The sequence below is a fragment of the Thunnus albacares genome, chromosome 5, assembly GCF_914725855.1.
Source record: "Thunnus albacares chromosome 5, fThuAlb1.1, whole genome shotgun sequence".
In the NCBI taxonomy this organism is placed as follows: Eukaryota; Metazoa; Chordata; class Actinopteri; order Scombriformes; family Scombridae; genus Thunnus; species Thunnus albacares.
The window spans coordinates 3,085,599-3,157,299 of record NC_058110.1 but is presented as its reverse complement, the minus strand read 5'-3'; the positions used below and the strand labels follow the sequence as shown (position 1 = coordinate 3,157,299).

General features: G+C 38.8%; 4 protein-coding genes and 2 long non-coding RNA genes across 10 annotated transcripts in view; 1 reads left to right on the top strand and 5 right to left on the bottom strand.

Annotated features, from left to right (window-relative positions):
• The first annotated feature begins 4,162 nt into the window (after positions 1–4,162).
• On the top strand, positions 4,163–31,098 carry clcn6 (chloride channel 6). Of its 2 annotated transcripts, XM_044351538.1 has the most exons (24): positions 4,164–4,672; positions 4,776–4,868; positions 5,581–5,640; positions 7,712–7,777; positions 9,476–9,541; positions 9,630–9,696; positions 10,525–10,631; positions 11,737–11,863; positions 14,428–14,495; positions 16,154–16,212; positions 16,325–16,457; positions 16,742–16,855; positions 18,076–18,242; positions 18,379–18,490; positions 20,146–20,275; positions 21,264–21,417; positions 21,898–22,054; positions 22,269–22,375; positions 23,230–23,416; positions 26,806–26,966; positions 27,529–27,685; positions 27,809–27,916; positions 28,037–28,162; positions 28,389–31,098. In XM_044351538.1, the coding sequence occupies exons 2-24, from the start codon at positions 4,794–4,796 to the stop codon at positions 28,467–28,469; spliced, it is 2,589 nt and encodes an 862-aa protein (XP_044207473.1). In that variant the 5' UTR covers positions 4,164–4,672; positions 4,776–4,793; the 3' UTR covers positions 28,470–31,098. The 2 variants fall into 2 exon arrangements, 1 of the variants encoding a protein (XP_044207473.1); XR_006403430.1 differs by having other exon boundaries at positions 4,163–4,868; positions 27,809–27,905; positions 28,389–28,498.
• Positions 31,099–35,611: 4,513 nt separating this feature from the next.
• On the bottom strand, positions 35,612–41,377 carry nppa (natriuretic peptide A). Of its 3 annotated transcripts, none has more exons than XM_044352632.1 (3): positions 41,193–41,377; positions 37,974–38,292; positions 35,612–35,865 (listed from the first exon to the last, which is right to left on the bottom strand). In XM_044352632.1, the coding sequence occupies exons 1-3, from the start codon at positions 41,301–41,303 to the stop codon at positions 35,861–35,863; spliced, it is 435 nt and encodes a 144-aa protein (XP_044208567.1). In that variant the 5' UTR covers positions 41,304–41,377; the 3' UTR covers positions 35,612–35,860. The 3 variants fall into 3 exon arrangements, with proteins under 3 accessions (XP_044208567.1, XP_044208568.1, XP_044208566.1); XM_044352633.1 differs by having other exon boundaries at positions 35,612–35,860; XM_044352631.1 differs by lacking the exon at positions 35,612–35,865 and having other exon boundaries at positions 37,936–38,292.
• Positions 41,378–46,104: 4,727 nt separating this feature from the next.
• nppb (natriuretic peptide B) lies at positions 46,105–47,649 on the bottom strand. 2 transcript variants are annotated; one of them, XM_044351990.1, is made up of 3 exons: positions 47,428–47,649; positions 46,647–46,932; positions 46,105–46,305 (listed from the first exon to the last, which is right to left on the bottom strand). In XM_044351990.1, exons 1-3 carry the CDS (start codon positions 47,539–47,541, stop codon positions 46,295–46,297), a joined length of 411 nt encoding a protein of 136 aa, XP_044207925.1. In that variant the 5' UTR covers positions 47,542–47,649; the 3' UTR covers positions 46,105–46,294. The 2 variants fall into 2 exon arrangements, with proteins under 2 accessions (XP_044207925.1, XP_044207924.1); XM_044351989.1 differs by having other exon boundaries at positions 46,647–46,941; positions 47,428–47,638.
• A 5,537-nt stretch (positions 47,650–53,186) lies between these two features.
• nppal (natriuretic peptide A-like) lies at positions 53,187–54,890 on the bottom strand. The gene is made up of 3 exons (XM_044350617.1): positions 54,763–54,890; positions 54,172–54,482; positions 53,187–53,421 (listed from the first exon to the last, which is right to left on the bottom strand). The coding sequence occupies exons 1-2, from the start codon at positions 54,844–54,846 to the stop codon at positions 54,174–54,176; spliced, it is 393 nt and encodes a 130-aa protein (XP_044206552.1). The 5' UTR covers positions 54,847–54,890; the 3' UTR covers positions 53,187–53,421; positions 54,172–54,173.
• Positions 54,891–55,729: 839 nt separating this feature from the next.
• Positions 55,730–70,767, bottom strand: LOC122981856. The gene is made up of 4 exons (XR_006403349.1): positions 70,735–70,767; positions 70,584–70,654; positions 57,929–57,939; positions 55,730–55,740 (listed from the first exon to the last, which is right to left on the bottom strand). It is a non-coding gene; the product is annotated as an uncharacterized LOC122981856 (long non-coding RNA).
• Positions 70,768–71,528: 761 nt separating this feature from the next.
• Positions 71,529–71,701, bottom strand: part of LOC122982656 — a 2,415-nt gene continuing 2,242 nt past the window's right edge. The window contains exon 4 of the long non-coding RNA XR_006403507.1: positions 71,529–71,701. This exon is cut by the window's right edge and continues 718 nt beyond it. This is a non-coding gene — a long non-coding RNA (uncharacterized LOC122982656).

The following is a 71,701-nucleotide window of genomic DNA, read 5'->3' as shown; positions in this document are numbered from 1 at the left end:
GGGCTGTTTTCAGACAATGCAAGAAGGAGATAAACATCACTTTCTTTGTCCACTGTTTTGCCTGCTGCTGGGGCTGCTTCGCTGAAATTTCGTGGGGGGTGTTATTCAGCCAGTTTGCATCACTGATGGAATATTGTCATGTAGACGTGTTCAGGCCGAGACTCTTATCAAACATGTAAAGTTTGGTGCGGACTGGAGCATGTACAAGAAAGTAATAGCAACTTCCTCTGTCATGGTGAAGCATCAAATCTCAACAGTAACAGAGATGAAAACACGTCTTACCTCGATGTCGGTGTGACCGAGTAGGAAGAGCCAAGCTCAAGCAGGCTGTTTTTGTAAGCTTGCATGATGACACGTCATCAGGCCATCACGACGCCCAGTAATCGAGCCAAAGGTAGCACCAATCACGTCAATAAAATGGCGTTTTCTGGGACTTTCTGGAAGCTGACGAATCACAAAGCTCGTCTCCATGGCTCTGGGAATCTGCCTGATTGCACTTCATGTCTGTTGTACGTTTAAATGTACGGTGCCACGAGTACTTGCTGGACAAAGACGTGTAACTTTAGTTGTCTGTTATCTAACATTGCATGAAGGAGTAAAATATCATTTCCTGTGTCCACTATATGGTGCTAGAAAACATGCATTAAATAAACATCATGTCGCTGTATATCAACTGTAGAGCACACCTTGAAAATTTCATGTGAATCAGATGATGTTTGTCATATAAGGCTGACTTACTCACAGCTGTGTCATCAAAATTGTGCACTTTTAACACTTTACACCCACATGACCTGGTCAAAGTTTGATTGAAATGTGTACTGTCACAGGGCTCTACAGTGCGAGTATTTCACTCGCATTTGTACCTAAAAATAGATATGTGCGAAGTGGAAAAATAATTTACTCGCACACTGTGCGACTGCAAATTACAACCATAAGACTATAAGACTGGAAATATTGTCATGTAGACGTGTTCAGGCCGGGACTCTTATCAAACATGTAAAGTTTGGTGCAGACTGGAGCATTTACAATAAAGTTATAGCAACTTCCTCTGTCATGGTGAAGCATTAAATCTCAACGGTGCGAGGATGAGAATTTTCTGCAGGGTGAGACATGTCTGTCTTGCTCACACCTGTGGCATCAAAATTATGCAAGTTTTGGGCCCTTTCACTTGAATTTCAATTAGTAAACAAAACTCTTGATGAGTTTGTGTGTAAAACAAATTAATTTCCTAATTTTCATCAAGTTTATTTTTAGAAAAGTACAGACTTTTATCCCACATGACCTGGTCAAAGTTTGATTGACATGTGTACTGTCAGGTGTGTAGAGACAATAAATAACTGCAGCTGGACACAGAAAAATACTCATATATATGAATGGAGAGTGTGAGCGAAGTGCTAGGTGCTTGGGCCCTAATAAAGGAAAAAGTGCAGTACAGAGCTACAAATTTTAGTTTTGATTTTATTTTTCTGCAGCACTTTATCACTAAACTGTCACTCTCACTCAATGAGCTCCATTCAGCTTTGACACAAAGTCCATGCCTAGAGATTGCCTCGGTTTACATTGTAAGGTGTGATGTGGCACTACAACTTTCAGGGCTTAAAATATCTAAACTGTTTGAGTCATTACAAAGATTTTAACAACTTTTGTTCAGCACAGTGTCATAAGTCATGTATGTATGACTTCATACTTACATGTAAGGCATGTAAGTATGAAGCCGATACCATTAGCACCCTCAGAGGTGATAGTGTTTGTTCGGAAAAGTCTTATTTAGAAAGGCTAATTGCAGGCTTCCTGTTGGATTTAGGTCAGGGGTGTCAGCATATAATTTGTAGGTCTTGATGAGACGAATAATTGACTTTTGGTTTGATCTCTCTATGACATTCCTACGGGCCGTGGCGGCCATTTTAGTTACATAGGTGGCATTAGAGATCACATTTTGGCACTTTGGGGGTTAATTTTTACATTTTAACAAATTTTTTACCAGATCATATGTGCATGCCGAATTTGGTGAGTTTTTGGGCATGTTTAGGGGGTCAAATTTAGGGTTTAAGTAGCACAATAATAAAGAAACGAACACACAAAATACTATAGGGCCTGAGCCCTGTGGGCCCTATTGTATTGTATAACAAACACACAAAAAACAATAGGGTCCATGCCAGATTACCGTTGAAGAGGAACTGTACACGTGTGCTCATTCCCGTTTTTCTTTGGAGCTTTTCCCCCTCACTGGACGAGACGAGACTTCGACCTGTGTTCGCCTGAACACTTTTACCGGATCCGTGAGAGACTGTTACCTTCAGAAGGAGGAAAAGAGTTTCTTCACGGAGAAACGGATAACTTCTACGCCCCGCTGTCTATTGACTGAGTCGACCATCCTGCGTTTCTTCGCTGCTCCGCCGAGAAACCAGCGCCATCAGCCTCGAGGAACAAGGATGGCACCACCAGTACCACGCATTGGAGGACTTGCTGCTGGATCCCACTGACAGACTCTTTCACACACATACACATCGGTTCGCTTTGGAGAGCGACACAAGTAAGAGGTTGTCTGGGCAGAGATAATATTAGATTTGTGTGTTTATAAGCTTAGTGCTTGTACTGTTGTGTGTTTTCAACTCACCGCCAGGTCTCGTTTGCTGCTATACTCTGAGGAGTATATTTTAAGTTGTTGCCTGTTTAGTTGTGTTCACCGCACTAGACTGTTTGTGTTATTCTTGCCACCGCAAGTGAAAAATAAGTTGCTTTTTCAGTTCACAAAAAAAAATTTTAAAGAAAGTGCACATCAAACATCACAAAGTAAAAAATCCTGGCCTCTTTTTTGCTGCCAAAACATTAGTGGGAAATCCAAATCCAGCATCACCTTACTGGTTTTGGTCTCTCAGACACTGGGCAATATTTGTTAAATATATTATTTCCCTGAGTGGTGAAATGAACTCTATCATGCAAAAAATGGCCAGGACCTTGATGCTTTATCTGAGGATGATGTAGAATGCTTTTACCTACAGACAAAACAAAGGTAGCCATCACACTGTAAATAAAGCGCAGGGCTTTGTCTATCATCTTAGGCTGGGCAGACCTCGACCAGCACCACTGAGTGATGGCAGAGAAGATGATTTTCATCTGAGGGAATTGTCAGTGGAGATCTTGCAGGTCCTGTTTGATCCCTGCAACGAGCTTGATGCTCTTGATGTTCCTCCACAGTGGATCACCAGGACATCTGGCACAGCTCTTCCTCCAAGGCACCGATGAAAGAAGAGGAGGAGGTTTCTCCAAACCATGCCCTCCTAGCTGAACCACTGGACCTGGGCACAAAACTTTGGTGTGTCCACCTGCACTGAAGGGACAACCCTAAAAGATTTTGCATTGCAGTTTAAAGTATTTGTGGATTCCTGCCCTGAGCCGAAGAACAAAATAAAAAAGACTGCAAAGAAATGATGAACTCCTCTCACTAAAGTGGGTAAGGACAATACAAGCCTTCCATAGCTGTGCACCGGAGAGAGGTAAGTTTGCCTGTTATGAGCTGCTGCAGTGCTGGACCAACATGGCTGCTACGAGCTAATTTTCAAAAGTATAGACCCATTTCTCGACTTGTTCTATTCAAATTCATGGAATGAAGTAGAAGACATAAGCATAATAAATCTCTTGAGTGTGGGTGAAGCTTGCCTGTCAAACACACATGCATAAAAAAATGATTGTCATAACTGCCATGATCAAAAACATTTGATTTTAGTACACATATATACATGTAACATACTGATTCATACGAGGAAGTTACATGGTAAATGTTGGGAAGCTACACTTTAAAACCCCAATTGTTACTCCATTGTTTCTCGTTGTTTTGTTTTCTTCCACTGTACCTACATTTAAGTACCAGCAAGAGCCGGAAAGTATTTTATATATACTGATTCATACGAGGAAGTTACACCGTAAGTTCCGGGAAATTACATGGTAAGTGATGGGAAGTTACACCGTAAAATGCGGGCTGTATTATAAAGTGTTACCAGAAACATAAACAACTTTGTTCATTTATTAGAATTTATTAAGAGTTTTCTTTTCATGATGTTATTTCCTCCAGTAGACTGTTTTCAGCTGCAGCGTCCAATCAATAACTGATATCCAATAAGGGGGCGTGTCGGCCGGTAAAAGGCTGCTCTCGTGTTTCCTCGCTCCTCGCTCCTCGCTCCTCGGGGCAGAATAAAAGACTTGGGACGCCTGTCAAAATGGCGCATCAGGAACAACTTCCGGTTCAGGCGAGGAGCGAGGAGCGAGGAGACATAAATGAAGAGACTTGAGATGTACCCTTGGGATGCACCCTATGAACCCGACCAGCTTTAATCATGGCTGCCACTTAGATACTTCCGGGTCATTTCACTTAGTTAGGAACCTTCCTAAGCAAACAAAGACTATTCGACCGTAAACTGTGTGTTTTCATTCACAGCAAGGAGTTTAGGATGGTTTAACATTTGTGTGCAAATAACACGCAACTCTGACAGTGTTGAATAATTTTCCGCCTTTGGCGTCACATGAAGGGAGCTGCTCAGCTGTGTTCTCGTGTCATTGGAAATATGTAAACTTTTTTGTCATGGTGACAATGTCGTGAGCATAACTTTTGAAATCCAATTTTAGGACACAACACCTGTTAGGATTATTCATTCGCTGTAAAGCATTAAGTCAGGTGTAGTACCCACTGTATGTGTTTGCCGGGCACTTTGAACACAACTTCTCAAAGTCGCCCGTCAACTATTAACGTTTTTTTTTACCATATGCCTTGAACGCAGCATGACACAACAACGAAGATGGCGTGTTGTGGAGACTGTTTTTGTTGCCAATGTTGCTGCAGAGACGGAGAGACACGGACACCAGAAGAACTGGTATGAGAGGGTATAGTAATTTGGCAAAGTGGGAATCTCTTGGTTATTTCAAGATTAGATTTTTTTTCCTCAGAGTTTGTCATGAGCTCTCTTTGGTGCTCTGATCTGGACTGCTTGCTCCACCCCGCTGTTCTTGTATTGCAGCTTTTGCAAACAGGCCACGGTTATCTTAAATTAATTCACAATATATAAGCAATAACTAGGCCAAAACAGAGAGTATCTCTCTTTACAATGTAAGTGCATCACATGGGGATATTGCTTGCTGTGTCCCCCTGACGCTTATGTAGAGAAAGTCCATGGACCAAACTCCGTTTACAAATATTGCAAATTATGGCTTCTTCTCTTTTCAATGAAACTGCTTGCTTACTGTAACCTCAATTAAACGTTTTACGGTGTTAAATGTTAGTGTTAAATCCGGCGTGCATGTTACACGCAGATTAGCAATTTATAGTATTTGATTGTCCTGTTAGACCAACTATCCTCAAACATCCAAATTAGTTTAGGTTTTGCTTAATGAAAGTGTTGCTTGGTGGATCATCAATATGCCAGATTTACTAGGTGATATCAGATGACGGAGTTATTCGAATTGAGGATCTAAGGACAGAGGATGTTGTATTGCTGTACAGACTGTAAAGCCCTCTGAGGCAAATTTTTGATTTGTGATACTAGGCTGGACAAATAAAATTGGATTTGATTCGTCTTTTTTTCGTAGACAATCCTTGGGGAAATCCGAGACGAAGAAGATGAGATTCTACCCAGGAAGGACTATGAGGTAAGAGACTTGTGAGAAACCCTTAGAGAGAGATTTCCAGCCGTGTGTTTGTGTAAATAAACACACATGAGACGGTAGTAGGTGTCTATCATGGATGTAAGAAAGAGAACTGGATACAGGAAGAGCGCCAGGCTTTGAAGTCAATTTGACATAGCGGCCAAACCGTATAATTACAACGTCACGTGATGCACACTGGCCCAAAAAGACTTTTTCCCATAGACTTACATTGTGAAAGAGACGTCTGTGAATCAGCGGATAAATTTTTCTGAGCGTCACAACCCCCACGAAATGACTTGTCTCACTATCAGAATTCAATCCGTTCGGTCTGATCACATTTCAAAAGCCTCGAAGAGCCGCATCATTGAATTGTTTTATCCCCATTCAAGTTAGCCGGAGGGCTAAACCGGAAGTAGCCGACTCGGCCAGTGAAAGTCACAAGTGCGCATGCTCTATGGGCCGCACAACGCGGAAGATCTGGGTACTTTCATACCGGGAAGTTGATTTTTTTTTTTTGCTTCATGCGCCACTGAGCAACTTTCATAGGAATGAATGGGGCCTCGCCTCCAACACTGTATCCAGTTCTCTTTATACATCCATTGTGTATATATACTGCGAAACTGTATTGCAGTATATATGTGTAACTTTTTTTTTGTAATAAACCAATAACAGGTACATTTCAAAGCCCTATTACCCAGTAATAAAGTTCTTTCTATAGATCCAGTCTGTTTGGCACTTTCACCAGCCTGCCACTAGTTGTCCTGTAGTGCGCTGTGAGTGGTGAGCTGCCTATGGGCTGGTGCAGGTCAGTCTGCCTGACTGGCCTGAGTTCTTGGCTGCTTGTGTCTCTGTCCCAAGTGTCAACGTCCTTATCCTTGTCCATAATGGTTTGGGCTGGACTACTGTGCAGCCTGCTGTGTTGCTCAGGGTGGTGTCTTAGAGTCTCCTTCTCTGCTGGTCTCAGGTAGGGATGCACGATATTATCGGCACGTCATCGGTATTGGACGATAAAAGCTCTACAATGAAATATCGGCATCAATGAATTCTGCCGATTATGAGAGGCCGAAATGTTGCCTTCCCCTCCGCCGCCTGACTGTGCTTCCCTCGATGGACTGTGTCACCCCGACGGTCTTGGTGGTTTCCTCCGCAGGCTCCACTTCACTCAGCTGCCCGTCAGACCAGCTGCTTCTTCCCACTTTAACCTGAATAACAAACCGGTGCTCGGTGCTCCGGTTGGATCCACATGGAGAGCCGAGGCTAAGGTTAGCTGGGAGGATAGGTGGCTGTGCTTCACTCCGGTCATGCGGTGGCTAATGCTCTGCTAGCCTGTCAGCTAACGGTTAGTTACAAATGGATCAAAAGGCTCACCTTCATCTTGCTTGCAGTTGCCAAAAACATGTCGCTCGAATATAACATCCCTCGCTGGCTTAAAATGTCTCTCCAATGCATTGAGTATCGCTTCTGTATCCTTCCCCTGCTCTGCTGTAATGTCCAAGTTATGCTTGTATATGTGGCAACATTCACTGCCCATCACTTTCCGCAGGGTTGCAGCCTGCACCTCAGCTGTTTGTCATTTAGTCCCGTTGCCAGTGAATAGTCTTCACTTGAGAGGTCGCTGGTCATCTTCATCTCCTCAGGTGGCGAGATGCTTGACGCCATGATGGTGCTACTGGTGTCAGTCTAGTTAGCTTGTTGGTAGCGTGGTATTTCTTTGCTATTGTAACTGCTTTTATGTCCTCGCTGGCGATGTAACTCCTGCCACAGTGAGGCACGCACGCATTTATATTCGGGTCCAATTTCTTCTGACACCATGTTGGTGTAAATAAATACACATGAGATGACAGTAGGTGCACATATACTGCGAAACTGTATTGCATTGGGGCAACCAGAACATACCACTACAAACGCTATTGTCTGATGGAATGTACCATTTACACACAACACTAGGGGGGGGGGTGCTTGGCCCAACAGTCCCTTATAACACCGTGTTGGTTCAAGGTGGCCTTGCGATACACAAGAATCATTCAAATTTGTAAAAGTAATAGTTACACTGCCTTTATTTTGCCTTTAACAGAGCCTTGATTATGACCGCTGTATCAGCGAGCCCTATGTGGAGGTTCTGGAGGGGATGGACCACAAGGTAAGACAAGTTTAAACTATTTTTGTTTTTTCTCAAAAAAACTTCACCTACTAAAGACTTAACTCAGCTTCTTTCAACATCAAATTTGGTGTTCCACAAGGCCCTTGTTGTTCTCAGTTTACATATGTGATCTGTCTAATGTTTGTAAACTAGTTTATTATATTTTGTGAAAACAAGCATCTTTAATTCTCACAGAAACCCAAATGATCTGACTGCTAATTCATATGTCTAAATAACTTAAAGGTGCAGTGTGTAGAATTTAGTGGCATCCAGCAGAACAGACTTGGCAGAAATGGAATATCATACTCATAAGTATGTATTTAAATAGTGTATAATCCCAATAAAATAAGAATCATTGTGTTTTCATTACCTTAGAGTGAGCCCTTTATATCTATATTGGGAGCGTCCACCGTAGGTTCTCCTACATGCTTGGAAGGGGAGTGTGAGAGGAGGTGTATTCATATGGTTGCAAGCTGCAACCTCACCCCTAAATATTAACACTGGTTCTTTTTAGTTAAATAAACATTAACTCAGTGTTAAAGGATGATGCTGGCATCATTCTATATTTCTGGTTTTGCTGACAAATCCCATGAAAAGACAAAAGCCAACAATGTGTTAGTCTGTCTCTCATTACTTTATGACTCAGCCCCAAGCACAAATACAATACTTAGTGGGATCAGTCTTTGTTGATGTGTGTGATTTATTGACAGTAAGATAAACATAGAGTATTACTTGAATTAATTATTTAAAATAGCAGAAATCAAAGGAATAATTGGCTAAATAAGATACTATAGCGCTGAATTTTAGCACTACACTATATTTTATATTACATAATGATCTATCCTTTTGTAAGTTACTGTAATATAGCTTGGGTGAGGCAGATTCTCTCTTTTTTCCTTACCCCATTCACAACAACTAAACCAGGAACAGAAAACAAACTCCCACTGTCGAATGTCTTACCAAGGTCCTAGACTATGGAATTCAATCCCCACTATTTTTTCTACCTTATTGCTAGACCTTTTTATTTTAATTTACATAACTGTATCGTAGAATGATGTTTGTGCAGATGATTGCATGATTTTTGCTATTTTGCTCTTGAAATGTGATGTTTAGAGTAACTCAAATACAAATAAATAAATAACTGAATAGAATAACTAAAAAATATTTGCAAAGTATACACTGTTCAATAATGTTAATATGCTATACAAACATATATATATATATATATATATATATATATATAGATATAGATATAGATATAGATATAGATAGAGAGAGAGAGAGAGTATGGTGAAAACTATTCAGGTAGGATGCTTACTGAAGTATGGTTTCAGAAATATTAAATAATTTGTTTACCAAAAATGTACAGAAATTGAATGTTCTATGATGAGGGACTGTACAACCAAATATCATATAGACAACAGCTTAAGATTGGGATATTTGTATCTGTTGCTATTTAATGTTGAGAGCTATGGAAGAGGATTAGGGTCACATAAAAAAAAAACAATTTTCAGGACTGAATTTTGAGAAAAAAAATGGAATTCTGAGAATAAAATGATAATTTAAAAAAAAGTCTGATTTCCCCCCCCCCCCCCATGATTCTAATTCTTTTTCATAAAAAGTCCTTGGTTTGATTTGATTTGATTTTGGTTTTTTAAATATCAACAGCTTTTATAAACATTTCTTGCCATCCAATAGAAAGCCAAAAAGTATGAAGCAGTACGGTGGATGATGGTGTTCGTAATTGGAGTCACAGTCGGTTTGGTACGTGCATTTGAGATATTTGGTTTTCTTTGCTAGTTTCCAATATGCTGCAGATGAACAGGGAATGTTACCTTCTTTACTCTTTCAGGTGGGCCTGTTTGTGGATTTCTTTGTACGCCTCTTCACCAAACTCAAGTTTACTTTGGTTGGTGATTGTATCCTTTAACACACTTCTGCAAACTTCTGAATGTGATACAGCTCATTTCACTTACACATCATTGATCTCCAGGAGCTTTATGATCACAGAAACTCAAAATACAGCCTGTCATGAGCTGTTGATGACTAAGCATCAGAGTCAGTGAGATTTGAAAAACATCAGGGACGATAATAGAAATAAATCCAGGACCTTATCGTCCTATCCTTGACCAAGTCTGATATGTTGTACTTTATAATATGTTAGAGTCAGTAAACCTGAAACTAAAAGTTGCAATGTTATGAGAATAAAGTTGTAATTAACCAGTAGGACTTGATTCTCATAACATTACAAAAGTATTTCAACTTTTCTTGAAATCACAGATGGTGTTTATTCTTCACAGTGACGTTGTTTTAGTTCTATGTCGGTAAGACATGTTTACATCTTAACTTGTTTTCTGTAGTTTTTGTGGAAAATCACAGGTTGCATTTTATTAGAATATTAAGTGTCTGCATGTGCACTGCACAGACCTGCATGTCATTGTACAGGTCTGTAATTTCTTTATAATTGGCTAAGGAGGCTTCCTGGAAAGAACTATGCACTTTGATCAAATGATAAATTGATTGGTTGAGAGGATAATCAGCAGATTAATCGATAATGAAAATAATCATTTGTTGCAGCCCTTCTGGAATGAATGAATTGGAAATGGACCCATTGAACACTACCTCTGTTTTCCTACAATTAGGATTAAATTGCATAGTTCTATTAGCACACTTAGTAGGAAATTATTAGCAGATTACTGAGCCATAAAATAAAGACGGTTTTTCTACCTTAGCTTAAATGCCTGAAGCTGTAGAGAAGTGCAGTGACAAAGGCTGTCTCCCTCTGTCTCTGCTGGAGCTCCTGGCATTCAATATGACCTTTGTGTTCATCGCCAGTGTGCTCGTCCTCATTGAGGTAAGACTGCTCAGATATGTTTTTCCAATTCCAATGTAAGATGCAGTATGTCTAACTTTTTGTCACTTTAGTGTTCCCTTTAAAAAAAGTTTATTTAGAAAAACATGTTTCACTCCACTAAGTAGCCGTGTTTCCATTAGATATGAAAGATAATTCTAAGCGAACTTTTGAAATATCGCAAAAAAGGAAAATACGGATTACGTGCGTTTCCATCAACTGGTTTGAAGTGAATAAACTAGGCTACGCAACACATACTTTGATCAGTAGATGATAGTGTAGGCTTAAATAATAAGTAAACAGGAAACAGAGTAGAAGAAGCAGAAGTTGCCAACCAGAAACAAAACAAATAGATATATTGCCTTGATGAGAGAAAAATGGAGAGAGGTCTTCAGGAATTTGTTTCAATTGGGCAAGTTGTCATTGATCTTTCATGTCAGCTAGTATTGGCCATGCTTCATGCTATCTGGAGAGGCCTGATGACGCCAAGAGCAGGAACAGCTGATCAGTCATGTGATTTAAATGTTCGCTATGTCATTATTTATTCGACAAATGCGTTTCCATTACCCATTTTACGCATAATCTCTTTTTCGACATTTCCAAAATCCACCTTAAGTGAGCATAAAAACTTTTTTGCAAAATTGAGGAAGTTTTTTTCGAATTTTGGTTTGCTTTTTTAATGCGATACTTCAAAATGCGCACAAAAATAGGTTAATGGAAACACGGCTTGTGAGACCCTAAATTCTAGTGTGAGATGTTTCCACTGGTGAGAAATCATCTCCACATAGAAAACTGTGAAACACATTGTTTCCTTGAATTTGCACTCAGCAACATAAGATCTTTTGTGTTTCTTGAGTCTTTAGTATCCTTTGGTATAAAACATCTCAGACTGGCTGAGGTGATAAGCAGTGTCATTACTATGCACTTTGGTCCTTTACAGGGTTACTATGAAGCCTTGATGTTTCTGACCCTACTTTTACCTGTTATTAATAGATTGTGATACATTATTTCACATTTAATTCCACTAAACTGTGGTTGTGATACTAGAAAATACACTCATCTGTAGAATCGTGAGATAATGGTAATATGTCATGTTTTATGTATCCAGCCAGTAGCTGCAGGTTCGGGGATTCCAGAAATCAAAAGTTACTTGAATGGAGTGAAGGTTCCTAGAGTCGTCCGACTGCGAACTTTCCTCTGCAAGGCTGCTGGCGTTCTGTTTAGTGTAGCTGGAGGTAAAGTATGACATATGTGTACACTAAAAGTGTTTTTGTATTGAAGTAGCTGACAGCTGACATTTTTTTTTTACCCATAATCACACTAAATGTGGCAGAGACAGAAAACACAGGACAAGTATTTACAGTCCAGATAATAAGTATTTGGACACTTGCACGTGTTCTTCAGGCTCTGTTGAACCCCTAAACTTAGGGCATAATGTTTTAAAAGGGCTGTATCCCCCACACAGTTCTTTCTATACCTGACCTGGGGCGACAGAGCCTTCTCTATAGCTGCCCCTCCCTCTGGAACTCTCTCGAAACACATCCGAAACTGCACTGACCTGTCTATGTTCAAAAAACTAATCAAAACACACCTTTTCAGAACTACTTTTAATTGATTAATGTTGTGTGTTACCTTGTTCTTTTAGTGTGTTGTTTTTTATGATCCTTCTAACTTATTTAAAGTGTCTTTTCGATTGCCCTGAAAAGTGCTCTATAAATAAAATGTATTATTATCCTGTTAGTGAAGGAATTATTAGGGCCCGAGCACCAAACGGTGCGAAGGCTGTCTTGGAACTGAAGGAAGTATTATTAGGGCCCAAGTGCTGAATGGTGCAAAGGCCCTATTGTATTTGAAAGAATTATACTATTGTACTTAAAGGAATTCTTCTTCCTCCAAAAGAAACACATTTTTGAGGTCCTAAATGTGCTTGAAAACTTACGAAACTTTGCACATGCATCAGAAATGGTGACAAATGTTATATTTAATTTGTCTGGGACATGGGCGTGGCAAAAAAGCTCAGGGGTGCTGCCTACAAAATTTCAAATGAAAAGAACCTACCCTTAAATTTGATGTAGATGAACATAATTTGGTATGCTCATGTATCATGTCCAGATGCACAAAAAAGCCTCTTGTAACCATACCCTAAGTCCAACAGGAAGTCGGCCATTTTGAATTTACTGTGAAATTGTGCAGTTTTTGCCATTTCCAGATGTTGTATTTTAATGAACTCCTCCTAGAGCTTTAACCCAACCAACATCAAATTTGGTCACTGTCATCTAAACACTTTTGTGATTAAAAGTTATCAAAATCTTGAGTTTTTGCTGAATGCCCTTGATGACATGACATTGAACCATGAAGGTTCTGTGTTTTCATCGAATGCCATTGCTTTTGTGGTGCAGTGAATTTCGATGTGTCGCCATTGCAAAACAAACTGTTGTAACTTGACTCCACATTGTCAGATCTTTCCCAAATTTCACATGTTTGATAAGAGTCCCGGTCTGAAGACATGTACAGTCCCTTATTGAATCATAGTGGTAGTACCACTTACTGGCAACAGGAAGTTATATGCCCCATACTTTAATTAACTACTCCTAGCAGGTTAACCAGATTCAACAAAAATTTGGTCAGCTAAGTTGTAAGATGTTGATGATCCTAAATAGTGAAGCTTTTGAGTTTTCAGTAAAAGCTATTATTTGCCATGAAACAGGAAACTGTTTTTTTAGGGAGTAGGATGCTCACAAACCTTGGTGTACATGGGGGTATTTAAAGGTCTGATATGGATCTTGGACTTGGATGTGGCAAAATGACTCGAGGGCACCCCTAGAAAATTTAAAAGTCAGTGCCGCCACATTTAAATTTGTCGTAGATGAACGAAATTTGGTAGGCACACCTATCATATCTAGATGCACAAAAGCCTCTTGGAGCCATACCTGAAGTCCAGCAGGATGTCAGCCATTTTGTTTTAACTTTTGTTTTAACATTGGAAGGTGTCATCTCAAGAAGTTTGCAATTAAAAGCTATCAAAATCTTGAGTTTTCACTGAATGTTGTTGACGTGGCAAACTTTGATGTCAGTCTTATATGACAAACATCCGATTTACATGGAATTTACAAGGTGTGGTCCACACATAATACACAGCAACATGTTTTAAGTCCTTTATTAAGCAAAAATGCCTAACATTTTATGGTTCCAGTTTCTCAAATTGGGGAATTAGTTGCTTTTCCTTTTATTACAGTAAGTTATATTGAATATTCTTTGGTTTTGGACTGTTAGTCAGACAGAACTAGTAACAATTTGGTTATGTCACCTTGAGCTTAGGAAAAAGAGATGGGCACTTCTCACAGTTGTCTGATGTTTTTTAGAGCAAACGAGTAATTTAGAAAATAATTATCAGATTAATGGATAACTGATCATTTTTTGTTAGTTGCAGCCCTAAGACTGATCAGAGATAATTGTATTTATACATTCTGACATTTCGAAGAGCTGATGGCAAGACCACCAACACACAATTAACACCTATTTAGTTACAAATGATGTAACTTTGTATCACTGCCACTGACTGAACCATAGCTGCTTATTAACAGGTCATCATGTCAGCTGTCAGTTTCAGCAAATGTAAGAACAAAGTGTTATTCATCAAGATATAGTGTTGAAAATGAAAAAAAAAAAGATGTGACTGTGACTTATCAAACAGAGCTTTCATTTATATCCTGTACTTGTGAAGAGTCAGGATCAGTGCTGAGCAGGTGGGTAGAGATTAGCTCTGACTCAGTGTGTGTGTGTGTGTGTGTTCACTCAGGTCTGTTTGTGGGGAAAGAAGGTCCGATGATACACAGTGGAGCCATTGTGGGAGCTGGCCTTCCTCAGGTAATAATCAGTGACAGGAAACTAGAATAACTGAATGCACTGCTGATATAGTAGCAGTATAGTATGTATGTCTAAAAAGACAGTGTTCTGATTTTAGGGTTTATGTATCTGATAATAACCTTAATTCAACCACACTAAAATCCATATCTCATTTCCATGTGAGAACTGGCAAAGACAGCTGCATTATACCCAGTTACAGAACACACAAAACACAAAACACTCCTTCAACATGTTGGCACTGGGAGGGGCTGTGGCCGACAATTTCTCTAATCTGACGATTATGCCCACTTTACCCATCAATTTGACAGGTGTGAGGTGTGAAAGCAAGGTAGCGTTTACCCTAACCCTAACTAAGTCAGGATTTTAACTCCTCTTTCAAGCTGTCTTGTTTTATTTTTGGCGTGGCTGTGACTCAGAAGATAGAGCGGGTAGTCCACTTATCGGAAGATTGTCGAAGTGTCCTTGGGCAAAATACTGAACCCCCAATTGCTCCCAAAGGCTGTGCCATCAGTGTGTGAGTGTGTGTGTGAATGTCCTGATGGCAGCCTCTGCCATCTGTGTATGAATGTGTGTGTGAATGGGTGAATGTTGACATGTAGTGTAAAGTGCTTTGAGTGGTTGGAAGGCGCTATATATATATGCAGTCCATTTACCATTTATTTTTCACACACTTCACACTGTCCATGTGTAAAATTGAATGCCTTTAAGGAGAGACCGTAAGAAACCGTGTGCCCTTATTCCTTATTCCAATTTACTGAGGCAAGACTATAAAGACACACAAAATACACTGACTTTTTTGAGAGAGATCAGGGACGCAGTGGTGTCTAGCTAGTAGGAGGCTATTTTAGTGTGGTATTTAGGTATCAACAATTTTGCCTTTAAAGGATAGGTTCAGAATTTTTAAAGTGTCTTAAAACAATCAGTCAGGTCAATTAAAAGATCCCCCTCAAGTACCTTTTCAATGTAAGTGATGGGGGCCAAAACCCAGTGTGTTCGCACAGTCATTTAAAAATTACTTTTGAAAATGGATTTAAAAGTTTATCTGAAGCTTATATGAGGCTTCAGCAGTCTGAGTTAGTCATATCAAGTGGATATCTGACACATTTACAGTCTTTTTAGCATCAAATTCCCTCTTTGTGTTTCCTCGGACAGTGTTTCCCTGTTGGCCTGCGGTGGAAGTATAGTAACGAAAAGAGGGACTTTGGCACTAAAAAGACTGTGACGTTGAAAGATATCTACTTGATTTGACTCATTTGGATGGCCTCATATTGGTTTCAGATAAACTTTTAAATACATTTTTGCACAGGAGGAGGACTGTGGATTTTGAAGGGATCTTGTAATAGCCAGTATGAACGGGAGGATTGATTATGGCAAAAAAAAAAAAACTATTTCATGTTCATTGTTGTTTTAAGACAGACTTGAAAAATTGTATTCTTCTTCAGATGACATTGTCAAGGAATGGCTTATATCAGTGAGTTGTTTCATTTCATTGAAAAAAAATGTGACTCGACTTAACTTTACTCAGCCTTACTTGACTTAATACGATTTGACTTGACAGAATTTAATTAACTAATGACTGTTAAATGGTCCAACCACTGATGCATTTGACTCTTATTATGGCTGAAGTGTGCTGATCAGATAGTCTCTCCCTCTATCAGTTTCAGAGCATCACTTTTAAGAGGATCAAATTTGATTTTCCCTACTTCCGCAGCGACAGGTATGGTTGTGGTACACGCTCTCATTAAGACAACACTGTACACTGTTACAAAATACAGATTGCAAATATTGTCATTAGTATAGCTCATTGTGCTGTCTTTACTGCTCTCAAGGGACAAGCGAGACTTTGTGTCAGCGGGTACTGCTGCTGGAGTAGCTGCTGCCTTTGGTGCTCCCATAGGTGGCACCCTCTTCAGCCTGGAGGAGGGCTCCTCTTTCTGGAATCAGGCCCTAACTTGGAAAGTGGTATGTCTTGCCAATACCCACATAGGTCTTGTGTTTTTTGTAGGTGTTGCATAGTGGCCCAGGTTATGCACACAGTGGAGAAATGTAATTGATTGTGTCAGAGTTGAGGAAGTCAGAAATGCCAGCATCATGAAGTACTGCCACTAAATAAGTACTATATGCAGAGACAACTTAAGTTTTATGAATTGAGCCTTGTGGTAGACTATATGACATCAAAGACTGTGAGATGACAAATACAGCAGTTGATTTAAGGATTTTGAACCGTACTTTATCCTCTGTTTCAGCTCTTCTGTTCCATGTCAGCCACTTTCACCCTAAACTTTTTCCGTTCGGGGATAAACTTCAACAAGTGGGGGTCTTTTCAGCTGCCGGGTCTGCTCAACTTTGGAGAGTTCAAGGTAAAAGCTCTATCACTGGCTGAATGAAGAGTTTGTGAGTGTATTTTGTAGACACATGTTCTTAAAGGTTCTTAAAAGTAAGTTGTACTAAGTAGAGCTGAAACTATTACTCAATTCATCGATTAGTTGATTGTCAGAAAATTATTGGTAACTATTTTATTCATTTTTCCAGTAAACATTCCAACTGAATATTTATGGGGTTGGACTTTTGGTTTAACAAAACACCACTTTTGAATAACTTTTTCATCATGATGGGCATTTTTTATTTTTCTCTGACATTTTATGTACAAAACCATTAACCATAATGAAAATAATTGTTAGGTTCAGCCCTAATGCCAACCATAATGATGTTAAAAAATTCTAAAAAATTCCAACCTTTGAAAAATAAAAGGCCATCACTAGCTTCATAAACATGTCTGTACAGTGATATCAAGTTTTGGAAAAAACGGTCTCATAAGCAAGTTTTTGACTACCTCGACAAGACTTATATCTTTGCTGACAGTCAAAGTGGTTTCAAGAAAATGCAAAGTGAAGAAGATATTAAATTGGCCTCAAGAAGACAGAAAGTCACTACTGCATTATTCCTCTACTCAAAAATGCTTTTGATACTGTTCAGCATAAAATATTACTTAGGAAACTGCAGAAGCTCTGCGTTGACTCTATAACAATTAAATGTCTTTAATCTAGAAGGAAGGAGTCAGTATTTTCAATTAAAAATGGTCTATCCAGCCTTTCCCCATGCAGTTATGGTGTGCAGTAGGAGTGAAGTCTACTTGGGCCATGGCTGTTCTGCACATACAGTAGTGACTTTCCACCACCAGTAGTGTAAGAAGTACTCAGATCCTTTAAAAGTGCATAAGTATTATCAGCTTGATGTAGTTGAAGTATTGCAGTAAAAGTAGTGGTAGTATATTCAACAATATATATAACATAGGTCTCCTTCACTACAGTGAAGGAGCAAACTGTTTGTAAACAGGAAAATCCTCAGCACTCACATCACATACAAGACCCTTCTCCTTACTCTTACAAGTGATCAACAGAGCTGCATCTTTGTTTTCGATATGTGCAGGCTACCAAGGAATCTCTGGAAAGCAGTATTAATACTGTGTAGATGATCCTGATAACTTGAATTGAATTGAATTGAATTGAATTGAATTGAATGGAATTGAATGGAATTGAATTGAGTTTCAATTGAGTATCATCATTGTCTTATTTATTAGTGTCTAGATGGAGACAAGAATTGCCACCTGTGGACTGCAGTGGACCTGGCCTTCTTTGTCCTGATGGGGATGGTGGGTGGACTACTGGGGGCACTCTTCAACTGCATGAACAAGAACCTGGCCAAGTATCGCATGAGACACATCCACCCCAAAGCCAAGTTTATTAGGTGATTTCTTTATCACATGTACACACAGGGCACAGTCCAGCTTCATCTATAACTCTCAAATACTTAGAAATGTGTCTCTAATTTTTTTTTTCACACATGTAATTACAGTAGTTGATCTGATCTCTGCCTTTTCCAGGGTTTTAGAGAGTCTTTTGGTTGTCATGGTGACAACAGTGGTGATATTTGTGGCTTCCATGTTACTGGGTGAATGTCGTGACCTGTCCTCCCCTACAACCCATAACAACACAGTAAGTATCATCTCTTTCCTCCAATGTTACAGTACTGAGCACAGGTTCTACAAGTCCCTTTCTACGTGATCAACTACAATCAGTATTTGAATTTTGAAAAACCAAGGCTGACTTAAAAGTCAGGACACAGTGCACAGTCATTTCTCCACACACCTTTCATTCATTATGTTTTTAATCATCTCATATTAAGTCAGAACTTACCTGGAGGCAAAAGAAAGATAATACCACACTGGATGAAACGTAGAACAGATGGGTGAAGAACCTGTCAGACATTGAACTTGCCCAGTCAGAGCAAGATGTCCAAAGGATTAAACTTTGCATCACATCACATCACACCACAGCATTTACCAGTAGTTGACCTCATTACAGCAATGGAATTATATATTATATAATTATATATTCCTCAGCAGAACACTGTCTATCTTAAAAAGTGGAGGCTTCCATAAGATACCAAACCCCCCACACACACATCAAACCAAGGACTCTCTCCATTTCAAACACAGCTATAAATTAGTTGTGAAAACCAGTCAGCCACCCTGACCAAACCCCAAGCAAAAGCCATATCTACAGTTAAGGTAGATCAAAACCCTCCTGGAGTAAGCAGACATCAGGACAGGATTGGCAAGGGACTGCTAACTCTGAAAAGCCAGGTTTGGGGATACAAACCATCAATCATGAACAATATCATCGCGTATATCTCAGACAGTAACATCAAGTTCACACGAGAGGACGTCAAGAACAACAGCTTGGCCTTTTTGGACTGTACCATACACGTTGAAGAGGACAGGAGCCTCCACATTGGAGTATACAGGAAACCCACACACACAGACCGATACTTACTCTTTGACTCTCACCACCCACTGGAGCATAAGCTAGGAGTTATAAGAACCCTGCACCAATGAGCTGATATTGTACCAACAAGTGCCCAGGCCCAAGAGAAGGCGCACAAACACCTGAAGGATGCACTTAAAGCTTGTAGATATCCTAACTGGACCTTTGTGAAAACAGCCACAAGATCCAGGAGGAACATCAACACTGCTGGTGGTGAAGAAAAGAAGAATAAACGCAACATCATCATTCCATACTGGTCTGGAGTATCTGAAAAACTCAGGAAGCTTTTCAACAAACACTGCATCCCTGTGTTTTTCAAACACACAAAGTCAGAAACTGGTCCACCTGAAAGACTGCACATCCAAACACAAGAAAATCAAGTGCATGCAGTCCAATGCCGTGAGGAATGCACAGACTTGTATAACGGGGAAACTACTATCCCCCACCTACAACCATTCATCCCTTCTCAGGAGACTTAACAACCATTCACATTTGGCCTCATGTGACAACTCCAATGACTGCCATTTACACTTGGCCTCAGGTTACTCCAAGGACTCAAATGACTGTGGTTACAACAGCAAGGAGCACTAAAGAACCATGGCGTATCAGTGACCTCGGTAACGACCCCATAGAGGTTAAATGCCTGGGACTCCCTGCCACTCAGTTGGAACTGAAGAAGCCCCTTAGATGAGAGGCGAAACATCTTCGAGTATCTACAGCCAAGTCCAGTTACCCTTGATTCAACCCTCCTTGGATAACCATGACCTGTATGACTGAGAAACGTAACAGACACATTAAGTCGTTGTTGTGTGTTTTGTTTTCAGCTGTCCGGCAGCGAGGACATCAACTCGACCATCCGCCAGTACTTCTGCACCAACAAGACCTACAATGATATGGCCACACTGTTCTTCAACCCACAGGAGGCCGCCATCCACCAGCTCTTCCACCAGGATGGTGAGATGGGAGCATGCACACATTCACAACAGCTTTTAGTTCATCTTAAATAAATCTTGTAATTGAAATATCTTGAAATTCCCCCTTGGATTTCCTCTCCTTGACACCTCAAGATGTATTGTAATTTTAATCTATGTAGTTTTTATTTTTCCAACAGAGTTAACCATCAGTAAACTGTCTTGACTGTACAGACCACTGACATCTTTTTCTTTAACAGAAGGAAAAAATAGAATATGTTGACATTAGTGTGCTATTAACCAAAACTCAACATCTGAAACTGCTTCGTAGTAAACACTTTGTTTAGGACTCTGAAGTAGTAGAAGGAAATGTTAAGTTATAGTCTCTATGGGTTTGTTTGTTTTGGTCAGTGAGGTAACTGAGGGTATTTGATCAGTTTTTCACAGTGAACTGGTCAGCCGCATACACTTTGCCAAACTGATGCTCCAACAAACACAATCGAGATCAGCAAAACCCTTTCTATTTTGCTGCTGTTGCCCCCTTGTTACATTAGTTACCTGTTAAGCATCATGTTGAGTAAGGGGCAACCCTATTAGTCAAGGCAACTCCAGTTTTATTTGTATAGCCCAATATCACAATTCACAAATTTGCCTCAAGGGGCTTTACAGTCTGTACAGCAATACAACATCCTATATTCTTAAACCCTCTATTCGAATAAGGAAAAACTCTTTAGAAAAACACCCTTTAATGGGGAAAAAAATGAAAGAAACCCCTAAAAGAGCAAAAGGATGACAAAATAATAGATGACATTAGAAATCAGTACAACTAAGCAGGACTGGCCATTTTGTGTCACAAACTTGAATACAGTATTTTACCTCATCGCTAAAAGTGGCTAACCTATTTGATACCTACTAGTGGCCACACCTTTTATTAGGTTTTCTGTATGTGTGTGGTTATTTGCTCAGATTCAGGTGGTATATATTATTGACTGACTGATCATAATAAATTCTTGCCTCCTGTCCTTCCTCAGGTACCTTCAGTCCTGTGACTCTGTCAGTGTTCTTCTTGCTGTACTTCCTGTTGGCCTGCTGGACGTATGGGGTGTCAGTACCCAGTGGCCTCTTCGTCCCTTCACTGCTCTGTGGGGCAGCTTTTGGACGTTTGGTTGCCAACATCCTTAAAGTGTAAATACAATATTCTTGTAATGTTCTGACGACCAAGAATTAGTTGTGGAGCTATGAAACATCACAAACATCAAAGTGATTCAGAATTATATTCTGTGTAGCACATTTTCTCACAAAATAGCCAAGGAAGTGAGTGAATGTCACTGAATTTAACTTTTTAGGTTGGTAAAAATGTATTTTTGTAAATATTTCACGCATACGTTGCATTAAATTGTCTCAGTTAGTCTAGCTGTAGTAAAAACACAAGGGACATTCTTAGGTCTTACAGTTGTTGTAACAGTTGTTGAAAATTCACAGTGTGTGAGGAAAAATTTGGGTTTTTTCACTTTGGACAGAGCTCAGCTAGCTGTTCCGCCCTGCTTCCGCTATCTCTGTCCTTCTCCTCCACTGCTGCTTCTCACATCTTGCTTTCTCATTACACAGTCACTCATCATTGACTGGAGTGATACTGCTTCTTACTGTGTGTCTGTTCTCTATTAGGAAACTGGGAATGGACATCTACTCTGGAACCTATGCTCTCATTGGAGCTGCTGCATTCCTCGGAGGCGTGGTCAGGATGACCATCAGTCTGACTGTCATCCTCATTGAATCCACAAATGAAATCACATATGGACTCCCTATCATGATCACTCTAATGGTACACTGTCATGTTATAAATTTCATAATTTTTTATTATTAACCACTGTGCTAATGTTTTAATTAATATGATTCCAACCCCCTACATGAAATTATTTTGTGTTTGTCTTACATCTGTCCTGAGATATGTACAGTATAGATGTGTTGACACGAGTATTGTGTATCCTACAGTTTTGTTGGGTTTATCTCATAAATGCTTTTGTGTTGATGATCAGGTTGCAAAGTGGACCGGAGATTTCTTCAACAAGGGCATCTATGACATCCACATCCAGCTGAGAGGAGTGCCACTGCTGGAGTGGGAGACAGAGCTTGAGATGGATAAGTAAGATTTGTGCAACTTATTTAATAAAGTACAAGACTTGGTGCTGTGTTTTTGTGCAGGCACATGGGGCAAAGTGCTGATCTGTGCCTGCAAAGTGATTTTTTCCTGAGGTGCTGAGGGATTTTTAGGGCCCGAGCCCTAAGGGCGAAGGCCCTCTTGTATTTAGGGCCTGAGCCCCAAAGGGGTGAAGACCCTCTTGTATCTGTTCTGTTTCTTTCTTTCTGTCTTTCTTTCTTGCAAAATGTGCTCGAGAGCACCACCTATGTAACGAATATGGCCGCCACGGCCCGTAGGAATGTCGTAGAGAGATTGAACCAAAACTCAATCATTCGTGTCATCAAGACGGGCAGGAATGATCTTGGAGCGGCAACTCTTATCAGTGAGCTGATTTTGCCGTTGCTGAAGTGAGAAGGATGAGATTGGCAGTGAGGCGCTGCCTTATATACTATGTGAGACACATGGAATTGGTAGGCGCATCCTGATTGGCTGGCTACATACATGCAAATTTCAGTGAGCAATTGTGTGCTCGGAGGAGAGTATTACCCATAGAGTTCAGTAGAGGGTGGAGCCTGTGTGACATGGAGCAAATATCATGGCCACAGCCTCTAACAAGCCCACTTAAAATTGATCATAATGTAGTCTTTCTGATCATGCTCCATATCCAAGAGCGCCAGGTAAAATTACCAAAAGTGCAAGTGCTGAGTTTTTCTTTTACTCATGGAGTTATGGTATTTCTCTTACTTTGACATTAGATACCAGCTATCAACAACTTCAGTCCAAAAATTTCCCCTATAAAGATAATTCTTATGTGTGTTCATGTTATATGTGTGTATCTTTTCCCTCATCCTTCCAAGGCTGACTGCCAGCGATATCATGGAGCCCAACTTGACTTATGTGTACCCTCATACCCGAGTCCAGTCTCTAGTCAGCATTCTGCGTACCACTGTGTACCACGCCTTCCCTGTGGTCACTGAAAACCGACAGAATGAACGGGACTTCATGAAGGGCAACATCCTGGTCAGCAACAACATCCTCTTCAAGGTATGTCCTGTGCCATTTAACATTTTTAGCTGTTTAAGCTGAGTGTCATATCCAGAGGGAGAGTGAGGAGGGGCTCAGTGTCCCACCCAAGGATGTTTCATCACACAGGACTGACCTTATGGATTTCAAACATCTCTCTAATGATGTTTCCGTAATGACAACAATGTATACTGTACTGCTAAAGCATGAAGACAAAAATGATGCCTGCTTATCTTCTAGCTATTGCCACATTTTATTTAAATCAGTTTCATTCCAAATATTTTCTCCATGTCTTTCTCTTTACTCTTTCCTTTTCCTGTAAAATTATATAGTTTTACTGTTCCCAGCACAACATTCACGATTTATATGTATGGGTGTATTTAGCAGTGTAAACAGTAGATGGAGGTAGAGGTTTGTGTGAAATGTCAGCAGTGGTGGGCCAAGTATGAAACCCCAGGTTTATTTAGGGCCCGAGCGCTGACCAGCGTGAAGCCCTCTTGTATCCAAAGGAAGAATTATTATTGCCACCTAATGGCAAGAGGAAGTCAGCCCAATATGACAAACATCATCTGATTCACATGAAATTTCAAGGTGTGGTCTACAGTTGATATACAGCAACATGATATAATGGGTGATCTCTATCACCACATAGGGGACACAGGAAATGATATTTAACTCCTATGTGCAATGTTAGATAAGGGCCCGGTCCTGAACACATCTGCATGCCTGCAATAAAGGCCCTTCGACTGCGTCACGCTCCGACGTGCGAAAGCGTGCGAGGGCCTGTATTTCATGTGATTCTTTCTTTCTTTCTTTCTTTATTATTACGCCACTTCAATCCTAACTTTGACCCCCGAAACATGCTCAAAAACTCACCAAATTTGGCACGCACATCAGGACTGGTGAAAAATTTGATAAAATGTAAAAATTGACACCCAAAGTGCCAAAATGTGCTCTCTGGCGCTACCTATGTAACTAAAATAGCCGCCACAGCCCGTAGGAATGTTGTAGAGAGATCAAACCAAAACTGAATTATTTGTCTCATCCAGACCTACAAATCATACACTGACACCCCTGACCTAAATCCAACAAGAAGTCTGCAAGTAGCCTTTCAAAAGAAGACTTTGCCCCAATTTTGGCCCACAAACGAACGCTATCTCCTCCAAGGGCGCTAATGGTATTGGCTTCAAACTTTAATACATGACTCATGACACTGTGCTGAAAAAAAGTTGTTAAAAACTTTGTAATAACTCCAACGGTTTGGATTTTATAAGCCCTGAAAGTTGCAGTGCCACATCACATTAAATGTACCCCTTACAATGTAAAACAATGGGGGAGGCATGAACTTTGTGTCAAACAGAGGCTTCTGATGTCTAAACTATAAGTCTGACCACTTTCAAACCTGTATCAATGGATTCGCCACAAAATTTCCTACCACAAAATATGATTTTTAATGTAAGATTTGGCCAAAGTCATGGGATTTATGAGGAGATTTCACAAGAAGAGTACTCTGAAATTCTGTTCTCCAACTGAGAGGGAGAGAGAGAGAGAGAATAGGAGGGGGGAGATGGGTGTGGGGGTTGAATGGAGCTCATTTTTATAGGATACAGCAGAAAGGTCTATATACATACAGTACATTATATACCAACGTTGTATGAAGTTTGGTGTTATTATCATTTATTTTACAATAATTATAGGTCTTATATGTATAATTCAGTAGTGGGGATGACCTATGAGGGGCAGGGAAAAAATGGAGTGAGGGTGACAGTTTAGTGATAAAGTGCTGTAAAAAGTAAAATCAAAACTAAAATTTGTAGCTCTGTACTGCAGTTTTTCCTTTATTAGGGCCCAGGCACCTAGCGGTTCGCTCACACTCTCCATTCAAATATATGAGTATTTTTTTGTGTCCAGCTGCAGTAATTTATTGTCTCTACACACCTGACAGTACACATGTCAATCAAACTTTGACCAGGTCATGTGGGTCAAAAGTCTTTATTTTTCTAAAAATAGACTTGATGACAATTGGGAAATTAATTTGTTTTACACACAAACTCATCAAGAGTTCTCAATTTACTAATTGAAATTCCAGTTAATGACCCCAAAACTCACATAATTTTGATGACACAGGTGTGAACAAGACAGACATGTCTCACCCTGCAGAAAATTCTCATCCTCACACTATTGAGGTTTGATGTTTCGCCATGACAGAGGAAGTTGCTATAACTTTATTGTACATGCTCCAGTCTGCTCCAAACTTTACATGTTTGATAAGAGTCCCGGCCTGAACACGTCTACATGACAATATTCCATCAGTGATGCAAACTGTCTGAATAGCGCCCCTACGAAATTTCAGTGAAGCAGCCCCAGCAGCAGGCAAAATAGTGGACAAAGGAAGTGATGTTTATCTCCTTCTAGTACTGTCTGAAAACAGCCCGGGTCTGAAGACATCTACATGCCCGTGACAGAAGCACTTCGATTGCACCGCAGCCTGACGTGCACGGAGGCGCGAGGGCCTGCAGCTTTAATTAGCTCTTTCTTCCATAGAGAGAATAACCTGCCTCATGTAACTTGTAACTCACACAGGTCACTATTTGGGGATTAAATGCCACTATTAAATGTGGATTAATCCGCCAATGAAGATAGTCCTCAAAAAAATGCAGTATTTCTTCATATTTGAATAATGTGCTAAATACCACACTTACAAGCTTCAAATGAAAGTATATATTTATGAGATTTACATCTTCAATAGGAACCAGTGAGCTCAGAGATAAGAGCCACAGACAGAGTAGAGAAGTCAGAAAGTATTGAGAGACAGACACATCGCTGGTTTTGGTGTTTTCATGGAATTTGTAGACAGTAAAAAAATGACAGAGAAATACAGAGTTTAAACAGATTTAATATCTCTGGTTGCATCAGGTTATCGTGGACAATATTGCAAGTCAATGAGCAGAACTATTTTATAGCAATATTGGATTTACAGGATGCTTGAATCAGTGTTATTAAAATACTTTGATTTGTTAGGTACTTAATCCACTGGATGAGACAGAAATAGATATTCCTGTCTGGTAGTTTATCTATAAAACATTTATCAAATGAATTTCCTGAAAGTACACTTTATGATATTATTATTATTATTATTATTATTATTATTATTATGTATTGAAGTCACACAATGAAATTACTCATTTTCAAAAGTTATTCATACTGATTTTTGTATCAAATGCACTCACACACCACACACACATGCACCTTCGAAGTGCAGAAGTATAAAAACAAATGTGTTAAGTAGTAAAAAAAATGTATATAAAAATGAATTGATATGCTGATGTTAATGAGATTTTCTTGATTATGTCAGTGGTCTGGTTCATGGTTGTGCTCTGTGCTTTTATACCCTGCACTGTTACATTTAGAAATCCAGCGTTGTGTCCCGTGCCGGGGAGCAACGAAGGCGCTGCCAATCCATGAAATCATACCCATCCAGTGAGCTGAGGAATGTTTGCGATGAACATAGCGCTGTTGTGGAGCCTGCTGAGGAGGGAGAAGACCTGCTGCAGCAGATGTTAGAGAGGAGGTAGGACAGACACACAGGTACACCAGAATTCACATGGAAACAAAGTAATGTACAAGTTCAGATAAATAACTTTCAGTCATGAATCAACAAAGTATACATATTAAACACCTAGACAGGTGTGGGGTTTACTGCTGACTGCTGTAATGGGGTCACACTAACATTAATAGTGACTTTTCGCATTTTACTGACCTAGTCAGGAAGGGACATAGTGAAGTTCATCCTTGTGAAACAGGCAGCACTAGAGGGTTGGTGACATAGTGGCTACTCACAGGGCTAGTAGGCAATTTGCAGTCACTGGCAAGCTAACTGCTATACTCCAGCTGAGCTGGGTTGCAGAAGGGAGAGAGAGATGCATTGATTTCACCTGAACAAGTAACCAAAATTCAACAAGTAAATGCTTCTTAGTCCAATGAAATGACCTTGGGTGCTGTTCTCAATGCATTCTAACAGTTGGCAGATACCACATCATCCTCGTTTAATGTGATGGTGCTCCTCATAAATTGCTGTCTGTTGTTATTCATTTATTTATGTTATTTATATTTGTTATGGCTGTCATGTGCAGGCATGCTCCCTACCCCAACCTGTACCCAGATCAGTCTCCCAGTGAGGAGTGGACCATGGAGGAACGCTTCAGACCACTCACCTTCCATGGCCTCATCCTGCGCTCTCAGCTGGTCAACCTGCTCATCAGAGGAGTCTGCTATGCTGAGAACCAATCGGTCAGCCCCCCCAACACCACACCCCACCACCACACCCCACCACACACATACGTGCAGAGATCTTATGTACTGTAACTGTTTAGGTACATTTAACTGAATGTCTCCTCATGCCTTGCATCACAGAGTGCCACTCAGCCCAGATTGTCCTATGCAGAGATGACTGAAGATTACCCACGTTACCCTGACATCCATGACTTGGACCTTGCCTTGCTGAACCCCCGTATGATAGTGGTACAACCCATTCAGTCATACACTTATAGCATTACTGTACGAAGTAGAATAGGAATATCAACTTTAAATTCAAAAATGTTCTTGATTTGACAAAAAATCTGATGTTCCCGCTGTTTCCAGGATGTCACTCCCTACATGAACCCTTGTCCTTACACGGTGTCACCTAACACCCGCATCTCCCAGGTGTTTAACCTCTTCAGGACCATGGGCCTGCGACACCTACCGGTGGTCAACGCTGTTGGAGAAGTAAGTAGTCATCTGAATTAGAGTAATTCTATCCCAAAATGATCAAGGTTTGGCTTCCTACAGGTTTTTCCAGTATGGGCTTAGAGGCTGATACCTAGTTCATTCAGTATTTTTATAACCATGACAAACCAGGGAAAACACAAATTAAGAACTTTAGTATTATGTTTCAGTCTCGTGTGCAGTGGCTTCTGTTGTGTCTGACCAAACTCTTGTTCATTACTTGCAGATTGTTGGAATAATCACAAGACATAATTTAACCCAAGAGTTCCTTGTGGCCAAACTGCGACAGCACTACATCACTATTTGACCCGATGTCCTGCCGTCCTTCAAACCTGAATTCTGTTCCGCCTGGTCCTGAGCCTTTTCCTCTGTCCATTCCTAATAGCAAATAGGCATTCCCAAACAATACAAGATATGCACAACCATACTTTCTCTGTGGTACAGTAGGCAACACAGTTCTCCAGTAAGTGAAATCTCTGTTGTATTTCACTGGAGTGTTACATTTCAGTGTTGAGGAATTTTCAGCCTCTGATGATCCACTGGCTGTGATGGTTGTCTGGACTGTGGACACATAGATGTGTTAAAAGGATCTAAACTGACTTTATCAGGGTGGTCTGTATACAGAAAATCACAAAAAGTTTTTTCTAAATTCCCTAATAGATCCATATCGGATAATTCATGAACACTTTAAGGGCAGTCAGACTGTGAGCAACATGGTAGATGGGTTGCTCAGTTCTGACTAAAGAAAGTTTAATGATTTTATAGCACTGAGCCTAAGCAGAAAACATTCAAAAAGTTCTGACACTGAAATATCTAGAAAAGTTAAGAAATATTTGTCAAAAAAGTCTCCTCTGTCACGATGAGTCTGTTGTGTCTATGTAGATGAGTTTGGCATCAGCCTGTTTTTGCAAGTAGCACAGTTTCAGAATTGACTAATAGATGATGTCTCACTGAAGTAAGATCAAAGACTGTGGTTGGACACTATGAGTGTCAGTGAACATTTTAAAACACACTTTCAAGCAGACTTTGTTCAGTGATTCAAATAGGTCAGGTGCTGTGCTCAAAGATTATTGCTGCCTCACACAGTTGACCAATCAGAGTTATGTAGGCAGTATTCAAAATGGAGAAGTAATTGTCCTACATAGCTAGCTACCTAGCTACAATCATGAAAATAGCTACAAAATGGCAACTTACAGAAAAAACAACATAATTCTCTATACACTACACTGCAATAGCTGTTAAATTTTTGTGAAATAGTTACAGCTTCAATGACTTGTTTGTAGTGTTGCTCACAGTTTGATTGCAGGGTTAGACTTAGTGTAGATCCTGGGGTACAAAAAGCTACCAAAGTGAAATATCACTTGTAAAGGTTTCCTTACTACCTTCATGACAAAATCTTTTAACCTTTTGATTATGCTTTATTATTGTTGTCACTGTAGCACTTTTATTTTTGATCATTTTCTGATTATTTTAATTGATTTTATTTGTAACTAGAATATATGCACTAAAAACAGGTCGGCATCCCTTCCGCCTGCTAATAAAATACACCTCAGTAGATCTTAGAGGAGTTTGCTTAGTGAACATGTCAGTTCATTCCAAGTTGGACATATAGTAACTTTTCAAACCACTTCAGCAGTCTGTAAATACATCAGCATTGTTTTGCACTCATGACATGTAGTAATGTTTTCACTGTCGTTCAGTCAGTTCAGTGTTAGAATTTGTCAGGGCTAAGGGGCCTTCATGATTGACAAGTCTTGGGTGATGTTGACCCAGGTTTTGTTATTAAATAAGAATTTTGAAGGCATTTTGAAGGCAAACAGCAAAAATCTAGTTTCAGTAAAATCAGTGTCTAAAATAGTTCATGTTAGTGCTCTGCTATTCATTTTTCAGCAAAATAGTACATTTCTGGTCCATTGTACAAGTACATCATTTTATTTTCATTCCTTAAAGGGAATCAAAATGTGACTCTGAGCAAAGGGAAGTAAAAGGAAGTGGAATTGTACTTTTATTGATCGATATAAAGTCCACTGTATGTCAGAGTGATAAATTATGAGCAACCTTGATGGAACATATATGAACATCAAACATTCCTTATTGTATCTTGTCTCTGCTTTATGTTTATTATTTAAGAGATTATTTTTTATACAATTTTATTTTTATGATTTGCTGCTTATGCTGTGAAAGGTTGTCATGCGATTGCATTTCTAAATGGACCAGGGCCCTCCTGGACAATATCATTGTTTATAATCTTGGCATTGCTCACTTGTTATTTTAAAATCATAATTTTTATCTATTCTAATACTACATATGGCATAACAGGTGTCATTCAGAATATGAGATTAAGAGAAACAATAGGTAGTACATGTCCTACTGTGAAGCCAGACCTGAGGGACTGTTTGCCAAATACTTTGTTTGACATGCTTGTTTCTTATGTCATGGGTGGAGGTTTGAACAGCACCATGTGCTTGTTTAATAATTTGTAGTTTCTACAAAGGTAGAAAACTGGCACAAGGCAACAAAGCTGCAGCCATTGAACAAAAAAGCAGAGAGACCTCTGTCTTGTGCCTTTATTATTGTTCAAATAAAGGTCCTTCTGTTTTGTCAATCATACAAATAGTCTGCATCCTTTTTAAGACATCTGTGAGACTATACTCAAGCACAGAATTTCCTTTTTGTGCTAAAAAAGAGAGTGTTGAAAGGATGAATGCAGGTGGTGTAAAATAAATCTCCAGGTTCATTATGACGTCTATAAAGAGATACCTTGCATTTCTAATTTGGAACTGAGAAATGCGAGGTGGTCCTTCTTCTCTGACATCATCGCCAAAAACAATAATGCATGTGCCTTGTTTGATACTGTCAACAGGCTAACAAACCCTCCTGTGTCAGTAGCCCCTGAACCTCTGTCCACCAGAGCTTGCAATGAATTTGCCTCCTTCACAGAAAATATTCAGATAATTAGACAAGCAGTAATTGCCTCCATATCTGGTACAGGGTATGTGTTTGTGTCCCTTTGTCCACTTTAAATCAGTTCAAGTAGTATGACACAATTTTATCCATTCAACCATAAAAACCTGGAGGACATTATACAACATCTGAAATTCTCCTGCTGCTGCCTTGATATTATGCCTACAGGCTTTTTAAAAATTGTTTCAAATTGCATGGCCTCAGATCTTCTATAAATTGTCAACACGTCTCTTCTCTCAGGTGTCTTTCCACAGGCCTTGAAAACTGCCGTCATCAAGCCACTCCTAAAAAAAGAACAGTCTAAACATTTCACTAATGAACAGTTATAGGTCCTCCTGTTCTTAAGTAAAATGATTTAAAAGCTGTTTGGCACTAAACAACTGTTTTGATGTCTTCCAGTCGGGTTTCCGACCACACCACAGCACTGAGACTGCTGTTGTTAAGGTCTTCAATAACATCCACTAAAACACAGAATTTCAGTCTTAGTATTACTGGATCTCAGTGCTGCATTTGAAACAGTCAACCATAACATATTACGAGAGAGTAGTGGTGTAACGGAACATAGTTGATCCGTGATCCATATGGTTTGCCCCCACGGTTCAGCACACATGTGAACTGTGGATTAACTGCAAAATTTTATGTCTCATTGGAGACAAAGTAAACAAATTGCTGTAAGTACAAGTCATGGACAGACAGCATGTCGCTAAGGGATTTTGAAGAGCAATGACTAAACCTGCAGGTATGTTTTCATGCTGTTTAATGTGCTGCAGCTCAGCAGCTAATTAGCCATCTAGCTGCTAACTGACATTAGCGGTGCACTTTTCCCTGGTGAATGTTTGTTTGGTGGCTTGTTCAACAAGCTAAGCTGCAGAACAAGACATGCGTTCTTGTTTGCAAGTTATCATCAAGTTCTGATGATGTGGACACAGACTATTGTTTCATTCATACTGTGTTTAAAGGAAGAAGGTATCATGTCTCATATTGTACTTAAATTTAACAATTGAGTATTGAATATTTTATAAATTTTAGATTTTATTTCAACATTGGACATGACATTGAATGTTGTTTTTCATTACTTAAAGTATTTTACAGAATAAATGGAAAGCAAAGTTTTATTTGTCTCTCTTTTTTTTTTTTTTTTTTTTCTTTGAACCATCCAGACCTCTCAGGTGGTCTGGGACAGGTCTGCAATCTGTCCCCAGAGTCAAAACTAAACGTGGAGAAGCAGCGTTCAATTTTTATGCTCTACATATCTGGAACAAACTCCCAGAAAACTGCAGTTTTGCTGCAACTCTGTTTTTTTAATAAAATTAACCAATTTTGAGGGTTAATATCTTATTCTGCACTGTAACTTTTATTCTCCTATTTTATACTCCTATTGTCTGATTCTATTTTAGCTTTTTTGTTTTTTTTATTTCCAATTTAATACTTTTTAATTGCATTTAAATGTCTTTTTATATTGCCTTGTGTTGCTTTTATATTCTTCCTTGATGCCTTTTATGTCCTATGTAAAGCACTTTGAATTATCTTGTTGAAATGTACTAAACAAATTGAGACAAACTTGCCTTGCCTTGACCACTGAACGCTAACATCAGCAAGCTAAAATATTCACAATGATCCACATGCTGACAATTTGCAGGTAATGTTTATCATGTTCACTGTCTTAGCTTAGCAGTCTAACATTTGCTAATTAGCAGAAAACACAAAGTAAACCAGTAAAGTGTGAGACAAATTAAAACTGCTAGGGGCACTAAAGGAAAAGTCACCTAACACCTTCATGAAAGTCCATCCATTTGTTGAGATATTTCAGTCTGGCTGGAGTTGTGGGCAGACGAAAAAATAGTTTTTCATTAGCTAGCAACTCAAACTTTATTCTTATGGATTGCTCATATTATTAATAAAGCCATAGTTATGAGTAAACCCTTTCTAAAAGGGTATGATAATTCACAAGTGGTACTGTTTGTGTACTTGTTTGAAGCATACTGAGGCCTTAAAGAGAATATACCAACCTTTGTTCGAGTGCCACTATCAGACTATATCAAAATCTAATTGGCAGAATTTTCAGCATGAACTTTGCTGAGCATGTTCACAGAGGATGAACCCTCCTAGTTTTGTACACTCTTTGAACTTTCCAGTGCAACCCTCAGGAGGAAACCACATATCTAGTTTCACTACCAAAGAAAAGCTAAATTGTTAGTATGTTGTTCATTCCATTCAACACTGTTACCAGTGGTGGAAGAAATATTCAGATCCTTAAGTAAAACTTAAGTAAAAGTACAGCAATGTAAAAATACTTAATTACAAGTAATAGTCCTGTATGAAAGATCTCAAATAAAAGCACATAAGTATTAGCATAAATGTAGTTAAAGTATTGCAGTAAAAGTAGTGGTTTGGTCCCTCTGACTGATATATTATTATATATGACATCATTAGATTATTAATAGTGAAGCATCAGTGTTAGAGCAGCATGTTACTGTTGTAGCTGCTGGAGGTGGAGCTAGTTTACACTACTTTATATACAGTTAGCTAGTTTAGTCCAGTGGTTCCCAACTTAGGGGTCCGACCCCTCCAAAGAGTCACCAGATATATCTGAGGCATCGTGAGATGATTAATGGGAGAGGAAAGAAGAAAAAACAAAGTTCTGATACACAAATCTGTTTTCAGTTTTTTGGCTTTTTCTCTAATCTTCGGTGAAATATTGGATCATCTGATCATTTATTGATATGAAGTTTATAGGGACGAATCACTATTTGGTGGAGCTGTTAGCAACTCGTAGACATCTGAAATGTGAGCCCGACTACACACTGCTTTTTGTAAGAGGTCAACAGTAAAAAGGTTGGAAACCACTGGTTTAATCTTTAACAATGTGTTGTATTTTAAAAGCTTGTTGTATTATCCATTGTGTCAAATCTTCATCTTAAAAGTAACTAAAGCTGTCAAATAAATGCAGTGGAGTAGAAAGTACAATATTGCCTTCTGAAATGTAGTGGAGTGGAAGTATAAAGTAGCATCAAATGGAAATACTCAAAGTACAAGTACCTCAAAATTGTCCTTAAGTACAGTTCATGAGTAAATGTACTTACTTACTTTCCACCACTGACTGTTGCATTCTAGGGTGCATTGTAAGATTGCAGCTGCTAGCAGATCTTTAATCTTATTATGTACAGTACTTTTTAAAATGATTTTCCATCTATCCTGGGCTCAGCATCAGTTCCACCAATCTTTTTGGTTCACACTCATTCTAAAGTGACAACTTGCACATGACAGTTTCATAGTTACAAATGAATAGATGCATGTTCATGCAGGGACATCTACTTCGATAGATGCGAGCCTTTCTCTAAAGCCCTGTTCAGAGTTTTCCACATTAAGTCTGGCCTGGGAACGTAGCTCAGTTAGTAATGCGGTCAGTCTGGTGCACAGTGGAAAGAAAACCTTCACTTGTCCTTATCACAAGGATCAGACTGTTAAGACCGACATCTCAGCAGCTCCCTTCAACACTGTTCTGTCCTGCCAGTCTCCCAAGATAATAAAACTTGGCGTGAACAATGGACTCAGGTCAGTTTAGGATGGTCTACCTCAGCAGCTGGCTGCTGTTAAAATGCTCCATTGGTGTATTACAAGAGTTTAATTGATAACTCCATAACTAACTCCATAATCTACATAATCTAACTGGACAGAGCAGTGTGACAGTTACTTTGTAATAACCCACTGTGACGTCTCCATCTTGTTGGCTGTCAAATGCATTCAGACAACAGTAGTTAATGGGTGAGTCACAGCCATGTTTCCTGCATGAATCACCTGTCTCCCAGCAGTCTATTTTTATTTGACAGCAAGTCGAAAGCAATGGGTGACATAGGTTTATATCCATCCATCTAGACACAGTTATCCTGGTCAGGTGAGGAGTCTATTCCAGCATGCTTTGTATGAGAGGCGTTTAAAACATATTTACATCATTTTGAAAAATGAACAAACAGTAAAAAATGTTGGCAACTTGCATCCAAGTTTAATTTTCTGCAGTTTTCTTTTTATTTTTTCCAATTTACTTTTGCCTTTTACTTTTGTACTTTGTTTTAATTTTTACTTTTTCTCTTGGGGATCTCATCTACCAGCACACAATTTGTTTATTCTTTTGAGGGTGACACTCTCAGATTACATCAGATGGAACAGATTGTATAATGGTTTGCTTTTCAAGCCCTTCAAAACAGACAGCAGGAGATGTACAGTACATGTGATCCCAATCCCAGTATACCAATACATGTGATGATAAGTAGATGATTAAAAGGGTACAACAATGATAAAAGCAGAAGTGACCCAACACAAACCAACTGAGATTATTAATATTTATTATGACACTGATTTTTTCATGCAGTGGTTTAAGACTGTTGGTGGGGAGAGATAATTAGCAGTTTTCATTTTTCAACAACAGTGAGCATGTACTGTAACCTTATGATCCAGGACTGAAAAAAACTTACTGAATTCTTCATATGAAAAAAGAGATTTTTATTTGATTTTGGTAGCAATCCACATGCAGTTATGTATTTAATTCATCTCCTTTGTGGTGTTAATGGAATGGACAAACAGCCCATTTGTCACTTCAAACAGAAATACATACAAGAGATACACACAGCTGAACTGTCAGTAATGCAAAATCATACATATCCGATGTCTTTGGTTGTGTCTTCAGTTGGAGATAATAAAACAATAATCCAACATCTGTCCCAGGAAACTATCAGCCTAACCTGATGGAAAAATGACACAAACACAACAACAGAATAAGATTTGTTGTGAATAAATGGTCATGTAGCATCACTGAAATGTATTTATTCATATGTATTTCATGTTAACAGCCTTAAGAGGCTGCAGTGTTCATCATAGCCCACAGTTAGAGAGATCTCAGACAATACAAACAAAATACCACTGGTTTTGTTATTCTTATCAATACTGGATCTTTCAACACTAAGAGCCATGTTTGCTACTCTGTGAGGTTTTACATATAAGGTTTTTTCATTGTGGTGGGGCAGTCACACTGAGCACCGAGCAGTCAAGCCGCATTGGCAGGGTGTGAGTGTTTTTCCATATCAAAGCATGGCATGCTAAAAGAAGTATTGTACCTTGATGACATGTTGGAAGTGTGCTGTTTGCAGAAAAACTCTTGTCTGCAGCTCTTCATCTAACATCTCACTGTGGCTGTTTCTGCTTATACTATTGCTCCCTGCACTATTTATAATTAACGTGTTGTGTGGGACTGTTATTGTTGAAGAATAGCACCACTATTATACATCCATATCCAGTATGGCTGAAAGTGATCAAGACACAGTAAAATAAGGCAGCTATCTAAAAACTACAAACAAGAACGCAGCATAGAAACTAAACTTCAAACCACAGAGATTCAGTTAGAAGCTGCAAAAGTACTGAGAGCTGAACACAGAGAGACTTTAAAGATAGATTCACAGTTTTTCAGGTGTGTCTTAAAACAGCTTGACTTGACTTGACAACTTGAAAAATTGTGAACCCATCCTTTAAAAACAGCTTTCTCTATGGTCACTCACACGGTAACATGCATTACTATTGGGCACAGTGGCGCTTTGCAATTAATGCTAATGTCAGTATTTAAGCATATTCATATAGTATATGCCTATTTCAGTCTCAGTTTGCATTATGTTGAGAATACATTACAAGTAAGGTATTAGTGCATTTTTATTATGCACAACAATTATACTTCTAATACTGTAAGTATATTTATAGGTTAGTGTGATATTTTTGTAGTCTAAAGTACCTAGCAATATCTGCCAAATACAATTGCAATATATTTAAGTTTATCCAAAGTACAACTTTTAATACACTCACTACAAGTATCTTGTGATTTCAATATAAACATATAGTGCACTTATAATACTAATATAATTATAATAAGTGCGCTTAAAATGCTTTCAGAAAATATACAGTAATATACTTTTTTCTCATTTCCATAAATGAAGTATTTTATATTTATGTATGAAATATTAAAAATGGTATGTTCCAAGTATTTTTTTGACTTCAGAATATATTGGTAAAATTCTATAAGTTCAATGTCAGTATATTGGCAATATATTATAAGTTCAACAGTACGTCTGATGCTTTAAGTATATTTTAATACTAATGTACTACTTTGGAAGGCAACAGTACCCAAAAATACAAGGAAAACATACATTTAGTGTATTTAAGCATTAAAGGACAGATTCACAATTTTTCAGAAGGAGTCCATATGAACACTGACAGGTTTTCCGCGCTGCAGTCATTCCTTCAGTTCATACTGGCTATTAAAAGATTCCCTTCAAATGTGCTTTCAATGTAAGGGGCCAAAATCTACAGTGTGTCCACACAGTCTTTTGTGCAAAATGCATTTAAAAGTTTATCTGAAGCTTATAGAAGGAGAGGGAGGACTGTGGATTTTGATTCCCATTAGTTACATTGTAAGTACATTATGAAGGGATCTTCTAATGGTCAGTATGAACAGGAGGACTTATTACAGCAAGAAAAAACTATTTCAGTGTTCATTTGGGCACCTAACTGTTGTTTTAAGACTTTTAAGACTAAGGCAGCTTTCAGTATATTAAGTATAACTTGAGTGGTTTAAATTTAATATGACTGTAAGTAGTAATTTTAAATATTTAAAATGTATACTGAGGTCATACTAAATGTACTTTTAGGAAATATACAGAAGTATAGTTTTTTTCCACTTGGGTAAGTACAGCCAGAGCTGCTCAGAGCTGCTAGCATGGCTGTAAACTCTAACTCTTGTTTCTTTACCCTCATGCTTTAGCATCCTTCATCCAAACTTCATCTTATTTCTTCCTGCCATTCTTACCTCTTCCATTGTTGCATCCCAGACCGCTGGCATTTCCTATTCGATCCATCCTGGCTCCAAAGCAGCCAGAGGCCCGTTTCCTGGCGGTCAGCAGCAAGTCCTGCAGGCGGCTCCTCTGACTCACGGCCCTGCTCTGGCCCTCAGCGGGTGGTTGAGATCTGTCTGATATCAAAGGTTCTTGGTCCAACTCCTGGTCCAGGCTCCATCCTCGGCTGGTCTGGCCACGCTCAGGTTCTTGGTTTGTTCCTGTGTAGTCAGCTTCAGAGGCCTCCTCCTGGGCTGCTTCAGCCACAGTCTCCTCAATGCGCTCCAGTAAAGACTAGTGTGGAGAGGTGAAGATGGGTTTCAAATAAATGATACTTTCCTTACAGTCATGACCCAAAGAAGTTACATTCTGCCAACATGTTTTAAGGAAACACATGCTGATTGGAAAACATACGCTCCCTAGTCAGTCTGTAACTAGAGGTAGCCAAGACACTCTAATGCCTCAAGTGGTTATAACATTTTTGCTGTCACATTGCACAAAATGATGATATTGTGTATATATACACTCACCGGCCACTTCATTAGATTTACGAAGCTTATACATTTTCAGTCTTTGTTGACATTATCAGAAAGGTGATTGTACTGTTCTCATTATGTGGCAACACAATTTAACAGCAAGCCAAACTCCGTCCAATAAATGCATGAGAGTCAGGGATCATCTTAGTTTTGTCTTTAATAAGATGCCGTTGTAGATGCATTCATGAATCAAGAGTGAAACTGTAGAAAACACAACGAAATACAAAACGATTCAATACTGTTGGAGCTGGTGACACAGCAAGGTAGCTATGGCTTACTGCTGCATACTACATTAATTTTAACTAAACCAAAATGTATGAATTTCTGATATGAATGTTTAATAAATTATAATAATGCACTCGCACTTGACATACAATGTAGTTCGCACAACAGCCTACATTCTATTTTAACTTATATCAGCTCTACAACAGGCAAACACGTTAACTCTCAGCAATTACAGAATAATCTTACAAAGTTCACAAAATATCACCAAATGCGATTAGTATTTGAGATTACATAACACAGAAACTTACAAATGATACTTTCACAAGCTTAAACAAAGGGATGGTGGCAGATGAGATACATGTCTGCTCCTCAGTCTGCTTGAGAAGAAAAGGCTGCTTTCAGATCACATGAAAACTATTTCTTGTACAGACAGGTTACTTCCTGTTCAAACAAACCCACCACTAGGAGGTACTAAAACACTGCTAAAAGAACTCAAAAGCCTGGGGCAGAACAGTGATAATTCTACTTGATGTTTATTTTTGAGGTCGTAGTGGGTGGTGGTGATGTACTGGAGTGCATTATATTGAAAAGTGTTCCTTATATTTTGCCCCCCTCATGTAAGTTAATGCAGTGGACAAAATATTAGGAACATCATTCAATATAAGGCACCCTAGTACACCACCACCACCCACTACGACCTCAGTAATAAACATAAAATAGAATTATCACCTTTCTGACAATAAAAAAAACTGAAAATGTATAAGCTTCGTCAATGTAGAATTTATAGCAGAGCTGTTGTATTGGATTGCATTAGATTGTACAGGTGTTCTTAATAAAGTCCATGGTGAGTGGATATATCAGTGACCAATACGAACAGCAGTTTCATCACCTATCATAATGACCACAGTCTATTATGAAAGTACTATACATGCACAGGTGTTCCTAATAAAGTGGGCGGTGAGTGTATGGTGTTAATTATTACCACTGACTCAGTGGTAAAGGAATAGTTCAACACTTGTGGAAACATGCTTATTTGTTTTCTTTTTTAGAGTGAGATGTCTGTAAAACTACAAAGCTGGAATCAGGACATGGTTTAGCTCAGCATTAAGACTGGAAACCAAAATACACCTACCAATACCTCCACCATTTCCACCAATGCTTAACGAATAACATTCCTTCATTAAAGTAATTTTGTGAAATATTGCTCCAAGGGTTAGGGTTAGAAAATAAATATCAGTTTAATCCCTGTGCATTTAATTAAAACATCTGGAGCTGGAAATGTTTAGCCTAGCTTCTCCCAAACACTGGAGCAGAAGAAACTGCTATGAAAATACTGTTGTGCCAAGGGAGGTTGTGGGCGATCCACTTAGAGAACAATATATGAGCACAGCCTTTTTCTCCCCACAGTTACACTGCAAACAAGATTTAACTGCCTCTCTAAAGCAGACATTCATTATCTAGCAACATATTTGAACTTTGTGGACAATCACAGTTAAGCACATAACATTTTTGACATAATTTTGATGTTGATTAAATAACACCAGTGAAACCTCATTGTCAAAAGTTTTCATAGGGACTCTTACTTTGGTAGAAAGTGTTTCTAAAGAAACCTGTTAACAGTGTGTTCTGTGAATTTTTCCAAAGTAACCAGGATTGTTTCCGGAAAGATTTTTAAAAATGTAATTTTAACTGCTCTGTGCAAAACAAATAAAAATACATTCACCACTATTATACTGGGGTGGGAAGAGAACTCTTAAAACAGCAAACTTCTGATTTAAGTGAAAAAGCTCTGATAAACCCAGTGTACACTTCCCATCTCAGCACCAAACAGACAGACACAGTTAGAGACTAAATGGTGGACATAATGGAGCATTTAGCAGCTAAAGAGACAAACATTTTTCTCAGGAGCTGGTGACCAAACTAGAGCTAAAAAGGACAATGACAATTAAGCACAAATAGAGTGAATGTTGGACTAACATTCATCACATTGCCAGAAACACAACTTCAAATAAATAATAATGTGGCTCTGTGCCTGCTGGATGCTTAAATAATTAACTGTTTGCTAACATGTTGCCCATATCAACTTCACAGTGATTTCATTGCTGTTTTTACAGCTTGTTGCGCTGCCCCCAAGAGGCCGAAAGAATTGGTGAATGCAGATAAAGTCAATTCCATGACCAGCCCAGTTTAGCATAAGACGACGCATCAAGGTGACAATATCCTACCCCATGTCTATCCAGATGCAAAAATGAGGAATTCATAAGTTACAGACACAGATGTGGATGAACACAACAGCCCCACTCATCTTTGACATTGGAATACACTAAATTGTTATCTTACTCCCTATCTTTAATTCTCAATAAACCTGCCCTTCCTCAGAGCAGTCTTAAGACAAACAGGTGTGATGACTAGAGGGGTGAGATGGTCTCTTACCTTCAGCTGGGCCAGGTCACTGGTAGAGGAGGGCCTTCCCAGTACATGGCTGTTAACCAGTGCGTGCTGACACAGCAGGGCCAGCAGGACCCATAGGACCGCAGTCCTCATGTTATCCTTCTGCTGCTGCTAGTGATACTATAGCCAGCACTGCAAGCTTTTATATACGTGCTAAAACACAATACACACACGCACATACACACACTTACCATGTAGCAGACAGTCAGTGTCAGTGGCTCATCATTTTGTAGATCGCCTCAAGTACATTCTGACACCTCTGCATGATAAGGCAGCTGGTCAGATGTACTTTTAAGTGGTGCTTGGTGGTGGGTGATGTGTGTGTGTGTGTCTGTGTGTGTGTCTGTGTCTGTGTGTGTTTGTACAGTATATGTGTCTGTGTATCATCACACTTACCAGCCGATGGTGGCATGACCTCAGGAGCCATCTCGGACCTCTGAGCTCAGTCGTGGTGTATATTGACAGGAATGCAGCATTCCCCATGCAAATACTCAACACTGTCTACACTCTTGAGCCTGATAAATACCATAGTAGGTTAAAACTAGGCTCTGCTGCTCCACGGATGAATGGAGGCATTCCCTCCAAAATAAGAGAAGGAAACAAAGACATGTAGTGCTTTCATAATAGACTGTGGTCATTATGATAGGTGATGAAACTGAACTTTGTCTTGATCACTGATATATCCACTCACCACAGACTTTATTAAGAACACCTGTACAATCTAATGCAATCCATTACAACAGTTCTGCCATGAATTCTACTCTTATGAAACTTATACATTTTCAGTTTTTGTTGACATTGTCAGAAAGGTGATAATTCTACTAATGTTTATTATGGAGTACTGGGGGTGGTGATGTACTGGATAGCATTATAATAGAAAGTGTGTTCATTATAAAGCCACCCTCATGCATATTAATGAGGTGGACAAAATATTAAACATTAATAATAAACAAATATTAAACTATTAAACACTAGAATTTATAGCAGAGCTATTGTATTGGATTGCATTAGATTGCACAGGTATTCCTAATAAAGTGCTTGGTGACTGTATGCACAGTTATTTGAAAAAGCAGCAATAAGCACAGTATGAAATATATCTTATTCAATATATTTTATGAACAGAATCAGACATTGTCAGACAATTCCTTTATCTCTCAGTATTAGCCCAACCCAATTACAATTAACATTGGGTCTCCCTGGGCAATTGCTACACGTTTCCACTGCTTTATTCCCTGTATACAAAGTGCTACCTTTGATGATTCAGTGAAAATAGTCAATTTTGCCTATGATGGTTGAGATAGTGACATGAACAGGCAAAATTAGCATATAGGAGGGAGTTGTTTGATCTTACTGTATGAGCTGGTGCAGTTGAAATAATCTCATTTTAATATTGTAAAAATTTAAGATGATTGTAGACTTTGGAAGAGGGGAAGGTGGATAACTAGCTCTTGAAATTGCCAGAAAACCACTTTAGAATGTGGCACAGTTTAAATTTCTTAGCACTATTATCTCACTGTGAACCTTAAATGTTTACAAAATCTTAATGTTGGCTCATCAGAGATGACACTTTTTAGGAAATTCAAATGAGGAGTTTCCAGGGAAACTATGGTTCAGTTTTTCACAGTTTTACAGATCAGTTGCCGAAAGTGTGCTAATTTTAATTTGGTAAGTTTGATTTGGTGACCTATTTCTTGACTATTGCTGAAACAAATGCATTAGAGAAAATAGTTAAGACTGCATCTAAAATGACTGGCTACTTCCTACATCTGTCATTCCCATTTAAAAAGTTCAGCTTTATGAATATTGTTTTTTTATATTGTTGTTGGGGATGATTCATACTTTCTGAGAGGAGATACTAACAACTTAATTTCAAATATCAGGCATTCAGGACAAAGACTTGCTCTGAGGCTATTCCACTCTTCAACAGTAAAACTGGCACTTTAGGGAACATCTTAGATTCTTTGTATTTATTTATGGTATTTTATGTATTTTAATATATTTATTTATAAATTGGTTTAGTTAATATGTTGTGTATTGTAGTGGTGAATTTTGTCTTATTGCACTATGAGTTCACCAAGCCAGGTTCCTACTTTTGATGTGATGGCAATAAAGTTAACTCCACTCATTTTCCTTTTTACACATCAATCAATCAATAAACCAATCGATCAAATCAACTTTGAATTTTTAGTTTTTTGAGCGAGCAGTTAAGCCTTGTAGGACAATCTGCTATTTAACCATTACATTTCATTTGAATGTATGGATAGGATATGAATGGGAACATCAGAGCTTTCTGCTCTTGTAAAATGTACTAATTTGTCTCTTTGGAGTTTAGATGAAGCTTTAAATCTGTAAAAGTGCTCTAGACTGGAGGTTATCATAAACAGACTTTAACCTGGAGAAGACCTTGTTTGCAGTAAAGCCAAGGCATACAAGATAATATCATCTCCGTAAAATGGGTGTTGCAGAGTTCACTTGGAAAGTAATATTATTTATGTATAGAGTAAATGACAGAGGACCAATTATTGATCCTTCTGGGTGTTGGGCCTCATACTCCATGAGACAAAGGCAGGCCTGCATGCAAGTTCCAAAGCCTGATAGCCAGAAATGGCGCCCAGGAGACAAAGGGAGTCCATTTTGGACATGCACTGTTCTAACATGCACTGTTCAGTTCACACCTAGGTGCTAAACCGGAAACAGTCTCAACAAACAGTCTCTCATTGGCAGAGACACTCCAGTCCCGGTGACACAGTCCTGACGTCACCGCCCCTTAAAAAACTGAGGGCACCCAGAAAAACATGCACTCCATTGTGACTGAGCTGGGGGAAGCTTCGCTGCCTCCGTGAGCCAGTTTACTGAAGGAGGTAACCCCGTGCACGTGCTTTTCCCTCACCGACTGGAAGACTCCTCTCGCTGGACAGGACGAGACGAGACTTCGCCCCGTGTTCAACCAAACACAATTACCGGATCCGAGAACCTCTGCTTCAACCAGCGCTCTCACTGCCTGCAGAAGGAAGATCCAGACCCGAAGACGGACTCAAACACACACCCTGCCCGCTTTCTGAAGCGACCAAGTAAGAGGTTTAAGTCTGGGCGGAGACATTCTTGTTGTGTGAATTGATGGACTGCCGAGCCCCTTTGTTTGGAGTTTGCTGCCTGTTTAGTTGTGTTCACCATGCTAGACTGTCTCCTGTTTGTCCTGCTCGGGACTACTGCTGTGTTTGTGCCACCGTGAGAGAGAAAGTAAGTTGCTTTGTCAATCAGAAACCAGACAACGTGCGGTACAGACTGCCGTCCTACGCGCGCTGGACAAAAGAACCACTTCTCTTCCCCTCACGGTCGCTTCCCTCCTCTTTCTTCCCACTCTTGTGACTAACCCACACACACACACACTCACACACATCTTCTTACACATCTGACGGTCAGATAATGTCAGATAAAGACCTACCCTGTCCGTCCTTATCTGCCATCTGACGTGCGTTTTACACGGTATTGGGTGAGTGCAAGACCACCAGGTGGCGCCATCTTGCTATTGTCTTACCAAGACACCGCCGTCTCTTCCGCCATTTGGTTCTCGTGTGATGTGGCTTCCTCCCATAGTCATGTCCACATCTAAACCAAGCCCCAAGGAACTGCGCCGGGCTGTGAAACCAATCTGACATAGTGGCCAAACCATGTAATTACAACATCAGGTGACGCTATTGGACCCAAAAGACTTTTTCCCCCAGACTTACATTGTGAAAGAAACGTCCGTAAATCAGTGGATACATTTTTTTGAGCATCACAACTCCCACGAAATGACTCGTCTCACTGTCAGAATTTGAGCCGTTCAGATCACATTTTGAAAGTGTAAAAGATTGAATTGTTTTATCCCCATTCAAGTTAGGGCTAAACCGGAAGTAGCCGGCTTGGCCAGCGAAAGTCACCAGTGCGCTTGCTCTATGGGCCCAATTATCCCGGAAACATCCAGGTAATTTTATACCTGGAAGTCAAACTTTTTTGGCTTCATGCGCTACTGAGCAACTTTCATAGGAATGAATGCGGCCCCGCCTCTGATGCTGTATCTAGTTTTCTTTATACATCCATGGTCTAAACCCTCGACGTCATCACATCAGATCACATCGCCATCTTGTTTCTCACACACGTGCACATACACATGCACACATACGTCTTCACCTGCATTGTACATAGCTGTTGTGTTTGCTTAGGTAGAACTAGATTTTAGAATAGTTGTTTATTGATCAGAGCATTTTTTAACTTTGTTGATTCTGCCAAGCTTAATAAACACTGTTATATCTTTAAAGAAATGTCTTTTGTCATTATTGTGTTTTATATATTGTGAAAAATGGCTGACTGAGGGAGCCAGAGCTCAAATTCATACCTTCTGTGTTCACCTGTGAATACTGATATCCTTCAGATATTAATATTCTAGAACTCTTTTAGAACTCTGTCAATTTCCGGGTGGTGCCCCATAATTATTAATTCATACTGATAATTCTATATTTTTCTATAATTAATAATTATCTCTGATAATTATTTATTATTGCTAATAACCAACTGTGCTCCTCACAGATCTGACAGTTGTCCCCCCTGTGAGGTTCTTTAACAGTTGGTGCCCGAATTATTGATTAATATTATAATCCCTTGATCTCATAATTCATAATTTTCTATGATAATTATGAATTACTACCAATAACCAAATGCACTCCTACCAATACCAACATGGGGCACCCTTTTTCAACACTTGTGGTAGTCATTTGTTGTTTCATTGATTACACTGGTTTGGTAGAGATACATTCATTAATGTTGCATTATTGTATCCATATACATACAATAAATGTGTTTACCAACTATTTTGCCACGTATGGTGATGCTGAGGGTACACTCAGTTCAATGATTTGCAGTTGTAAACATTTATTAAAACATTGAAGACAAATAAAGAACAGCGTTGCATCCATTTAAATAAATATACGTGTAAGCCACAAACAATATTCAATAAATATTAGTAAATAAATAGCATTTGAATAAAAATATTGATTTTGGTAAAGACATTGCAGTTCCACAATTTAGATGGTAAGACTTCATCTTCACTTTGGATCTGCAAGAGAACAAGAGAACAACAAATATATCATTAAAACTATTCAGGTTTTCTCATGCTAGTTTTATGATATAAATTCATGGTATACATATTGTAGACTATGCAACATTATCGAAATGAAGAAATTATGAAGACAGCATGAAGGGAAAAAACACAAATGGTGGATGGTGTAGTTTCCCAACCTCTTTTGTGTCACTACACTAGCAGCTGAGTTCAATCTTTTTCCTTATTGGCTATTATAATAACTTTCAGGTATCTCATTTACATTCAAAGGTTATATCAGTTCAACCTTGAGCTGCAGTAATCCTGTATATTACTGCAGTGAAGTTACAGTAACTTACTGTATTTGCCGACAGTGTTGCACCCCAGAGAGCTCATGGAGCCTATTCTGTCCATCCGTCGACCGAAGCAGCCAGAGGATCTCCTAGAGGAGTCGTTGTGGACTCTCTTCAGGTCCTTGGCTGAGAGAAACTCCCTGATTGCAGCCTTGTCCAATCCATTTTGGTGCTGCTGTCCATCTGCTGCCTCTTCTGTGTTCCAGCTGTCAAGACTTTCCCTCTCTGGAGAGACTCTCTGGTCCACCTCAGTCGGCTCTGAAACAGACTCCTCTAGTATGTGAAGGAGCACCTGCAACATCCACATAGACAAGATAAGACAAAATAAGTTGGACTAAATCTTACAAATGTAATCTTAAATAATTGAGCTTTTGAAACATTCTTTGTCAAGATAAGTCCCAGATAAACATTATCTGGCAAAATGTCTTTCAGTTTAATGTCATGTTGTTGACTATAATGTTGCAGCATTAATTGTTCATTAGGTATTCATTATGCTCATACTTAATCTTTCGAAACACTGATTTTACATCAAGAACCACATTTCAGATCACAGAGCCATTTGATCACATATAGTCCTAGGGATCTATACAGGAAGTTGCGGTTGATGAAATGTATGAAGGCAATAGACGTCATCATACAATACATTCTCTTACTCAGATAAATTCAACTTCAATACTGTAAATAAAAACATTCTGTCTTGCTGCTGCACCTTGCCTAAAGCCTCCACTGGGACCCATGATGGGGCTCCGAAATCCCAGCTTTCAGAATCACTCATTTGGAGACTTACCTTTAAGATGTCCATGTCAGTGTCAGTCAGGGTGGTGCTGATGGGGTATGTGCTGAATAATTGCAGGTTTAAGATGAAGAGGAAGCCGCAGACTGGAATGGAAGACAGTTGCATGTTTCTCTGTGAATTCCTGGTGTTTGTATTAGATTGATGGATGCTTTTTAGCTTCTTTGCTCAGTGGCTGTTTGGATGCTGAGCCCACAGCAGCACCCTCTGGTCTTTTATACTTTAGCTTGATGCACATAGGTATGCCAGGAATTGGAGTCGCATTCCTGACACCTGATTCTGATAACAGGAGCTGTTGGAAACTGCTCCTTTTAAAGTGTTGTCTCTCAGATATGGGGCATTCGTATGACATAGCCGCTTCCATATGCTACTGTGTTTCAGAATCATACTCCACACCCCCCTCAACACGGGACATTGTTGTCACTGAGCTACGGGAAGTAGTAAACTAACAGACAGTGTGATGGTGTTACTAAACTGAGGGGTGTACGTGATTGTGGTAGGATAGCCTTCAACGGGAGGAACCAGTTTCAGACTGCCACTCTGGTAAAGGGTCTTTCAGCAAGACATGTTGTCCTATTAACTTTCAGGACTGACTGACTGACCTCTCTGTGGTCACAGCAAATGTATTACATGAATATTGCTGTTTGTCCCACTTATAAATTGTTTTTTAAAACCTTACAGTGGGTTGTACTTAGTCCTAATGCACTGGTTTTTAGCAGTTCTAGTGGGAGAGCTCCAAAGATAGATTTGCATGATGTTTTATATTACTTTATTGTTGGTCCCTTGAGAATGAAACTTAAAGATCTCCTCCAGACATGTATTAAGACATATGCAAAAAAAACTCTGCTTGGAACAATAATGTGTGTCTGATATGGTTTTTCCACCAAAAAAAAGTATAATTACCACCTTAAAATCTTTAAAATGACGTCTCCCCCTTCTCCCTTATATAAAAATCCAGAATCTATGAATATGCAAATATAAAATATTTTTCACTTTAGAAGTTGAACTGCTGGACACAAGATGTCTCTTACTTCACTGTAAAGTCCATTCTCACTGTATGTGCACTATAGACTAAAAAAATATGAACGTAGCCACTGTGATATCACACACTGGTTTATGAAGAGCGGTTTTGAAGCTCAAAGTGGGTGGCTCCAGCTGTCGCCATCTTGGCAGTGCCTGACTCTGCCTAACTCCCGGCTAATCCAAAATGGGCAAAGACGTGGAGCTCAGGTGGGCTGGATGAAGCCTGGTTGCTGAAACAAACCACCTAGCGGCTAGTAACCTGTCACTCAAAGCAGCCATGTCTTTAATTATGCATAACTTTATGGCTCAATAAATTCTAAAAGGGTGAGTTCACCCCTTGTACAGTTGTCATGGGAGGGCAAATTAGCTATAGAGACCAAAACCGTACTAGGCTGTAAACATATTTATTTCTGCTGTAAAGTCGGGCATTTTAATATGGGGGCTATGGGGATTGACTTGCTTTTGGAGCCAGACTAAAATGACCATTTGAGGAACTGCAGTTTTTGGCACTTCTGCATTGGCTTCATTTTTCAGTCCTGGAGGTTTTCCGCTTGATGTGCAATGGAGGATTCAAGTTTCACTATCACACTTGTGTAAGTTGAATATTGGACCATGACAGGCTTCCAAACTAGTTGTGATGTTTTTCAGCTGCACGCTTCTTAGTTTGTTGTACCGTTTGGTTCTGTAAATTGGTATAAATAATTTTCTTTAACTTATGTTAAGCTACTTTGATTTGAACTTGACGTATAGATACACATTTACATAACATATTCAAACATCCATTCACCTCATCTGTACAAAGAGAAGCCTACAAGCAAAATCATCTGATGGTACGAAGATAAATGTGTGTGTTTAGCAAACGTTGCAAAAATTTGAAAAGATTTGGCTTTCCACCAAATTAGAAAAATCTTGCTTAGTCTGGCAAGATAGTCCTAAAACATATAGTAAGACCCTCTGTTATGCAAGAGCCGCCTATTGCTCATCATTAATAAAAGAGAATAAAAACAGCCCTAGGTTCCTTTTCAGCACTTTGGCCAGGCTGACAAAGAGTCATAGCTCTATTGATTCATGTATTCCTATAGCTCTCAGTAGTAATGACTTTATGAGCTTCTTTAATGATAAAATTCTAACTATTAGAGACAAAGTTCATCACCTCCTGCCCTCAACAGGTACCGATTTATCCACAACCACAGGAACCTTAGAAACAGCTGTAAAACTTGATATATATTTAGACCATTTAGACTAACTTCAATGATTTGTTCATCTAAACCATCAATCTGTCTCTTAGACCCCATCCCCACTAGGCTGCTTAAGGAAGAGGTTAGCACTTAGTAGTTAGTTAGCACTTCTTTACTAGATATGATCAATCTGTCTTTGGTAACAGGTTATGTACCACAGTCCTTTAAAGTAGCTGTAATTAAACCTCTTATTAAGAAGCCTGCTCTTAATTCAGGCATTTTAGCCAACCTTTATCTGATCTTCCCTTTCTCTCTAAGATCCTTTAGAAAGCAGTCTCTAATCAGTTATGTGACTTTCAACATAACAATAGTTTATTTGAGGATTTTCAGTCAGGATTTAGAGCACATCATAGCACAGAGACAGCACTGGTGAAAGTTACAAATGATCTCCTAACTGCATCGGACAAAAGACGTCTCTCTCTACTTGTCTTGTTAGATCTAAGTGCCATATTTGACACAATTGACCATCACATCCTATTACAGAGGCTGGAATATTTAATTGGCATTAAAGGGACTGCATTAAGCTGGTTTAAATCCTATTTATCAGATCAATTTCAGTTTGTACACATTAATGATGAATCCTCCATGAAGGCAAAAGTTAGACACGGAGTTCCATAAGGTTCTGTACTTGGACCAATACTATTCACCTTATATATGCTTCCTTTAGGTAATATTATTTGGAAACACTTCATAAATTTTCATTGCTATGTAGATGATACCCAATTATATTTACCAATGTAGCCAGATGAAACCAATCAGTTCAAGTTCATAGAGACCTGGATGACCTGCAATTTTCTGCTACTAAACTCAGACAAAACTGAAGTTACATACTTTCTCAAAAAGATGCAGAAAAAATAGTCCACGAATTTGTTACTTCTAGGCTGTATTATTGTAATTCCTTATTATCAGGCTGCCCTAACAAGTCTCTAAAGACTCTCTAGCTGGCCCAGAATACTGCTGCATGTGTACTGACAAAAACCAGAAAGGTTTTTCTCCCATATCAGCTTTGCAGCATTGGTTCCTGTAAAATCCAGAATAGAATTTAAAATCCTTCTCCTCACCTACAAAGCCCTTAATGGTCCGGCACCATCATATCTTGAAGAGCTCATAGTACCGTATTATCCCACTAGAATACTGCACTCTCAGAATGCAGGCTTAATTGTGGTTCCTACAGTCCCAAAAAGTAGGATGGGAGGCAGGGCCTTCAGCTATCAGGCTCCTCTCCTGTCAAACCATCTTCCAGATTCAGTCCGGGGGACAGACACCCTCTCTACATTTAAGAGTAGGCTTAAAACTTTCCTCTCTGATAAAGCTTATAGTTAGGGCCGACCAGGCTTGCCTTAGATAAGCCCTTAGTTATGCTGCTGTAGGCCTAGACTGCTGGGGGACTTTGCACTGAGCTTCTCTCTCCTCATCCTCATCCTTTTGTTGTGTTTTGGTGCTATATAAATAAAATTGAACTGAATTGAATTGAATGCATTATTCTGCAGTGAAAGCTCAAGCATCCAACTGTAGGAACAAGAACAAAACACAATTTTGAGTGGAGGGGGACTTTAATGACTTTTCACCGAGATTGTACCCTATAACAGGCAGATTCTTATTATGATCTATGTCTCTGTGTGTCTGCTAATCTAATGCATGCCTGGTTTAGGCTTGGGTTTGTGTGCACTAAATTACTGTATATTACTGTGTACTATATATTATTTAAACTTACATTTTGTTTTCTAAAGGTGCTGATTCAACTTTATGTTTATTTTGGATGCTGTAGTTTGTGGTGCTCTCAAACTGTAATCTTTCATACTGACAGATGTCTCTAATCTTCCATCCACCTATTCATATCAATAGTCTAAAGGCACATCTCAGTATAATGTATAACCCAGTACAATTTGACAGTAGTACAATCTACTGCCTCCAAAGTCGTTTTGAATCAACACCTCTATAAAACAAAACTGCACATTGTAACCTTGGTAAGGAAGGGTTTATTGCAGGTATGGTGTTCCTAATAAAGTGGTAACTGAATGTATATACTGTATATTCATAGACAAAAGTCTTAAAGTTCAATTGGCCCATGCAGCCATTTGCAGGCCTGCAGAATGTCTTCAGTTGTATTGCTTAAGTCAATTTTGGTCATAATATACAGAAAAAAGATTTTAAAGTTACATGTACTGTAACAGGGTGGGATTCAGGGTGTGGCTAAAGACAACCTTTGATACATACAGTGTCAACAAAGATACCGCTCACTGATCTCATCAAGTGATTTTGTATGTAACATTGCCAATTTCAATAGTCAATTTAGAATGCTCCTTGTGCACTTTTGGATACAATCCACAGCATACTACAGTATACAGGATACAATAGAAGATACAATAGATATTAACCTGAAAAATTAATATCTTACAAAGACATTTCTTTAAAACAGACAGATCAAAACTTTACAACTGACCTAATGAAACACTTTATTGCTCCAGATTCTTTTTTTTTTTGTTTCAATTATCCTCTGTCTCATGACTGCAAACAATTAGCCTGTGTGTCTGTAGATTGTCCACACTGCGTCGACTGCACCAATAAAAGATAAGAATTAAGTTGTTACGTTTTTTTTCTCAAGCAAAGATATGAACACTGAGAAATAATTACACATCATTTGTGATTTCCAATAAACAGTCGGCATTAAGAGTGATCTTCTTACTAAAAAAATATACTTTCCGACCGTTCAAAATAAGCTCTACTGCGGCTGTTTTATGCAGCTGCACAGAATACAGAATGTTCTCATACTGTGAAAAACATATTAGTGTCAATATTATGTCGGTGATCTGTCCAGTCTGAACTAGGTACTTTACATACCATTTCTCTGCAATACAGTTTTATTGGATTTCTTGATATTACACTAGTTGCAGGAATGTATTTGCCTTTTGATACTTTAAAAAGTACCTTCTAATATTTCTCACGTCCCTTTTTTGGATTTTTTTAATGTTCTTATGTATGATCAAAGGGACGTCTGATGTGTCTGCCTTTTTCTAACCTCAGTATAACTGTATAATATAATGTAACTAGGGAGTGATTTTTAATGATGTGCCATTAACCTAAGAATATGCAGGTTTTCACTCATCTTACTTGATTTTTTGTAAAAACAAACAAACAAACAAACAAAAACAAAAAACATCCTGTAACCGTTCATAGATACATCATGTGAAATTTTTTTGATTAAAATCTTACCAACAACAAGGTGCAGTTGTTCATTTTCAAATCATGATGTCCTTCTCAACATTATTTAGATTGACATTTAAATTGATCTTCTGTCTATAGTATAAAAATGAAATAATAACAAAATAACTGAATTAAATGATTCCCCATCTAACACACTGGTTTATTCAATCTGCATCTAGGTGAAAATTAGTAAGCAGCTTTAAATTATCCATCAATATTTATGAAAAAAGAAAAGAATTTAACCACAGACTAAGATATAAGCAAAATAATTATTTTACTACAATTCAATCTGTTACAAGGCAACTCCTCTTTATTCAACAAGAAAATAATAAATAATAAATACTTTTACAATCATTTATTAACAGCTCACACATGAACAAGGAAATCACAGTTCTGAATGAGAACCATAGACAGAAGAGACTGAAATAATTGCCCATCAAAGTGTCAGTCAAAGCTTTTTGAGTGTCAGAGGAGCTTATGGTCACACTGATGTGCAGATGGGAAAACTCTGCGTCATCCACACCTGTTGACAGAACAAAAACAAATTAATATACCAGATTAAAATGGACTTTGTTACATTTTGATGTCTAAAACGATGATAACTGCAGCTGCTGCCCAGGTGCCCTTGAGCAATGAACCACTAAACCTCCAGCTGCTGCAGAGCACTCAGTGATATCCTATAAATGTGTTATCACTATGAAACAGAAGCAGGTGCAATTAACTTCATTTTCTCTGCATAAATAAAAAATACATTTGCACAGTTTTGTCTCCCAATAGCATCATTTTCTTATAAGTTTTGCATGTCAATGTGTGTCAAAAAATTGATGAGGATAAAACACAAAATTTCCCTGTTTTGTTCTTTGTGTATACTGATACTAATTATCAATAAATATTAAATGTATTATAATGTATTAATTGCTCTGAAAGCAAGCCTTAATCAAGTCCCTAAAAGGTTTTGAATGCATTTGTCACTCACATTCTGCATCATATTTTATTTGCATATTGCAAATATTACATATTTCTTTCAATCTCAGAAAATAACCCATTTCTCAACACTGCTGTATTGCTTTCCCCGTATGTCATAAACACCTGTGAATCCTTGATTGAAACTGAATTGACAGCACATCTGCTTCTCTGTGAACAGCAATGTGTTAAACTTTAGCATAACTCCAATTTTCTGTTTTTCTGTCTCAGATTTTTCATTGAGAATTTAATAATAATAATACAAACAGGGAATTTAAATCATATTTCCACCCAGCTCCCCAGTCCTTACATTCAGCATCCCAGCCCGCTGAAGGAACCGATCCTATCTAACCGGACACCAAAGCAGCTCCTCAGCCCGCCTTTCTTGTACCGGTTCCACGAGCGCTTGGAGGTCCTCACGAGGTCTTTGAAGAGAAGCGCGAGGACGCCTTGTTTCGCCGCCAGCGCAGAGTTGCTGGGGTCGGAGGAGTCCCACGGCTGTTCCTTGGAAGCTCCGAACACCGACTTGTCTGTGTTTCCATCTTTAATTTCCACCTCCATCTCCTCCGAGGAGTAGTATGGCGCGACATTAATCTCCTTTTCTAGAAGCTGCTTCAATCTCTGAGGGAAAAAATGAACGCTGTTAAATTATCAGAGTAATTAAGCTCAGGCCAACGCATTCCTCATTAACAAAGGAAACTGTAGGCACAACTGCACAGGTAGGCCGACACAACCTGGATGTAAATAGTTGTATCACCTCTAGCAAACAGTCACTGAAAAACACATTATTCATTATTGAAGACTAATACCTTTAAAATATGACATTTTCATCTTAGTGTCACGTCAGTCAGTTGTGAATTGAGATTTGATGTTTACCAATTAAAAGTGCCGGTAAACTTACCTGTAGATCAGAAACGTCTTTCGCTCCAACGAAATTAAGCACTAAGAGCAGAGATAAACAGCAAACGGAGATATTTGGGCTCATCTTCTTTTATGTTTTTTATTCTTTTTTTCTGTTAGGACCGGCTGGCGTTGCTCCTCTGGCTCGTGCTCGTCTGGCTCAAATGCCTTTATACACGACCTGATTCCGTCACGAGGACAGGGAAAATTAACGACGTGTGACTAATGTTTCTACACGTGGGAGTACAGGCTAACCTGACTGTTGACAATGAGGACTGAAGTGTTCGCAGGTTCAAAGTGAAGACTCGAGCCTCTGAGGTGTTGCGTTGCTCAGGGTCAGAACGCCTGTATTCAGAGCTCAATTTGTGTTACATTTTTTAGCAAACTAAAACCTGCAACTTTAAACAGAAATTCAAATTTTAAGAGTCAGGATCACAAAATGACTGTCTTTCAGGGAAAAAAAAACATAACAGCCATAGAAAAACCAAGACAAAGTCACCTTTATTGCCACGTATTAATACTGTCAAAGAAATATAGCTACCAGACAGTGGTGGAATGTATTTAGTACAATTCTGAGGTACAACAAAAGATTAATTGTTACAGATTAAACTACTCAACAGTATACAAAGCAGTTACAATTAGCTCCACCTGTATTCACTAAAACATTAAAATGTTGTGTACATAATGCATCAGTTATAATAAGCCTAGTGAATGTAAATTCATTTCAGGCAGTGTCTGTCATTAGAGTAATCCACTCTTTGATTTGTAGAGCCATTGTGTTTATCTAGCGGTGTAAAATAACTGCAGCTATATTGGTGATTGCCATTATGAAAGACAATTGATAATAACACATGAGGTATAATTCGGTTCTATTTCCGGCAGACAAAGTTTAGATTATAATGGAATCAAGAGATCTAAATGTTGACCCAAACTCTCTTAGTGCATATCTCTTTCAACATAAATTATTCTTAGCTGGAGCCTTAAATGTGCAGTTTTACTAGAGTTAAATAATACCTATTCAATATTTTATACTGGCTGAGCTTTTCTCTCCTTATGCATTGACTTGCAATTGATTCATTATACATTGCCATGCTTTTTCATTAATATCATATTTTAGATCATTCTGCCAGATCTATTTTCCTCCAGCACTGAGTAGAGTTCCCCTCCACTAAAAAATATGTTTTTCTTCTTGTTTCTTTTCCTGTGATGTTCACTGTACAGAATGATATATATGCAGAGTTTGTTTTCACATTTATCTGCTGAAGGAGGAAAGTTTCTCTGTTCTCACCTTAAATCCCAGCTCAACACGTGTACCTATAAGCATGATTTGTGACATCATAAGTAGTTTGTAGCCAATTGTGGTCCAGCATGGAACATGCACAAGTGTGATGTGGAAATTTGAAGCCTTCACTGCATATACAGTGTTTGTACCACCTCCACCCTGCCAAATTATGAGCGATTAGCCCTGGACCCTGTGAAGCTGAGCACACTGTGTGGAGGTGGATGGCAGCTAATTGACATTTCACCAGCTTCTCAACTGGAGGGCTATCATGCAAAATTGACTCAGGCCTCAGGACAGCAGTGAACAAAACCACATGGTTTTTATTGAGGAAAACAGAGGTTTCCTAATTTGATCTGTTGGTCCTGTCACACAGATGTGTGGAGAAGTCCTTGTGCTCAGTGCTCAGATCATGTGATATAATTGAAAAGTGCAGAACAGCTACTGAAAGAGACCTTATTTTCAATTCAATTTTTGATCATTTGACATTGTACTGAACACTTTTTTGCTTTTGAGTGGCTTACATTTCTTTAGCCTGAGTCCATGCTAATGTTATATGAGGACATATTAAAACAATATTTTATCAGTTGACAATATGTTGCAAATTTCCCTGTAGGTCTCTACAGCTTCAGAACAACTGAGCCTTGTGGTATTTTTCTCATTCCCCAGTTGGATAGACTGGCTGACATTTAAACCTCTTAGCTGTCACTCAGATGAAGAATGTGCAATCCACCCTTGTACCGGTTCCCCTCCATTAAAGGCCTTAATTAGAACATAAGCGCCTCATCATCTAAACAACAAAGCTCGCTGAACTGAGGCGACGAACTCTGAAATGAGTGGGATACAGTGGGTTAAAAGTCATAATGATGTCAGAACTGTATATCAGACAACACAGCAGTGGTTCCCAGAGCCACATCCTTCAGGGGGAACTCCCCAATGGGATGACTACAAGTTTGATTGAACCATTATTTCTTTTACTAGAAATAATTGAATTTACAGAATGCATATTATAGGAATGACTTATCATAGGTTTTTCTTCCATAACTTTTGCATATTGAATAAATATCTGCACTTTTTTGGGAGGTACTCATAATTCATTAACTGATTTCTTTAAAGATTTGTGTTGTACCTCGCTAATGTCAACTTGATAGCTGCATTCAGGGGGTGTAAATAGCTTACTTATGGTAAATGTGCATGCTACAGTGGTGGAACAGGTACTCAGATCCTTTTCTTAAGTAAAGGTAACAATACCACAATGTAAAAATACTCCATTACAAGTAAAAGTCCTGCATTAAAAATCCTACTTAAAGATCCCCTATGGACTGTTTAGAGACATATGTAATACATGAATGCTAGCTAGCTAACTAACCATTATGGACATAAAGTTTTTCATGAGGAGTCAAACTCGGCTGCAGTTGGAAAAGAGTGTAAAGAAGAAATGGTAGAAAAAAGTACATATAGGCAGGAAAGGAGTGGAGAGTGAAGAAACGAGAAAAGGAGTGGACAGAATGGAGATGCTTAATACGCTACTACTTATGTTACTAGTGCTATTTAGATGTTAGATATACAATATTTCTGTATGGCTCATAGCTTTACAGAGCCATACTTTAAGATAACAATATATGCCCATGTTCTTTATCCTACTATGCTGTTCCCTAAAGAAATGTAATATAATCTGAGTAAATGTTCCTCTGTTGGCCTAATATTCAATTCAGAGTTTTGAAGACCACATTTACTTGTTGGAGATCCTTAATCTGCAGTTAGAGGTTGCAGGTTTGCAAGTTGCCATCAGCGTATGAATGGGTGAATGTCACTCGTAGTGTAAAAAGTTTGAATGGTCGGAAAGACTAGAAAGGCGCTGTACAAGTACAGTCAATTTACCATTTACCATGATGATATCTTTCAGTAAGCCAGCCTAAAGGCCAGGTGTCTCCATGTGTTCTCTCAAGACATTTCAAGCTGAATCAAATAAACGGTTAATAGCTTCAATGTTCACCTTGTTTTTCTCTTCCAAATCAGGGGGCTCTGCCAGATTACATAATGAAAGTTGTTTTTGCCTTTCTCAATTGTAAATACTAATCAATATCTAAGTGATAATTACAATCAGAAAGCTTGTATTATAATCAAAGCTTATATGTATTTGTGAGTATTAAGCTGTGTTTTAGACCAACATAACCCTGTGTGAAAAAACGTTGGGGAAAAAGTTGGACATGTCTCAACTTTTGCTCCAGCACAAAGTCATCTGGCAAGGTGCAGTGGTGGCCAATTACATACAAGTTAGAGTTCAGCATATACAAACAAGTCTTTAACACTGAATCTTTAATCTGAACTGACTATACTGAATCACCACTCTCACTGATCGAATCAGTAAGTGACCGCTGTGTTCACTTACGTTGTATAACTGAAGTGCACTTGAATAGTGACACTTTTACTATTTTACATACTAAAATGAATTGAAAGGTGATGTGAATGTTTATCTTAGAGAAATAATGAACATATTACATAGTTACTATGAATCTTTGAACTGAACGTAATGAATCAAATCAACAAAAAGATTTGTAATTTACACCTCTTGTGCAACTACATATTCCTAGTAGATCATTTAGTAGCATGAATGTTGTATTTCTACTGTTTACCTAACAATCATTGTGACAAAAGATAAAATCATTGTCCGTAAAGGTCTGTCTAATTGTATCATAATACTGCAGTGTTTTGGTGTCTGAAAAGCCTTCGAACATCATATAGATTTAATGAACTGTTTGCACAAGTGAAATGTGTGATAGGCCACACCCACTTGCACCAATCAGTATGGCACTTCAGATTTTGGTTAATACTTGTCCCCAGAGCATGCACACCAATTTTGGTGAAATTCTGCCCTCTGGGTTTTCAGATACACATTTGTTGCGTCCCCTATGGGTCAGGTTCAAAATGCTTTGATAGACTTATTCCCAATCAAAGACTGATGTTTCGACCAAAATTTATGATGATTGAACAAATGGCGCTTAGTGAAAGTTCAGTCAGGAAGACTGTCTTTTGCATGCTCAGGTCTGTAGTTTTATTTCTCAAACCATCTGTCATTCCCATCCCTCATGCATGCTCATTCATAATTTCCTTGCTGTCATTTCCCTGGGCGTCAATTAAGACATCAGCTGTTCACATCAGCTGGTCACATTTAAACAATAGCATGGTGACACACTTTCATTGTCAGCCTATCGTATCGTGGCTGTCTCTTAAATAGATTTTCTCTCTCTTTGCCTTAGTGCTTTCATGGTGCTGTTTTGCATGCAGATTCATCAGTGCATCACTACATCAACCTCATCAGCCTTATCAGTCTCAGCAGAACTCATCAGCCACCACCACCACCAGTGACTAAACTCCATGGGGGGATTTATCTTGCTGCTGCTCAGGACTGATTTTCCTCGATTCAAAATCTCCCTGTGGAGTCTGAGCGCTGACTGTTGACAACACTGACGCAGTTTGACTTTTGACAACACTTAATCATCAATATCATCTGTAGAATAAACAATTCTTTTTGCTTCATTCCATTGTCTCTCCTGATTGAAATGGGTAATGGTTTATGGCAAATATTTACTAATCCCGACCCTTTGCAAAGATATTTTGGTTGGTAGTTGCACACAACTACAAAGGTGTATCTCAGTCTCCCAAGGCAGTATTCTAAATTTGTCAGGTTTGGGGATACACAGGCACCCCCAAACATAAGACATTGGAGGCCTGCTGTGTCCAGCCTGCATGGAATCCCATAAGGAAAGGTGGAATAAAATGTCCAACAAAATGTCCAACAACACCATTTGACCAACAGGACTAAGGATGGACCTGCTGTGTTGAAATGTGTGTCTTAACACATTGTTGCACAACAACTCCCCCTCTCATCCTGGGACACTCCCCACAGACAATCATAACCCCCCTCCCCTTTCTGATTGTCTCTCCTCTTCCCTTTTTGTCCCAAATCAAGAGACTATTGCCAGATATACCTGCATGCTTTTAAAAAGGCTATAATGCCATTGCCTTATTTCTTTCCTTGTTGTTTGAATGTGTACATTTGTATCTATAACTATGTTAGAAATTTCCTGTAATTTTTAACATAGTTCTCTCAGTTGTATGTGTGTTAAAATCTGGTAAATAATATCTCAATAACCACTAGAAATAAACATGTGCTGTTTGGTAGCATTGTAATCTCCTAAACATAAGGACATTGGATTTTTAGTCATGGTAGTTGTTTGGTAAAAAGGTACAGATTTTGAGAAGTTGTTTTAAAGTATGACACATTATCTGACCTCCAGTGGATGCCATGTCCTCAGAGGGGGGTCAAACAAAGATACCACCCCTGGGGGGTCAGCAGTCCTCTGATTGGTCAGATGCTTCTTTGAAGTCCCTTACCTTACTGTACCTATAAAAGACCATCACTGGAATGCAATAGTTGGATTCTTTTTGTTACCGGTACGAAGTCCCATTCTTTCTCTGTGTTGAGACCAACGTCAGCTGACAATTCTTCATCTCCACTCCATGCAGCAGCAACACCTTCTCATCCATCCTGACGGCACCATCTCACTCAGCAGCTACCAGCCCACAGACATGCAAGTAGCACACTTCTGCTCTACTAACCAGGTGAATTCAAAAAGCTTAATCTGCTTAGAATTGAATTTTAAATTTGCCACCCCAGTTTACCAGCTGCTTCCAGTGATGGTCACTAGTCAGTCTGTGTTTGTTCATCTGTTGCACCCCCTTTTCTGACAAACTCTGGTTCTGCATTCATTCATTGTAGCGTCATTGTTTGTTTAGTGAGTAATAAATGTTTTGTGTATAAGTTCATTGCCTTTGTTTTCTTTAACTTACTTTCAGTCACTTTACGTATCCGATCCCTTTTCTGAGTGCAAGTTAATCCCTTTCCAAAACTGATATATGTGTTAAAGTTTCTCTTGACTGATCACCAAGAGAAGCTATTTATTAGTGTTATTGTGCATCTGGCCCCAGCCGATTTAATAGAGGTAAACACAGCACTGTGCTCTGTTGCAGCATCTCAGATGCTGCGGGGAGAAGAAGCGTTCCATACAGTATAAAACCGCTGTGGACAGCAGATACTGTAAGAATCACTCACAGTCATTTATAGATCAGTACAATGCTTATATCACATTAAATTACTGATTTAATGTGATTTATATTTGAAGCATTAATCCATTATTGCAGCACATTTACATCAAGTATTTAGTTGATCTTGTTGAGCCGTCTAAGACCCATTTTCCACCAAAAACACCAACAACTTGCTTTGCACTGCCTTTTTGCGAATCTCCCCCCAGCAGCTAACCATGCATGCAGTGCTGTGCACCACAATACCACACAGATAGGCTGAGCAAATACGGTAAGGAAAATATTGTCCGTGTACTGCTTGCGCTGGTCATTGCACTATCATGAAAAATAGGGCCCGATGTTGTATTTGGTGGTCACATTATTTAAACTAGTCAGAACTAGCAGCCATCATAGGCTATTCACAGTCTTCTGTGTTCTGACTATGATTGAATTTAAAGATCCAACATCTTATGCCTGAGCCACACAGCCTACCTCTTCCTGAGCAGCACGTGTGCATCGCTGAACTGCTGCATCTCACAGGCCTGTGGTGTTCACACAGACAGCTGCTGCTGCAGTGCTGCTACTGCCAGCTCTATCTTTCTACATAGAGTTTGACCATTGACTGTATATAAATATTTATTCACAGTCAATGAGTTTGACTTTGATAATGGTCATCAATAATAGAATGTTTCTTATCATTTCATTATAAATTTCATTTATATTTAGTTTAGACAGAAAAAGGTTTAGAAGCGTGTGCTCAATTGTGAAAAATAAATATGCCTAATAATATTTGAGGTGAAAGTGGCTTTCTTTCTGACGGGCATGGTGGGGTCTGGTTGGGGTTACTTCTGTGTCAGCCACATACACTTCTCACATAGGTTTTTTTTTAATGATCATACTGATTATTCCATCAGTTAAACCCCTGCCGTCAACGCTCCAAGTGAAGAAAATCCCTCCAGACCACACCAAGTTCCCCAAACAAACCTCCAAACTAACTGTCCCAAGGGAAACTGATAACAAATAAGAAAAGTAACAACACCAAATCTCTGCCTGGAAGCAGGTGAAACAACAAGCAGGAGTTCCAGTGTGAACTAATATCACAGAAAGTGACAGGAGTTGAGAAAAGAAGCTCCATGTGTCACTGACTCTCAGCACTGGAGTTCCCCGCCAGAGAGGCTCCCTGGCGTGGAGCACTGCACAGGCTGACCCTCAGTGGTATTACTTCATGTCTGTGACATATTCCACAGATATACATTAATCTACAGACATTGAAACTATAGTAAAAAGGTGTATTGATGCTGGTATGCTGTCAAAATTACTGTCAACAGATCATTTCCCCTTTCTATTTTTGCTGAGAACCACGCATGTCACGCGGAAAATAGGTGAGACCCCGAATCTCTAGATTATGTGCCGAAGCAGCCGCACATGAGATGCGCTGATTGAATGGCCTACTGTATGTCATGCTGACATAAAATCCTAAAACCAAGAATCATAAAGATACAAAACAAATCTCCAGGGTTGTTTGTATAGCCTACGCATGAATGAGAACAGGTTGGTCTTTTCAGCCCTAACCCTAACCCAAGCACCTCAGGCCTTCCTCCAAGCCTGTAGTAATGCCCTTTATGTCAGCATTATTGTAATCTCTGAAGGTGACTCATTTTGGTCACTATTTCCACTAAAAAAGGAAAAAACAAACAAACAAAAAGCTTGATTTTATATATTGGTCCTTCAAAGTGTTCTCTGAAACTAGGCTTGGGATGGCTTGTGTCCATGAAATGAGAAAATTAAAACTTTGTCATGGACCTAAACCAAATACATCATTGGAAAGGTCTCTCCCTGGAGAGTAACATATGTCAGTATGAAGATTCCTCATGGCTCCTACTTTGATATGCTGACCTTTGAACCTTCACCTTGGTGCATGTTTGAAGGCTTATAATTCAGCAACAAAAGGGGGGTACAGACATGGGGACAACTGTTACAGATAGCTTGATACAAATCAGCACCACAGTTGTAGTTCTACTGGTTTGCAAAATAGGGTTGTAAATATAGGGTTGTAAATTGTATATCTACTGAATACATCAAATATCTAGTAAAGCCAAACTAGTAATTACACTGTCCCTAGATGATCTATGTCAAGAAAAAGTAAAGATGTTGGTTTATTTCAGGTAATACAGCTAGTATTCTAGAAATGGGTTTTGGGTTGGTGTTCAGTGTCAGTGGGAGTTATGCAGTGCTTCAAACTGTGTTTAAGGAGTTTGTTCAGTCCCATCATGCATGTATTAAACTACCTCCTCAATGCTTGAATGAATATTATGAAAATAAATTGCACATTTCTCAATAGAAATGTTATCAAAGCAGACAGAAACTGTATTGACACCGGTCGATAGAAGAGAATAAGTTAAAAAACAACAAAAAAAAAAAACGTAGGCATCTATCTATCTATCTATCTCAATATTTTATTCCTGATTGTAACTACCAATCTGCAGTACTACGTAATGTTCATGTTATACTGAATATGTTATGTCACGGCTTTTGCTGGCGTCTTCACTATAGTAATAGTTGCTGAGGATCATGGATAGGCTAATTTAGCCACTTCTGCTATTGTCCAGAACTGATAACAAAAACTTGATTTCTCACAATCGAATGTGAAATACTTAAAACCGATCATATTGCAGAGTTATCAAGGACACTTGATTAATTCATTCAAATTGGCAGTGAGGAAAATACTTCCCGGAAGCAGGTCATCCAGTCCGCCAACGGGACTGATAAAAACAAGGATAAAATCTTGTCACTAAATGTTGAGTAATGTAGACGTTATAATTTAAAAATTAATTAAAACTGAGGGAAAAAAAACATCTTCTGTTCTCCCAAGTCTCAAAATGCATTGTCTCAAGAAATCAGCCAATCACAAAGCTTCATATTCTGTTAATGCACAGTTTATACCTGATCGATTTTACTATACATACACACATTATTTTCTTTACATTTTAATATACAGTGCATTATTTTCTTCCTGATTGTTAACTCCAATATGCAATACCACTGACCTTATGTGCAATACTATATAACGTTATACTAAATATAGGTTATGTCCGGTTATGTCATGGCTTTAGCTGACATCTTCACCATAGTAATGGTCACTGAGGATCATGGGTAGGCTAATGTAGCCACTTCTGCTATGGCCCAGAACTGACAAAAACACTTGATTTCTCACAATCGAAAATGAAATAATTAAAACAGATGTCCATAACACTAACTCATCGTATTGCAGATTTATCAAGGACACTTGTGTTTTTGTGTGGAGAATTGATGACGATATCATTCAAATCGGCCGTGAGGAAAATAACGTTTCTTCCCGGCATGGGACTGATAAAGAAATAAAATCAAGGATAAAATCGCGTGATTAAATGTTGAGTAACGTAGCAGTTATAGTTTAAAAATGAATTACAAATGAGAAAAAACAATACATCTTCTGTGCTCCCAAGTCCAGAAAAAAACATGTTGCAGGCACGAAAGGTGCTTCCTACTGAAATACATTAGTCAATAGATTAAATTTCATGACTATTTCACCATTGCCATGACACTGGGTTGCACCATTACTAGAATTACCTCTGAAGTTCCATTACTCTCAATACCTGATTTGATACCATGGCAAAACCAGAAATCCCATTCAGGACACACTCCTTTATTAAAAAACTTTTTATAAACATTAAGAATTGAACAGAAACGTTGTGTGTTTCATTATTTAAGCATACAGGCTGCATGAGAATAAGAGTTACTAATTAAATATTGACCTGTAACCTTCAAGTAGAAAGCAAAGCAGCCCAAAAAACAGTCATTTCAAATTAGAGGAACTGTATGAAATATGATGCTGTAACAACAAATACAGCTGTGGGATTATGTGCTCTCATTTTGGTTTTGGAATCTTGTGGGTATGACTGAATCTTTAAGTGTTTCAGCATTTAAACAAACACCCTCTGGCTATATTAGAATAATAACATTGAGTTATAGAGTGAGATGTCAATTCCAATGATAACTAAAAACACTGGTATTATTTGCTAAATGCTGGTATTGATTTGGTGTCCATGTAGCTATGGTATCTATGTATTGATTCTTGTGACACCCCTGATTATATCCACTTTGCAATGTGGTTATCAAGCTGTTAAGAAGAATGGTTCCCAAACTAGGATCCAAAGACCACCAGCGGTTTTGAGAGCACAAAATCCTCAAACTCGGGTCTGTGGTCTGTTACGCATCTATTCTGTTTGAGATAGCCAGCCTGGTTTCTCAAAATCCAAACAGTACTGGATTTTTCTAGCTTCCATTTATGTCCATTGCTCACTTTTTGCTCCTCTGAAGTGGGGCAAAAAGTTGTTATATGTGATGTCATGTCATGTCTTTCTATTTGGAACACTGAGAATTTGTAAATCTGAACCCATGATTTGAAAGTTTTTGGTTTTTTAATAAATGAAATTCTGAATGAATGTTTCACAAATTTCTGCTTTGATTCTTTCATAAATGTAATAAATATATAAGTAAACGGTTATAATAGCAGGCACATTTATAGTATTTATGTCATTGTTCAACGTAGGCCATTTCAGTAGAGGCATTAAATATATGACAAGAGAATAGAAAGAATTTTGTTTTACTTTTTAATGGCACTTTCTAGGCGGGACGTTTTACTGATGTCATTAAGGTCTTTGATAATACATTAATCACCTCCAGTCCAACATGGTGGAGGCAGAACTCTGCTGCAGCACGCTGATGTTGCAGTTGAAAGCCCTATTAGCTTTTACTTCTTATCAATGTAAGTTCTTTGCTGTGTTCGTAAAATGAAAATTCATGCACGAAATCCAAAAAAATTCCAAAAAAATTATTTCTGGGTAGGATGATGAGAGAAATAATCTCACTGAATTTCAAGAAATCAAAGCAACTTTGTTCCAAAATGGCCACTGACTTTCTGTTTTCAGTTGGTGGCACTATTACTATGACTCAATATTGATATGTAGATGATAGGCCTGGACTTTTGTCAAGCATATGACATCTGGGCCAGATTGGACAAAGTCCAGTGGAGTTACAACAATTTCCTGTTTCATGGCGAGACATGCAAATTCACCGGCACACCACATCAGGGGCATTCCACTAACACTCATGATTTTGATAACTTTTCATCGTAAAGGTCTTAAGATGAAGCCAACCAAGTTTGAAGTAGGTTGATTCAAATCTCTAAGAGGAGTTTGTTAAAATACAATGCCTGCAAATGGCAAAAACGGAGCAAAATTGGCAAAGTTGATTTAAAATGGCTGACTTCCTGTTGGACTTAAGGTATGGCTCCAAGAGGCTTTTTTGTGTGTTTGGACATGATACATGTGCCTGCTAAATTTCGTTCACCTACATCAAATTTAGAGGTGGCGGCTTTGACTTTGAAATATTCTAGGGGGCACCCTTGAGCACTTTTGCTACGCCCAAACCCAAGACCCATAGCAGATATCATGTTTCACTACTTCTGACACATGTGCCAACTTTATGAGTTTTTAAGCATCTCTAGCCCCTAAAAAACAGCCTCCTGTTTCATGGCGAACAATGCATCACCGTGGCAACAGCTTTCGGTGAAAACTAAAAAGCTTCAGTATTTAGCATCATCGAGGTCTTACAACTTAACTGACCAAATTTTAGGTGGATCTGGTTAAGCTGATAGGAGTACTTACTAAAAGAATGGTGCTCATGACTTCCTGTTGCCAGTAGGTGGTGCTGTGATTGTGATTCACCAAATTTGGCACGCATATCAGGTCTAGTGAAAATTTTGATAAAATGTAAAAATTAACCCCCAAAGTGCCAAAATGTGCTCTCTAGCGCCATATATGTAACTAATATGGCCACCACAGCCCATAGGAATGTCGTAGAGAGATCAAACCAAAACTGAATTATTCGTCTGATCAAGACCTACAAATCATATGCTGAAACCACTGACCTAAATCCAACAGGAAGTCCGTAATTAGCTTTTCACAAGATTCGTACTTTAAAATTCTCCTCTCCAACTGAGAGGGAGAGAGAATAGGAGGGGGTGGATGGGTGTAGGGGGTTGAATAGAGCTCATTTTTGTAGGATACAGCAGGAAGGTCTATATGCATACAGTACATTATATGCAAACTTTGTATGAAGTTTGGTGTTATTATCATCTATTTTAAAATAATTATAGGTCTTATATGTATAATTCAGTAGTGGGGATGACCCATGAGGGGAAGGGAAAAAATGGAGTGAGGGTGACAGTTTAATGATAAAGTGCTGTAGAAAAATAAAATCTAAAACTAAAATTTGTAGCTCTGTACCAGAGTTTTTCCTTTATTAGGGCCCAAGCACCTAGTGGTTCGCTCACACTCTCCATTCAAATATATGAGTATTTTTCTGTGTCCAGTTGCAGTGGACTTGTTGTCTCTACAAACCTGACAGTACACATTTCAATCAAACTTTGACCAGGTCATGTGGGTTAAAAGTCTTTACTTTTCTAAAAATAGACTTGATGAAAATTAAGAAATTAATTTATTTTACACACAAACTCATCAAGAGTTTTCAATATACTAATTGAAATTCAAGTGAATGGGCCCAAAACTTGCACAATTTTGATGCCACAGGTGTGAGCAAGACAGACATGTCTCACCCTGCAGAAAATTCTCGTCCTCACACCATTGAGATTTGATGTTTCACCATGACAGAGGAAGTTGCTATAACTTTATTGTAAATGCTCCAGTCTGCACCAAACTTTACATGTTTGATAAGAGTCCCAGCCTGAACACGTGTACATGACAATATTCCATCAGTGATGCAAAGTGGCTGAATAGGGCCCCCCATGAAATTTCAGCGAAGCAGCCCCAGCAGCAGGCAAAATAGTAAGGAAGTGATGTTTATCTCCTTCTTGCACTGTCTGAAAACAGACCGGGTCTGAAGACATCTACATGCCCGTGACAGAAGCCCGTCGATTGCACTGCGGCCTGACATGCGTGGAGGCGCGAGGGCCTGTTCAACGCTGTTTGCAGCTTTAATTATTACAATTCTTTGACCGCGAATATCTAAGACACACATATCCCAAAACTAATGAAAATTGGCAGGTACGTCAGTTCCGGTGTAAATTGCAGATTTTACGGGTCTCGCAAAAAGGTGGGGAAAAATAGCTCGACAGAGCCCCTCGATACAGATCGTCATAGAACAATGAAATTTGGTAACAAAAACTCCCTTGAGCCATACCCTAAGTCCAACAGGAAGTCGGCCATTTTGGATTACAGTTGCCATTTTAACGCCAATTTTGCCATTTCCAGGCCGCATACTTTAACAAACTCCTCCTAAAGATTTGACCTCAGCAACTTCAAATTCAGTCAGTATCATCTAAAGACATTGGAGATGAGAAGTTATCAAAACGGTGAGTTTTCGACATTGCCAAGGGGGCGTGGCTGGGCGGTGAATTTCGACCCTTCGCCATGAAAATTGAAATGGCCATAACTACGGCATATATGATCCTAAGAGACCCAAACCTTTCGTGCTTGACAAGAGTCCGGCCCTAAACAGATCCATGTGTCAATACTGGATCTGAGTCATAGCGCCACCTACTGGCAACAGGAAGTTGCATGTTTTACACTTTGATGCCCTGTGGGTAGCACAGTGATTGGATCCACCTCAAATTTACTCACAATAGCCTCAAGACCTTGGAGATTGTATATTCTGAAGTTGGTGACTTTTTGTTGAAAGGTGTTGCCATGACGAAGCGTTGAATTCAAGTGTCTCGCCATGAAATTTCAAAGCTGTATAACTTGTACATGGTCTGATCTTTTCCAAATTGCATATGCTTGTTAAGAGTCCCAGTCTGAAGACATGTACAGGCCCATATTTAGTGACAGTCATAGCGCCACCTACTGTCAACATGAAGTAACATGCATCATACTTTGTCTAATTAGTCCTAGTGAATTTGGGCAATGCACCTGAAATTGACTCAGCTGAGATGTAAGTGTAACACTCAGCTCCTAACACTACTATTTAGTAAGGATTTTTATAATTTTGGAACAGAATCAGAGGATACCAGATTCAGACAGGAGGCAGAAATGGCTATCTGCAACATTAACATCATTAACATCAAGCTGTAAACTGGTGCCGTGTATTATTTTTGAAAATAAACAAAATAATAAATAACTTTAAGTTCAGTAAATAGTTAAATTCCACAAAGTCAGTTTCTCAGTTTCAATTTAGCAACAAATTATTTCTTCTGTCACTTTTTCTTTTGGTTTTGAACCACCGAGTTCCTTTCAACTACTTCTCTATTTTGACTGGGTGCACCCTTCTATAGGTAAACTAAATTCTCAATATCTGGATCCAAGGTTAGATATGTAACAATATCAGAACCATAGCCTGTTCAATATTATCATTTCACAACACACTTCAACCTTGCAACAGTTCACTATTCACTGCTCTAGCAATAACAAAATCACTTTAACCAAGGCACAATAATACACCATATCAATAGTATGAATACTCAGTCCACTCATTTAAACCAGTGCTGGTTATGGCTCAGTCCTTCCACAGGCACAGGGAATGCGTCTGAAGAAGAATGAAGGAGGTAAGTGTCTTTTCCAAGCCAAGTCAAAAAATGAAGTGTAGAGTCAGAGTCTGGGATTTTGAATTGTGCAAGTGGGGCTGGGGGTTGAGCATGAAAGTGGTGCTGGCCTTGTGCAGTTAAGATGTTTACCCCACTGCTGTGGTAGGAAAGAGGTAAGGTTGACAGTTCTTGGCTCTGGGTTCTCGGTTCAGGGATCTTCAATCCAGGGATCTAATGGTCTCGTCTGGTTTGGCTCGCCATCAACTTCAAATCAACTCAAAAAACCTGACCCGCAGTCATTGACATGGCCAGAAATGATCATTAATCAATTGCCATTCTGATTTGTCATTAATTCCTTAAACCTCAACAAAATATATACATATAATGTAAACAATCAACACATTTTAATAACCTTTACAGTAAATGAATTTTTGAGTAAAATGAACTAAATTACTATTTTTTATCTTAACCTGGTATTTTTAAATTAAAATAATATTAAATGAATTACAGACCAACAGTGTGAACTTTACACTCTATATTCTTATGTCTTCTGTTCTTTAAATCAGATTCATTATACCAATGAAATATAATACCCAACAAAACATAACTTAGTATGTTGCTTCAGTATTAAACAGTTCAGTAGCTTTACCAGCCACAGAAAACATTGAGCAATTAAATACTCCACATGTCACATACTTATATTTTTTCCAGTTCCAAACAGTTTCAGTTTATTTGAGCTCTACAACAGTCAGCTAATTGCACTATTCAGCACTAAATGCTAATTTTTGTTAGCTCTAGGCTCATTCACTTGAACGAGCCAGCTTAGCCTAGCATCATGTGGCGCAGCATTTAATTGTTTACTTTTACTACGACTAACCAATTCGGGAGTTCTTCTGTGTCACTCGGCAGGTTTCAGTGAGCAGCCTCTCACACACACACCTCTACAAGCTCACAACAAAGTACAGGCTGTTACCGTTCTGTTTTGCCAACATTATCTGGTGTTTTTACTGTTTTATCTGTATTTTTACCGTTCAGCTGCAGGTCCTCTCTCAACAGTGTCACCCAGTGTCTGACTAGCGTATGCTGTGTAGCTTGCCTACGGTGCTGCAGACCTGCGCTCTGATTGGCTGAGGCACTTCTGTGTTGTTAACTCTTTGTGACCCAGGTTACATAAGACCTTGGTGATGCTGCATTCTGCAGTTAATGACACATAATCAAATGCTGTTGCCATGGTGACACATTCTTTGCCATGAAATATGATGCTGTTTTTGAGGGGTAAGGGATGGTTTACCAGTCACAAAACTTGAAACATGTGTCTGGAGTGACACCATTTAAAATCCTGTATAGGTCATTGGCATGGGCATGGTAAAATGGCTCAACGGCACCCCCTTGAAAATTTCAAATTCGAAGCCCCACAGCAATTGACAAGTAACTTACTGTAATTTATTTTACAGTAGTTACTTGTCAATTGCTTCCAGTTATTTACTGTAATTTATTTTATAGTAAGTTACTTGTCAATTGCTGCCAGTTAATTACTGTAAATATAAACACAGTAAAATTACTGTAAAATAAATTACAGTAAGTGTACTGTGTGTTTATTTTCAGTACCAAATGTAAAATGAAACACAGTAATTTAATGGTACTGTATGTACTGTTACAGTAGCTATACATAACTGTAAATTAAAATACAGTACTTTTATGCTACTCTTTAATGGATTACAGCACCTGACATTTTGCAGTATATTAGATTATAGTTATTCATATAATGCTGTAAACTTTCAAACCACATTTAAATTTCAATAAATGAGTACAGAACCAACTCTTTAAATGACAATAATTTATTGTTAACTGTTGAATAGCAACAACTACATTTTACTTATTGCTTATTTTCACTGTGCGCAAGGATTGTGCACTATGTTTACAGAAATCTAATGGCCTTCTTCTATATGGCAGAAAAACCCACATTGAATAGTGAACTGCTGCAATTATATCTGT

Bases quoted from the DNA above. Each gene is read 5' to 3' on its own strand.
- nppa (XM_044352631.1), bottom strand. From the start codon at position 41,303: ATGAGGACTGCGGTCCTATGGGTCCTGCTGGCCCTGCTGTGTCAGCAC. The intron at 38,293-41,192 runs GTAAGAGACCAT...TCTCCACACTAG, and splicing joins GTGACCTGGCCCAGCTGAAG to TCTTTACTGGAGCGCATTGA.
- nppal (XM_044350617.1), bottom strand. From the start codon at position 54,846: ATGAGCCCAAATATCTCCGTTTGCTGTTTATCTCTGCTCTTAGTGCTT. The intron at 54,483-54,762 runs GTAAGTTTACCG...TTTTTCCCTCAG, and splicing joins AAGACGTTTCTGATCTACAG to AGATTGAAGCAGCTTCTAGA.
- nppb (XM_044351989.1), bottom strand. From the start codon at position 47,541: ATGCAACTGTCTTCCATTCCAGTCTGCGGCTTCCTCTTCATCTTAAAC. The intron at 46,942-47,427 runs GTAAGTCTCCAA...TTGTCTATGTGG, and splicing joins CTGACATGGACATCTTAAAG to ATGTTGCAGGTGCTCCTTCA.
- clcn6 (XM_044351538.1), top strand. From the start codon at position 4,794: ATGGCGTGTTGTGGAGACTGTTTTTGTTGCCAATGTTGCTGCAGAGAC. The intron at 9,697-10,524 runs GTATCCTTTAAC...AAATGCCTGAAG, and splicing joins GTTTACTTTGGTTGGTGATT to CTGTAGAGAAGTGCAGTGAC. The intron at 14,496-16,153 runs GTAATAATCAGT...TCCCTCTATCAG, and splicing joins TGGGAGCTGGCCTTCCTCAG to TTTCAGAGCATCACTTTTAA.